At 36.0% G+C, this 71346-nt stretch overlaps 5 protein-coding genes, 1 long non-coding RNA gene and 1 other non-coding gene across 10 annotated transcripts in view; 3 read left to right on the forward strand and 4 right to left on the reverse strand.

Annotated features, from left to right (window-relative positions):
• Nucleotides 1-13200: 13200 nt before the first annotated feature.
• Nucleotides 13201-13273, reverse strand: TRNAK-CUU (transfer RNA lysine (anticodon CUU)). The gene has a single exon. It is a non-coding gene; the product is annotated as a tRNA-Lys (tRNA).
• Nucleotides 13274-24575: 11302 nt separating this feature from the next.
• Nucleotides 24576-30261, forward strand: LOC130992495 (casein kinase 1-like protein HD16). 2 transcript variants are annotated; one of them, XM_057917146.1, is made up of 17 exons: nucleotides 24576-24898; nucleotides 25034-25466; nucleotides 26226-26357; nucleotides 26445-26518; nucleotides 26599-26668; nucleotides 26755-26810; nucleotides 26895-26966; nucleotides 27701-27795; nucleotides 27881-27947; nucleotides 28057-28186; nucleotides 28298-28516; nucleotides 28628-28770; nucleotides 28975-29149; nucleotides 29252-29342; nucleotides 29429-29586; nucleotides 29666-29854; nucleotides 29940-30261. In XM_057917146.1, exons 2-17 carry the CDS (start codon nucleotides 25065-25067, stop codon nucleotides 29997-29999), a joined length of 2133 nt encoding a protein of 710 aa, XP_057773129.1. In that variant the 5' UTR covers nucleotides 24576-24898; nucleotides 25034-25064; the 3' UTR covers nucleotides 30000-30261. The 2 variants fall into 2 exon arrangements, with proteins under 2 accessions (XP_057773129.1, XP_057773130.1); XM_057917147.1 differs by having other exon boundaries at nucleotides 28640-28770.
• A 450-nt stretch (nucleotides 30262-30711) lies between these two features.
• LOC130992496 (protein SAWADEE HOMEODOMAIN HOMOLOG 1-like) lies at nucleotides 30712-34636 on the reverse strand. Its single transcript, XM_057917148.1, has 9 exons — nucleotides 34210-34636; nucleotides 33393-33478; nucleotides 33214-33259; nucleotides 33030-33144; nucleotides 32540-32621; nucleotides 32390-32441; nucleotides 31420-31563; nucleotides 31175-31294; nucleotides 30712-31049 (listed from the first exon to the last, which is right to left on the reverse strand). The coding sequence occupies exons 1-9, from the start codon at nucleotides 34249-34251 to the stop codon at nucleotides 30927-30929; spliced, it is 810 nt and encodes a 269-aa protein (XP_057773131.1). The 5' UTR covers nucleotides 34252-34636; the 3' UTR covers nucleotides 30712-30926.
• Nucleotides 34637-38047: 3411 nt separating this feature from the next.
• On the reverse strand, nucleotides 38048-41562 carry LOC130992497 (gibberellin 3-beta-dioxygenase 4). Its single transcript, XM_057917149.1, is given in 4 exon segments — nucleotides 38048-38584; nucleotides 40078-40353; nucleotides 40355-40430; nucleotides 40849-41562. Coding segments are annotated over 4 exon segments (1131 nt in total). The 5' UTR covers nucleotides 41385-41562; the 3' UTR covers nucleotides 38048-38341.
• A 2213-nt stretch (nucleotides 41563-43775) lies between these two features.
• LOC130992498 (uncharacterized) lies at nucleotides 43776-44699 on the forward strand. Its single transcript, XM_057917150.1, has 2 exons — nucleotides 43776-44005; nucleotides 44096-44699. The coding sequence occupies exons 1-2, from the start codon at nucleotides 43808-43810 to the stop codon at nucleotides 44648-44650; spliced, it is 753 nt and encodes a 250-aa protein (XP_057773133.1). The 5' UTR covers nucleotides 43776-43807; the 3' UTR covers nucleotides 44651-44699.
• A 13096-nt stretch (nucleotides 44700-57795) lies between these two features.
• Nucleotides 57796-63941, forward strand: LOC130992499 (ABC transporter G family member 35-like). 2 transcript variants are annotated; one of them, XM_057917153.1, is made up of 23 exons: nucleotides 57796-58047; nucleotides 58131-58340; nucleotides 58434-58524; nucleotides 58596-58755; nucleotides 58831-58877; nucleotides 58948-58992; nucleotides 59074-59164; nucleotides 59258-59559; nucleotides 59640-60238; nucleotides 60336-60496; nucleotides 60652-60761; nucleotides 60848-61001; nucleotides 61080-61220; nucleotides 61298-61398; nucleotides 61474-61806; nucleotides 61902-62192; nucleotides 62265-62348; nucleotides 62425-62558; nucleotides 62635-62862; nucleotides 62947-63118; nucleotides 63245-63310; nucleotides 63438-63499; nucleotides 63585-63791. In XM_057917153.1, exons 1-23 carry the CDS (start codon nucleotides 57983-57985, stop codon nucleotides 63649-63651), a joined length of 3714 nt encoding a protein of 1237 aa, XP_057773136.1. In that variant the 5' UTR covers nucleotides 57796-57982; the 3' UTR covers nucleotides 63652-63791. The 2 variants fall into 2 exon arrangements, with proteins under 2 accessions (XP_057773136.1, XP_057773134.1); XM_057917151.1 differs by having other exon boundaries at nucleotides 57798-58047; nucleotides 63245-63499; nucleotides 63585-63941.
• Nucleotides 63942-70686: 6745 nt separating this feature from the next.
• Nucleotides 70687-71346, reverse strand: part of LOC130992501 (uncharacterized) — a 1583-nt gene continuing 923 nt past the window's right edge. For both annotated transcript variants that reach the window (XR_009091300.1, XR_009091299.1), the window contains 2 exons: nucleotides 71105-71163; nucleotides 70687-71009 (listed from right to left, as the gene is read on the reverse strand). This is a non-coding gene — a long non-coding RNA (uncharacterized LOC130992501). The remainder of the gene's footprint in view (nucleotides 71010-71104; nucleotides 71164-71346) is intronic.

Below are 71346 nucleotides of genomic sequence, written 5' to 3' on the forward strand. Positions count from 1 at the left end.
TGAATTAATATCCCTTCCCTACTCCAGTCTCCTCCAATATGCACCATATTACAATTTAGTTCTCTCATCTTTAAGAAAGAAAAAAAAAAAAAACGAAAAGAAAGCCAAAACAAATACTATAAAAATAAGAGGGATTTAGGCGCAGTGATCCCAAATCAACTTATATATATTTATATATATTTACGCAAAAACTCTGGTGCAATAAATAATTAGTATTAACTAATTAGGGATTTATTAAAGTTTTAAGTAAATATTAATAATCTTCAATTATAATTTAATTAAATTCTTAACTAAGATTCTTATTATCATCCATGAATTTTTTTTTATTAATTAGAATATTATAAATAAATTAATTAAATATCAAATAAATTACTAATAATTAAAAAATGAAAGAGCCATCTGCATAGGAGACCTGCTCATTAATTATATATCCATGACAATGTTAGCAAAATATCAACATTAGTAGATATTCTTTCATATAAAACTAACCATTTATAATTTAAAAAAAAAAATATTGATAATTATCTGATAAAATTTAATTTACTTATTACTTTTTGACAATAATGCAAATCACATGCAGTTTTTTCTTTCCTCTTAAAACTTTAGAATATCATGCTATCTTTATACAAATTAATGATTAAAAAAACATGAATCTTATATCTAATTTCATCATGATTAATACTATGTAATGATTGAAACGACAAACTTCGGACAAAATATTATTTTATTAATAATATCTTGTTAAACTGTGCAATTATGATAGCTAATTAAGCTCATGATGCATGGAAATATTTCGACACGTAAACACTCCATTAATTGCGTGTTTAGTGTGGGGGTAATTAAGTATCAAATTATAAATGTCAAAATCAATTGTAATATTGAAACGGTATATGTAAATGTGGATTGATGTGACCTCAACAGATTAATATATACTTTTTTTTTCAAATAATTACAGGTGTATGCATAGTGGCGTGCAAATTTTAGTAATTAGGTTTTGATCGATTTAATTAGATTAAAGAGACTTTAAACAAAATACCAAAGCCAAAGTCTATGAAAAGTGACCCAAAGAAAAGTAACAAAAAGGTGGAGTGCTGGTGGGGGTTAGTGCTCAATTATTGAACTCTTAGAATGCACAAATCAAAAGTCTTACTTTCATTATTTCCAATTATTTCTTTATTTTATTTTGTTTTATAAAATATATGATACACTACACACACTCTCAACAGTACCTTAGGGTTCCTAAATAGGAGCTTTTGAATATTCATTAATTATGTTTAATGTTTATAATCATTCCAACTCCATGTACATAGCTAGGCGCATTTGTTTTAATTAATTAAGGCTATTAAGAGTCTAAGGATTTTAATCTTCATATTAGAGTATATTAACCTACAAACTTAATAGTTAAGAGTTTCCTAAGGTGGTTCTTGGAGTGGATGGAGAACTAATTACTAACATCTAACATGACTTTGACCGATCAAAAAAAAAAAATTTGTGGGTTGTACACTTGTACTTGGATTCACAAATGGGATAATTATACATATGCAAAGCAGCCAAACAAAACTTCAAAATTAAAGTTGTACATCAATATTTTGAATATCCTCTTTTTTTTTTTTTTTTTGATAAGAAAAACTTTATTGAAGCAAAATGGTACCAGAGGTACCAGAGAACATAGGCCAAAACAAAGACTTTACATACACAGAGGAGGTGGGTTGCCAGAAATCCAGTTCTTAAAGCTGGAACCGGGATTAAAAGAAACAAAAGTTTTACCCCAACTCCACAATCTTGTTTTGACTTCCAAGATGAAGGATTGAATCTCCCAAACTCTTCCTTCAAAGCGACTCTCGTTCCGACACTTCCAGAGTACCCAGTTAACACAACACCAGAGCGCCGAAAGGAATTTTCTGTTCCGCTTAGAACTCCCCAAACCAGTAAAAGCAGCGAAATGCGAAACCACATCTTGAGGGCGAACGAAGGAAACACCGAGCCACCTGTGAATTTCATCCCAAACTTGCACTGACTTTGGGCAATGGAGGAGCAAATGATTTGTCGATTCCACCTGAAAAAAGCATGCGTTGCAGTGTATTTCTTCAATGGAAAGCAGAATATTTCTTTTTCTGAGATTGTCACAAGAAGGGATTCTATCTTGTAAAATTCTCCAAGCCGTGACTTTCGCCTTATGAGGAGCTGGGATTTTCCACACCTTTGTCAAAAATTTCTTCGAGGCATTCTCCCTTTGTGTCTCGTGATCTGCTTCTTTGATAGTCTTGTATGCTGAGCGAGTTGAAAAAAGACCATCGCTAGAAGCACTCCAATACCACCGATCCCGCGTTCCTGCAGATGGGGAAACCAAAGAAATAACATTAAAGAGATCATTAACCCCATCCACCTCTCTTTCAAGCAGCTCACGTCGCCAAGCCACCTTCCAATTCCATTTCCCGTTCACCCAAGTCCCCGATTCACTGATGAGGGCATCTTTATTGGCACAAAGATTGTAAAGTCTAGGGAAAACCGACTTAAGAGGTTTAAGGCCCACCCATCTATCGCTCCAAAATTTAATACTTTCTCCCTCCCCGATGATAAGTTTAATCTTATCAAGGAACCAAGAACCAGTCAGGCCCCCTGCTGTCGAGATAATATTAGTCCACCATCCATCTCTAATTCTTCCCCTACCCGAGCAGCCCACTCCCGTCTCACCCCACTCGAGATCACCGTATAAGGACTTAACTACTCTCATCCACAACAGCGTCCCCCCCTTGTCAAGGAATCTCCAAAGCCATTTCACAACCAAGGCATTGTTGAACCACACAAAATTCTTAAAGCCCAACCCCCCTTCTTTTTTTGAGCTGCAGAGATCTTTCCACTTCACCCAGGCGATTCCCGCGGAATTTCCCCCGCCACTCCACAGAAACTTGCCAAGGGAAGAGTTCAAAGATCGAACAATTGTTTTCGGGATGGGGGAGAAAGAGAGATGATAGATAGGGATAGATTGAAGAACCGCTTTAACCAAGGTGATGCGGCCGGCGAGAGAGAGCTTCCTGTTCTTCCAAGAGTCAATTTTCTTTCTAACTTTGTCGACGAGAAAGTTCCAATCCACCACATTCTTACTGTTGCCACCAACCTTGATGCCAAGGTATTTAAAAGGGGTGGTACCAATTTTACACCCAAGAACCGAAGCCATTCGCTCAATAGTGCAATAGTCGACCCCGATACCCATGAGGTTGCTTTTGTTGAAATTCACTCTGAGACCCGACAGAAAATGGAACAATCTCAAAAGGTGTTTTACTGTTTTGGCATTTCTTTCATCATTCGCCAGCAAAAAGACCATGTCGTCCGCATATTGCAGGTGGGAGATCGAGATATTGTTGTCCTTTCCGATCAAAGCCGGCTGGACCAATCCTCTCTCCACAGCTCTCTCGATCAAGGAATGGAGGCCTTCGGCCACTATAATGAACAGAAAAGGCGACAAGGGATCCCCTTGTCTGAGGCCTTTTTCCAAACCGAATTCGCCAGAAGGAGACCCGTTGACCAGAACATTAGTCGAAGCAGAGATGAGGCAGCCTCTAATCCATTTCCTCCACCGAGGATGAAAGTTAAGATTGACGAGCATGGCATCCAAGAAGTCCCACTCGACAGAGTCGAAGGCCTTTGCGAAATCCACCTTGAAGATAAGTCTCCCTTTTTTTCTCTTTTTCGCCTCAGCTATGGCCTCATTCAGAATCACCACTCCGTCAAGGATAAACCGGCTACTGATGAAAGCGCTTTGATTATCAGAGATGATGGAGTCCATCACTGTCTTCAGCCTGTTCGCCAGAATTTTAGCAATAACTTTATAGAGGCTGCCGATGAGGGAGATTGGTCTGAAATCCTCCAACTTGGAAGTGCCTTCGATTTTTGGGATGAGCACGATAAAGGATGAGTTGCATCATCGCGGGATCTTTCCATTGCTGTAGAATTCCTCCATAACCTGCAAAAAGTCAGCTTTAATAACATCCCAAGATTTCTTCCAAAAGTGAAGATTAAAACCGTCTGGGCCCGGGCTCTTATCGCCCTCGCAACTCCAGATTGCATCCTTGATTTCAGCCTCTGTGAAGGGATCGACTAGTTTCAATATGTTCTCTGTCGACAGAGTCTTAGTGGCGAAATCCGGGGGAAGAAGAGGTAGAGATCTTGTAGTCTTCTTGAAGAGTTGTTCGAAGTAGTTCCTCACATGATCTTTAATGGCAGTCGGATCGTCGATCCAAAGATTATCAATGAGCAAACCAGCGATCTCATTCTTCTTTCTCCGACCAATAATTGCCTTGTGGTAAAAACTGGAATTCAAGTCACCCTCTTTGAGCCATTTAAACTTTGCTTTTTGCTTCAAAAGGATGAGTTTGTTTTTTGATTGAAGAAAAAGATTAGCCCTGATTTCGTTTCTCCTGATAATCTCTTCCTCCTCGAGGCCAAGAGTGTCATCAATGGCATCGAGCTCCTGGAGTTCAGCCTTAAGAGTCTTGATCCCGGTGTCAATATTCCCAAAGACGTTCAAATTCCACTCCTTCAGGGCTAGCTTCACCTTTTTAAGCTTCTCTTTAAACACGAAACAGCCCCAGCCATCAATCTTAGTCTCGAGCCAGGTTTTTCTCACCACCGCATCAAACTCTGGGTGAGTAGTCCACGCGTTGAGGAACCGAAAGGGTTTGGGTCCCCAATCAACAGATTTTGTAGAAAGAATGATAGGGCAGTGGTCCGACACGGTTCTTTGGAGGCCTCGGCCAAAAGTGTCTGGCCAAGTGATTAACCATTTTTCGTTCACCAAGAATCTGTCAAGCTTGCTCTTACATCCACCGTTCGGTTGATACCAAGTAAATTTTCTCCCCTGAATTTTAATCTCAATCAAATTACTCTGCCTGATAAAAGAGTCGAAGTTCCTTGCATCTGCACTATCGAAGGATGAGTCTCTTCCCACTCGGTCTCCCTGTTCTCTAATTGCGTTGAAGTCTCCAAGAACACACAGACAGCGGTCAGAATTTTGCTCGGCAATGGCTTGGATTACCTCCCAGAGGTTGGCTTTTTCTGTACTGTCACACGGCGCATAAATGTTGACAAAGCAACAGGGGATACAACCATGGAGCCAAATCCCGTTCACAATGACAGCGCCAGAGATGTCCCAATAGCTAGAAGCCACAAAATTGGTTTTATTCCACGCACTCAGAATCCCTCCTGACCTACCAACTGAATTCCGAACAGCCAAATCGGAATTAGAAGGACCCCACCAGTTCCTGCAAACATTCTCAGAAAAGCATTCCATTTTTGTTTCCTGAATAAAACAAAGGTCTAACTTCTGGTTCTTGATGAGATCGCAGATATCGCTTTGCTTTACCCGACTCCCCAAGCCTCTAATATTGTAAGAGATCAGATTCATGGAATACCTGTCACGGCGGCTCCCAGGTCACTGAATCCAGCTGCTTTTGGTTTTTGAGCGAACATTTGGGCTGCTATGTCATGATCTTGCTGTTCACTAGAAAGTCCCAGGTTTTTTCCAAGGTTCCAGATTTCCAATTCCTCCGCCAGTTCGTCCAGTTCGTCCAGATGTGGCCCATCCTGTCTCTGTTGAGATGAATCTCCGTTCTTGACCAACTCTCCATCTGAACCGATTTGGGCGATGAAATTGCCCCAATTTTTTCTTTCGGCTTCCTTTGCTTGTGCTTTCTGAGATTTTTTGGCTTTCGTTCCACCAAGATGCTCAAATTGAAATCGACTTCCCTTCGTATTTTTTGGATTCCTTCTGTGGCCTCTGACTTTGGAAACTAACGCAGGAGTCTCAGTTCTTTCCTCCCCACTATCTTTTCCAGAATCGGTAGTTCCCGGAAAGACCCCATCTTCAGATTCGGAATCACCTTGAATCTCTGGATCTTTCGAGGCAGAGATCGGAGCGGCGAGAATGACCTCTTGTGATCCATTGGAAAGGTTTGAGAGGGGGTTGGGATCGGGTATCAGCGGGGCTTCGGAAGGAAGGAAAGGCAGGGTTCCCACCAAAGAATCTCCGTCAAAGTCTTGATCTGTGGGTTCTCCGCCTAAGTCTTGATGGGTGGGCTGTAAAGGGGCTGAAGAAGGGCCAACAGCTGGGCCCAACAGCTGGGCAGAAGAGGGCCCAACAGCTGGGAAATCGTTGGCTTTCGAAGCGTGAGAAAAGTTGTCGTGTAAAGTCTTCCTAGAGCCAATCAAATGGGCCATCCCATCATTACCGTTATCATGATGTGTGCTTCTAACTGTTCTGCTTGCGGTGACCGAGGCATCGCCGACCTGGGAAACCGTGAAGCCCTCCTCCTTGTCATCGGAATCTGAGGAGCAGCCGATGAAGGCTTCTGCCGGCGAATGAGGGTAATCTTCTGACGACCAGTCCGAATCGGAGTCAGAAACTCCCGTGGGTCTATTGTCGTTCCGAGAGGCACAAAGACGTGTTCCAGCTTCTTCCACGCGGATTTGGAAAAACGCTCCATCTATTTTGCACTGAAGAGTTCTGTCGATGGTACTGAGTCCGGTGGAGATTTGTATAAAAGCTTCATCAAGCCTCTGTTTGAGCCTTGTGCCGTCGTCAATCTTAAGCAACAGGCCGAGCTTGGCGCATGCATTGTTGAAAAACCTTGTGTTCCATGCATGGAGTGGAACGCCGGTCCATTTCGTCCACACGAGGCGTTGGTAGTTGACGTCAACAAATTTCCACGGACGGCACCATTGGAACCAAAACTTGCTCCATTCGTTGAGATCTTTAAGTATTGCATCAACCGGCATCTCGCAAGAGCTTTGAAGAAGTACCAGATTTCCGCCTAAGGACGTCACCGTAAGCTTCCCTGAACATTCGCAGTTGATCTCTTCTTTAATCTCCTCCCAGAGGAACTCGGATTTGACGTAGCCCGTGAAGGCTCCTCTAAGCCAGCCCGTTTCAGAATCGATCGTCTGGAACTGGAGAATTTCATCAGCCAACGGTTCTTCATCTTTCTTTCCTGTCAAAGCTTCCCTAAAAGAAACTCCTTCTTTTCTTTTGCTTGTATCAGACACCCTTTGAAGAGGTATCACCGTTGGCTTCACACCACCACAAGCATTGCTCTTGCGTTCAGCAGTCACCGTCACTCTGTTGTATTTTGGTTTGTAGACTCTCAACTTATAGCTGCCGATCCACAGCTCGTTGAGCTCAGCCAGGAGATCGTCTTCATGAGTAACATCCGAGAATCTAACAAAACCGAACGGCCTTCCTTTGAGATCCCGTTTCTTTGGGCAAAAAATGTCAGCGATCTTGGCGACAGTTTCAAACTTCCTCTTAAGAAAGCTGATGCTGCAATCTTCCGGAATGTTGTTAAAGAAAAAGGTTTTCAGGCTGCCATCCTTAGAAGTCGATCTATCTCTAGTGCCCCGGCTCCCACCACAGTTCCCATTCCATGCAGAGATGTTTCCAGAGCCTGCTCTATAGCTGAAGGTCTTTTGGAATCTAGGGAAAAGGTTGTTTTGCAGTCTCGCCGGAAAACTCTCGGGACGGGGCGGTCTCCTCCTCACCTCTCTCCACTCTCTCTCCATTGAACATACGGAAAGTACTTTAAATATCTACTATTGTTTATATCCACATAGGATATATTTGATCCACATTGAATCTTTAATTTTAATTTATCCACAAATCTTAAACATTAATTAACATAAAAGTCTGGCACCTTTATTACAACTCGTAGGAATTTGTCAACATTTAATTGATTTATTCTTATCAGAAATAGTATATTAAAGTACATCTCATCATATGCTAAAATCTGCAAATTAAAGGTTGCATTCTGGATTGAAGAATTTGAACAACCATTTAAATTGTGAATTTAAGAACTATATATTTTCTGTCATTCGATTGCAAAGATCTACGGTGAATGCAAAACCTGAGTTTGAATCTCATAAAGACTGATTTTTTTTAATAAAGATAATTTTATGATAAATGCAGTAATTCTATATATTAAACGGAATATTCTCACGGTCTCACAAAAAAAAATACTAATATAGTTCTTATGATAATCAACCATTTTCTCCCTGTATATATAGATAAATGACCATCAGAAAAATCAAAATTTAAGGATGTACCGTGCACTGGCGGGGGGGGGGGGGGGGGGGGCTTTTTTTTAGGGTTTTTTTTAATAATGTAGATATATATTTTATATTTTATATATCTTTATATATATGTATATAAATAAGAAATACAAGAAAAAAATATAATACATTTTTTGTAATATCCAACTATCCATATTACTTGTTTAATATTGTACATTGATTTGTTACATTTATGTTATTTTTATCTTATTTTTCTTTCTTATTTAATTTTTAATGTTGAATTTGAGTCAATTCTCAAGTTAAAAGTAAAATTACAAATTATTAATAATGAAAATTAGTTTATTTGTTTAGAAGATGAAACATTTTTTTTAAAAAATGCATACACGTATGTCTTTATATATATGCTTTCAATATACTTGATGTTGAATTAATTGAATTGGAAACAATTATCTATTATATTAAGTGATTGTTAAAAAAATGCATGAAAATGAAGTGTACGGAATGCTCAAAAAAATTTATTTTGGGGGCCCCGTGTAAATGTTTTTAGACAGCGTACTTCAACAAATTCAGCCCCCCCTAATGTTAAATTAATCCTGGATCCGCCCCTGGTACCATGTATGTATATAAGAAAGATCACAATAAGCTAGTGAGATTTTAGATTGTTAAAAAAATTAAAAAAATAATAACAATCGAATTTTCGATTGTTAAAAAAATAAAATAAATTAATACTAGTTTATTAATTATTCTAGTACAGTGAGATTACTATTTTCCATGAGAATAATGAATAAGCTGGTATATAATATTGAATATCGATATTAAAAAAAAATAGTAAAATTTTCACATCTTCCAAGATTCGAATCCAAATAAAAAAAATTCACCTCGAAGTAAATATTAGTCATTGGATACATTAATAATGAATAAGCTAGTATATAATGTTGAATAAAACAGTATATAATGTTGAATAACGATATTAAAAAATTAGTAGAATTTTCACTCCTTCCAAAATTTGAACCCAGATAAAAAAATTTCATCCCCAAGTAAATATCAGTCATTGAATACATTAAATCAATATCTACAAATCAATCTAAGATCTCACCATATACGAGGGACCTCATTGAAATGATTTCATATATATGTATATAATATTAATTATTAAAATTCGACTGTTTAAAAGAATTTTAAAAAATAATATTGACGACTAAATCGATAGGGTCGCTAGTTTAACGACCTAGTTATAAGAATTTTTTCTAACAGTGAAATGATCATTTGAAATTATGTTTAAAGCTTGGTAGGCTTAAAATTCACTTGAAAATACTCTCCTATAGTCCTATATATTTTCTTGTCGTACTCAATCATATATGGAATATCATACTGAGCGATCCTAAATTTTAATTAAAAAACACTTGGCTAGTTTTGCATTGTATTTCTCCTTCTGCTTTACTAAAGCCGATAAAGGGCAATTTATTTTATTAGTGATGTTTAGACACAAGTCCCACCCTCACTTCCACTTCTACCTTATAAAATAGGGGCACTTCCTTTTTGGATTTATGTTTCATGGAGCAGAGATTATTAGTGATGCACTAATTTTTATTTCTTTGTTTTTCTCATAAATGAAAGACACTGATTTAAAGAGAATGAAAGACACTGATTTAAAGAGAAATGTTTTATTTACGAAGTTGGATATACTTCTTTTTTAGGAGGAGGATAATTGAAGTGTGTATATATATATATATATATATATATATATATATTTGGATGGGGAGGGCTAAAATAAAAACACTTTTTAAAATAGAAAATTTAAATAATTTTCAGACTTTAGATCATCAAGATCTACGATTGATTCGTAACCCTGTTGAATGAATTCGTGGTCCTGAGTTCGAATCCCAAAGGTAACAAAAAATTATTTTTCACAATCCGTAACCCTGTTGGATGAATTCATACGTGTTCTACATAAAATTCGTACATTAAAAAATATTTTTATTTTTATTTTAAGAAGTGTTTTCACGGTAGTCCTTCCCTATTTGGATGTATCTCAAAAAACAATGTTTATTTATTTGGATGGGACAGTTCTTAGTGCACTTTTGCAATCTATAACTCATAGCACTAAATCTAATAGAATTTTGATGTTAAATTTGTTGGTTTTAGGTGAATAACTTATGTCTCCACTACAGCAGATGACTTTTAATATTTTCTTCTTTTTTTTCAAAATGGATTTTTTTTGTTCATAAAGTTCTGTAGTTACAAGTTATGATTAGTATTTATTACTTTATTCAATCAGGCCCATACATGTAACAACGCAAACAAAGAAGACACAAACCAACAAGAGCAACAGAAACAATTTTGTTTTGCTTTGTTTTTTGAAAAACAACGTAAACACAGTAGGACTAAAATTTGATACCTGCTTGGCCTTCTCATTTTCCACTTCAATGGACATTGATGTACAAAATAAATTTTACAATTAGCGTTGCACTTAAGAATATACATAATGGGCTCTTTTGGCGATAAAAGACAACACATGCTTAAAAAGTTACTTATCGTATAAAAGTAGTAAGTAATTTGAAGAAAAATAAATAGAACTTGGTGAGAAACAAAGCCATGAGCTACTGAAATGAGAGAATCTTTGTATTTAATTTGTTTCTAAGACTGAAAAATTATAAAAAAAATAGAAAGTAACTACAATGTGAAATGAGAGAATATTTGTATTTAATTTGTTTCTAAGAATTAAAAATTATAAAAATAAAATAAAAAGTAACTGCAATGTGGACAATACAATAAAATAATTAAATTAATTTTTTAAATGAATATATATATTTTTCCCCAATGTGACTAGTTTAAGACTAGTCATAATGTAGGTGCATAGCATCACTCATCTAGCAAATAGCCAAATACCATGCCTATAAATCACAAACAACTTTACCTACATGCACATAATGACATAAGTCATGAGGGCCAATCATATACTTCTTCTATCTCATTACTTTTGGACATGGAGATTAAGAAATATTCCCTCTGTTTCATTATATGCGACTTAAAAAATTTCGACACAAAAATTAAGGAGAAAGTGTAAATGGATTGAAAGTGATAGGGCTTACCCCTTTTTAAGGGTTAAAATTTTCTATTTAAGGAAACGTGCCACTTATAGTGGGACGGCCCGAGATAGAATACATATCACTTTTAGTGGGACAGATGGAGTATGTAATTAGTAGATAAAGTGAGTTGGTGAAAATAGAGAAATAAATTGGGATTTCTAAAAGTAGGTATTGAGAGAGAGTAAGTGGTGGAACCATTAATTAATTAGTCTCTTAATTATTTGTCAAAAAAAGAATTAGACATTTGTGATTAGACATTTCATTATGAAAATTGTGACTTTTGTAATGGGACGGAGAGAGTAGCATCTTTACCATAGGTAGTACTTCCACCATCCCAATAAAAATGGTCACCTTTCTATTTTGGTTTGTCTCACTAAAAGTTGTCATTTCCAAAATTGTAAAGATTTGGGCTTAGTTAAGCCCATTAGATTGAGTTTAATTAATCTCATAATTTAAATCTACCTTCTCTATGTCACCTAACCATAGCCAAAACCTCAAGGGTTTTATTTAATCTCTCTCTTGTCTTTCTCTATCCGCTGCACCACACCATGGGAAATCGAGAATCTTCCAGCTCTTCGCCATCGATTCTTGGATCTGTGGCCTTTGATTTCTCTCCCACAGGCCTTGTTGTCGACGCGGACCCTTTGTGTTGCAACCCCATTTCCGTGCAAATCGTTGTTGCCTCCACTGATCTTGTCGTCTGCGATGATGAAGCAGGACCTCACCTACGACACTCTGGCGTATCCGGAGTCTGTCGCATCTCTAAGCGAAATTTGAGGGCTGGAATCGGCAACGGTGACCTTCCCCATGTGGTCGCCAGAAATCGATGTCCGGGGCCGCAATTTGGGTGTCTGATTTTGAGGGCCCAAGGCTTCAGTTGGCGACGGCCCTATCACTGACTAATTGGGGCAAGAAAGATGGGAGAAATATAGAGGGGCAGGGAACGAGGGGCGCCCGGCGGCGTTGCCGACACTGGAGAAGAAGGTGATTTTCGATTTGAGCGACCTCTCAATCATTGGCCTCAATTTGCAGGTGAAATTATTTACGAGCACCGTCGCCAATTCTTCCCTTGATTCTTAATTTTCAGGAAGGATAAGGAAATTAAAGGTGAGGTAGCTGCGTCGGACCGTTGGAATTACAATAGGTTGAAAAAAGTTAATTAACTCATTAATTTTGGTGGGTCACACTCAATTAAAACATAACAATCAATTTCTTAATCTCCATACCCAAAAGAAAGTGACCACTTTTATTGGGACGAAGGGAATATTAATATCAAGTTACAACACCTTTTGTTTACTATTTTGAAACAATAATCAACTTCTAAAAGGGTAAGCATGATATAAACATATTTTCACTTCTTCTTCTTCTTTTCATGAACCGATAATTCGTATTTTAACGGAATTTAATCACGTTTGAGGACAAGATTATAAAAGTACATAATGTAGAAGAAAAAAAATACACAATATTTCATCTGTTCCATTATTAATGGCACGTATTCTATTTTGGAGTGTTCCAAGGTAAATGGCTCATTTATATTTTTAGTAATAATTTTACACTACAAATCACATGGGCCCACATACATTTACACACTTTTACACTACAAATCAATTGCTCCACATACCTTTTTACACTTTTACACTACAAATCACATAGATACACATACATTTATACATTTGTACACTATAATCTTACTTTTTTTAATCTATGTGTCAAAAAGATATGTGCCATAAATAATATCACATAGATACATATACATTCATATATTTTTATACTGCAATTTTATCCTTCTTAATCTATGTGTCGAAAAGATATGTGCCATAAATAATGGGACGGAGAGAGTATTAAACATAAGTGAATAAGTAAATTCAGAAAATGGTCGATTAATATAAAGTGAAAACTACACCCAAAAAATGCCCCGTTTAGACAGCCCATAAATAAAGCCCAATAATCAATATATAGTTTTAAAAACAGTACTACAAAACAGAGAATCCGTTTAGAGAGCCCATAAATAAAAGGTACAAAATCAAAATTTGTACTATATTAATTTGAGCGCCCACCGTGGGGCTCGAACCCACGACCACAAGGTTAAGAGCCTTGCGCTCTACCAACTGAGCTAGACGGGCTTTTGATATGGGTTTTGGATATATATGATTATATATATCATCTGTTTTTTATTTTAAGTGATTAATCTCGTAAATATTTTTTTCCATTTTAATGGTTCAAAGTACTGATGAAATGTATTTATTAATGTAATTAATCATACTCAATATTCTGTCATCTAATACTCAATATTCCAAGTAAGTTATCGACATGGGCTTGATCATAATAAACCCAACTACGACGGCGGTATTAAGTCCATTTATAAAAAAATACTATAATTAGGCCCAACTTCAAAAATAAATTAAATTATATCTAGGGGTGCGCATTCTATTTTCGGTTCGATTTCTTGCTAAAATCAAACCAAACCAAGCAAATTTTTTTCTTTAAGTCGAACTCAACCGATTATCCGAAAAAATTATTAGAATAAAATACGAACCAAATCGATAGTCAAGGAAAAATCGAAATATTGAAGAAGAAAAAAAAAGAAAAAAGTAAAATAAATTGTATTTAATATCAAAATTATATACATATGTACATATTTTAATATCAAAATTATATATTAACATGTATATATATTTTTTATATATGTATATATATTATTAATAAATATAATTCGGTTTTCGATTTTGTTTGATTTTTACAGAACCAAACCGAACCAAACCAAACCGAAAAATTGAATTCTTTTGCAAAATAAAACCGAACCAAATCGAAAAAATCGAACCATATTTTAATATTTCGGTTTGGATTGATTCAATTATTCGGTTTTGACTATTTTTCGCTTACCCCTAACTATACCCCACTCTGAAGTATAGCGTATTGCGATTTAGTTGAAAAAAAGAGCTCGAGCTGGCAACGAAGCGATGCTCGATTATTAGGTGGAGAAATAAAGTCATCGCATAGGAAAAAATGAGAATCATTCTTGATCATCTTTTAGAAAAAAAGAAAAAAAAAAAGAGGAGAACTTAGGTTACAAGAGAAACTATTTACGGAGTCTTTATCTAAGCTTATGAACTTCTTAAAATTGGCTATGAGTTGTGTATGAGTTTATAACCTCTTAAAATATTTTTGACAAATTTATCTTCTAAACAAATTTATAATAAGTTGCAAAGATTAGCTCCAACAACTTATAATCTCTCAACAAATAAGTTCCTCAATCATAAATTTCATTTTTATAGTCTTGAAAATAATATTCAATCTACAAAAATAATAAACATATACTCTTCTAATTTCATTTATTTTCGATTTTTTACGTAATTATGATTCTTTTTCTCTAACTTATAGTCATTATCTAAGCACTTTTAACAACTTAAAAACTCTTGAAAATTGTTTATAAGTTGTTAGAACTTATAAGCTTAGTCATACATCCTCTTACATTAGAGTCAACCATATCAAAACTAACACACTTGAGAAAGTGGTTGGAGTTTAGGAGATGTGTTCCTCTCTCAGATATTCCTTTTGGTTATTAGGCTATAAATTCACAAACTTTTTTACTAATTCATGAAGTCCTCATGAATTTAATATTGGTATGATAATACTTAGACTTTTAATTTATTATGATTTTACTAAAATCCCAAAAAATTTCAAAGAGAATGGTGCATAAATTTTCATTTTTTATATTTATTTTTTTAGTTTAAATTTGTGCAGTGTTTCCGCTTAGCTTTATTTTGTTAGTTTGATTGACTTTAAAAAATTAAAAGTTTATTTGTTATCATACGAAAATTTAAATTTATGTATACTTCATAAATTAATTAAAAATGTGTATATTTACATATCAATATCCATTACTTTTATGTTCTTATTTTTTATAATCGATGTCAATACCCATCAGTTATCTTTAAGGCTCCATCAAATAGAATGACAACTCCAATCTTAAATAAATACTCCCTCTCTTCCAAAAAATTGTATTTGAGTGGAGATTGGGTCTCACATCTTTTTATAAATAGTGAAAGGAAAAATTTATGAGGTTATTTCCATATAAATAAATGTCACAATTTTTAGAGACGTACCGATATAATAATAAGATCACAATTTTCAGGGACGGATGAAGTATATAACAGTGTGTGTTAATTTAGTGATAGTATGATTAATATATAATGTTAAACAGTCTCAAATTTCAGTCCATCATTATGTAGATTTTTACAAGATTTGTTTATATTATAAAAAAAATAAAAGAAAACTTATTAATAAACTATTGATATTTTCTATAAGATATTTTTTGCACATATCAAACACTTTTTTTAGAATCATATCAAGCACTGTTATTTAGGTTTTCGTTAAAACAAATACGTTATTAAAGGGTAATTTTAAATACAGCCTCCAATTTTTTCATTATAGCCCCTTATTAAAAATAATAATAAAAATAATTATAATTTTACTATTATACCCTTATAGCCTATTTAAAATTTGTAATTGTGAGTAAAGTATCTACATACAATTAGTCTACACAGGTTCTCTGATCTCGCCAGAGAAATGGGTCACCAGCGGAATGGAGATTTCGCTGCTCTGAACTTGAGTTCTCTGGTGATGCTTTGCTCTGCTCTGGACTTGAGTCCTCTGAACTTGAGTTCTCTGGTGATGTGACTTCGCTGCTCTGGCATTCGGGCATTCGATCCCTCTGGCATGAGTTCTCTGACTTTGACTCCGCTGACATATTGATTCCTCTGGTATCTTGATTTCTCTGGTCTGGAGTTCGATTCCTCTGACGGGTAAAATATGCACGGGTGTTTAGTCTATTGCTGAGGGATCTGTTAGCAAATATGCAAGAGTTAAGGGAGTTCAGTTTTAGGTTAGTTACAACAGATCCAACGGATTTGTTTCCTCATTCCAGAAGTTGGCGCGTAGCTCAAATCTTCTCAACTGCTATTTCTTTTGTTTAAATACTTAGGTTAGTTGTTGAGTTGAAGCTGAAGAATTTCTATTACTGAAAACTAGTTGAGAGTGAGGAATTATAGCAATCTTGATAGATTTGTAGGCTATACACTTCTTCTAGTGTTGAGTGTTCTCAATTGTAATTGTAAAGTTCTTGAGTGTTCATAGTGGAATAGAATTTATTGTTCTGCACCGTGGATGTAGGATTGAAAAATCCGAACCACGTAAATCGCCTCCGTGTTCTTTTCTTTTACGTTCTTGCTGCGTTGATTGTCTTCCCGAACAATTCCACAACAAGTGGCGCCGTCTGTGGGAAGCGGAAGATCGACGCACACCAACTGTTCGAGTTCTGAATTGGAGGAAGTCTGAATCGGAGGAGTTCTTGATCGGCGGAGGAATCGCCATTCTTTTCACTACCAAATGTCGATTGCTAAATTCGACACCGAGAAATTCACAGGGAAGAATGATTTCTCCCTGTGGAGAATGAAGATGAGGGCCGTTCTCATTCAACAGGGCCTTGATGATGTTCTGACTCAAGAAAAGGCACCTAAAGAAGGAGATGGGAAGGCGAAGTTCGCTGAAATGCAAAAGAAGGCTCATAGCACTATCATCCTACATCTGGGAGATAAAGTGCTGAGAGAAGTGTCAAAAGAAGACACTGCAGCTGCAGTATGGGCTAAACTGGAGAGTCTTTACATGACTAAGTCTCTAGCTAATCGACTCTTCTTGAAGAAGAGGCTGTATTCCTTCAGAGTTTCAGAGGAGAAGAATCTATCTGATCAACTGGATGAATTCAATAAAGTCGTTGATGATTTGGCTGATATTGATGTAAAGCTAGAAGATGAAGACAAGGCAATCCAGCTCCTGAGTGCCCTGCCCAAATCCTATGACAACATGAGGGATGCCATGCTGTATGGGAGGGAGACTGCTATCTCCCTGGATGAAGTCATGAATGCCTTGAAATCCAGGGAGTTGCAAAAGGCATCTGATGGTAGACAAGAAACCGCAAGTGAAAGCCTCAATGTCAAAGCAAAGTTCAACAAAGCAAAATCCAAGAAGCCCTTCAAAGAAAAGAAGGGAGGATCAGGGAAGAAGGAGGATGATGAGAAGGAAACCAAGAAGTGCCACTTCTGCAAGAAACCAGGGCATATCAAGAAAGACTGCTACAGCTGGAAAAGAAAACAAGCTCAAAAAGGCTCATCAGACACTGCCGACCTTGCTGAAAATATCCAAGAAGCTGAAGCTTTAAACATCACATCTTCTAAAACTGAGAATTAGGGGTGAGCATTCGGGCGGGTTGGGTTGAAACCGAACCGAAACACCCAACCCGAAACCCAAACCGCCTAAAAAATTTCGAACCAAACCAAATCGTTTGACTGGTCAAAACCGAACCAAATCGAACCGTAAATTTTCAGTTCGGTTCGGTTCGGTTTGGCCAAAACTATTTTTTTTTATTTTTAAAAAAAACTATAAGCAAAAATTAAAGTACTATGAATAAGCAAAAATTGCCACATCTAGATAAATCCATTTACTTCTGCAATCAAGAGTTTGTAAAAATTAAAGAACAAACACAGAATAAAAATCTTATGTACTTTTGAATTTAATGTAAAGTGTAAAATTCTAAATTTAATTTTTAAATATTTATTAATTAATTATTTAAAAATAAATATTTATTAATTATATTTAAATCGGGCGGGTTCGGTTTATAAACCAAACCGTTTTTCTCAAACCGAACCCGAACCGTTTTCTGGCGGTTTGAAATTTTTCAAACCAAACCGAACCGTTTTCTCTACATAAACCGAACCAAACCGCCCGGTTTGGTTCGGTTCGGTTCGATTTGGTGGTTCCGGTTTGATTTTGCTCAGCCCTACTGAGAATAGTTGGATATTAGATTCAGGGTGTTCTTTCCATATGTGTCCTAACTTGAATTGGTTTGTTGATTTGCAGATGAAGGACCTGGGATCTGTAGTTTTGGGGAACAACCAAGTCTGCCCTGTCAGAGGCATTGGTTCAATCAAGTTAAAGCTACATGATAATTCTGTAAGGCTCCTAACTGAAGTTAGATATATTCCTAGTCTAAAAAGGAATTTGATATCCCTTGGATCACTACAAATGAAAGGCTATGAGTTTAAATCATGTGTTAATGATATATATGTTTTAAAGGAAGATAAAATTGTGTTGAAAGGAACCAGAAAACAGACTTTGTATCATTTAGTTGCTGAAACTATTGTTGGTGAGTCTGAAATTGCCTCTACGTGTGATATTGAATTGTGGCATGAGAGACTTGGGCATGTTAGTGAAAAAGGGTTAATTGAACTAAGGAAACAGGGTATATTGAGTTTATCTGCTGATGAAAAACTGAACACTTGTGATGCATGTGAATTAAGTAAAAGCAAGAAACTCCCATATCCTGTTGGCAAACATGTTTCATCTGCACCTATTCAATATGTTCATTGTGATCTGTGGGGCCCATCCAAAACCACCACTATAGGTGGAGGTGCATATTTCATGTCTCTAATAGATGATTTCTCTAGGAAAGTCTGGGTTTACATTTTAAAACACAAGTCTGATGCCTTTGATAAATTTGTTGAGTGGTGTAGTGCTGTTGAGAATGAAAAGGGATGTAAGTTGAAATGTTTAAGGACTGATAATGGCTTAGAATTCACCTCTGGAAAATTTGAAGAATTCTGTAAAGATAGGGGAATTAAAAGACATAAATCAGTACCTGGAAATCCTCAACAGAATGGGGTTGTAGAGAGAATGAATAGAACTCTCCTTGAGATAGTTAGGTGTATGCTCTCTAGCTCAGGTTTGCCACCTAAATTTTGGGGAGAAGCAGTTACCACTGCTGCTTATCTTATAAATAGATGTCCTTCTAGTGCTTTTGATTTTAAAACCCCTGAAGAACTGTGGACTGGTAGGGCTGCAGATTACTCAAATTTGAGGAAATTTGGATGCTTAGCATATATGCATGTTAGGCAGGATAAGTTGGAACCTCGAGCATTGAAATGTGTTATGGTGGGATATCCAACAGGGGTTAAAGGGTATAGACTCTGGTGCATAGAATCTGGAAAGGGAAAACTCCTAATCAGTAGAGATGTAGTGTTTAAAGAAAATATAATGCCTCTTAATGAGCAATCTACTACTGAGTTTACTGGTAGAGGAGTTGAAGTAAACACTGATAAAACTAGTGATAACACTCCTATTAATGATGTAGTGTCTAGAATATCAGAAGTGACAGGTATAAAACTGGAAGAAGATGATCAACAACAGGCTAATACTGAGGACCTCAGTGAGTATCATCTAGCCAGAGACAGAGCTAGAAGAGTCATCAAACCTCCAGCCAGATACTCTGAAGCAGATCAAGTTAGCTTTGCTTTCTCAGCAGCTGAAGAGGTAAATTACAGAGAGCCTAGGTCTTATAAAGAAGCAATTCAGTGCTCTGAAAGAAAGCAATGGATCAAAGCTATGGAGGAGGAAATAGAGTCTTTATTGAAAAATAAGACTTGGATCTTGGTGGACAGACCTAAGAACCAGAAATGTGTAACATGTAGATGGTTATACAAGAAAAAGGTGGAGGTTCACAAAGGTATTGAGGTAATCGGGTATAAAGCAAGGTTAGTTGCTAGAGGTTTCTCTCAGCAATAAGGTATAGATTTTAATGAAATCTTTTCTCCTGTTGTTAAACACTGTTCTATTAGACTTATACTTGCTCTAACTGCACACCTAGATTTAGAATTGCAACAGATGGATGTTAAAACAGCTTTTCTAAATGGTGAGTTAGAGGAAACTATATACATGAATCAACCAGAAGGATTTGAAGTAGCTGGCTGTGAAGGTCAGGTATGTCTCTTGAAAAAGTCTTTGTATGGACTGAAGCAAAGTCCAAGACAGTGGAATAAAAGGTTTGATGAATTCATGATAAGTATAGGTTTCAAGAGAACATTGCATGATAGATGTGTATACTTGAAAGAAGTTGCTGAGTCTGTGGTTGTTTACTTACTCTTGTATGTTGATGATATGCTTATTGCTAGTAGTTCTAGTAATGAGATTGATAAAGTAAAGCAATCACTGAGTGCTGAATTTGATATGAAAGATCTAGGGACTGCTAGAAGAATTCTTGGTATGGATATCAAGCGAGATAGGAAAAATATGAAACTTATGCTTGTTCAATCTGATTACTTGAAGAAAGTTTTGTTAAAATTCAATATGAATGAAGCAAAAGTTGCTCAGGTTCCTATAGCTCAACATATTCAATTGTCTAATAAGCAATGTCCTGTTACTATTGAAGAAATTAAAGACATGAGTGTTATTCCTTATGCAAATTTGGTAGGAAGCATCATGTATTCTATGCTTTGTACTCGGCCTGATTTGGCTTATGTTGTAAGTCTTGTAAGCAGGTACATGTCAAATCCTGGTAAGGCACACTGGGATGCTTTAAAAGGAGTATTAAGATACTTGAAAGCAACTGTTAATAAAGGAATTATGTTTCAAGGTGGAGCCACTAATTCAGAACAAGTTTTAGTTGGCTTTACTGACTCGGGTTATGCAGGAAGTACAAATACAAGGAAGTCCCAATCTGGATATGTATTTACACTTTATGGAACAGTAGTGAGCTGGAAATCTACACTACAATCTGTGGTAGCTCTTTCCACTACAGAAGCTGAATTTATTGCTGTTACAGAAGCAGTGAAAGAAGGTATATGGCTGAGAGGTATGCTATCTGAGTTAGGCATTAATCAACAGGTTGTCTCTATTCTTTGTGATAGTCAAAGTGCCATTCATCTTGTTAAACATCAATCTTTTCATGAGAGGTCTAAACATATAGATGTTAAATTCCATTTTGTGAGAGATTTAGTTGAAAAAGGTGATGTGGTGGTGAAGAAAGTCTCAACTGATGATAATGCTGCAGATGTGCTTACTAAAGCATTACCAACTGTTAAGTTCCAAAAGTGTTGTTCTTTGATTGGTATGAGCTCTCTCGAGGAGAGCAAGTTGTTTGTCTAATTCTTGCAGGTAGTCGGTGTATTCTAATTGTATTAGATAAGGTGGAGAATTGTGAGTAAAGTATCTACATACAATTAGTCTACACAGGTTCTCTGATCTCGCCAGAGAAATGGGTCACCAGCGGAATGGAGATTTCGCTGCTCTGAACTTGAGTTCTCTGGTGATGCTTTGCTCTGCTCTGGACTTGAGTCCTCTGAACTTGAGTTCTCTGGTGATGTGACTTCGCTGCTCTGGCATTCGGGCATTCGATCCCTCTGGCATGAGTTCTCTGACTTTGACTCCGCTGACATATTGATTCCTCTGGTATCTTGATTTCTCTGGTCTGGAGTTCGATTCCTCTGACGGGTAAAATATGCACGGGTGTTTAGTCTATTGCTGGGGGATCTGTTAGCAAATATGCAAGAGTTAAGGGAGTTCAGTTTTAGGTTAGTTACAACAGATCCAACGGATTTGTTTCCTCATTCCAGAAGTCGGCGCGTAGCTCAAATCTTCTCAACTGCTATTTCTTTTGTTTAAATACTTAGGTTAGTTGTTGAGTTGAAGCTGAAGAATTTCTATTACTGAAAACTAGTTGAGAGTGAGGAATTATAGCAATCTTGATAGATTTGTAGGCTATACACTTCTTCTAGTGTTGAGTGTTCTCAATTGTAATTGTAAAGTTCTTGAGTGTTCATAGTGGAATAGAATTGATTGTTCTGCACCGTGGATGTAGGATTGAAAAATCCGAACCACATAAATCGCCTCCGTGTTCTTTTCTTTTACGTTCTTGCTGCGTTGATTGTCTTCCCGAACAATTCCACAACAGTAATAAATTAAAGTTTATAAAAATTAATATGAAAGAAGAATAATGCGTACAATCTCTTAATAGATAAATCACGTATAACCCCATCTTGATTCTAATATTGAAAATACTTATAAATAACCCTAATAACTTTATCAGTACAGCCCCAACTCAAACTTTTAATAAAACACGTCAGAGAATAGACGCAAGAACAGACGCAGACACAGAGAACAAACGCAGGAAGAAGAACATCAACATAAAGCAGAACCAAATTGTGAACTCCTTGCCGCATTTTCAACCAATAATTGCTAATGTATATCAAGCGAGAAACCTATTTGAACTTTAGGTAGTTGTGTTCTCACTCCAAGGTATTGTAAACTAGATTTTAGTTTTGCAATTAGTTATAACTACTGGTTAGGATGTACTCATGATTAAATACGTGTTTATAGTACCTCCTATATGCCTTGCAAAACTCAATAAATACGTGATTAAATACTTGTATTCTATGAAACTTTCTCCTAAAAGGATGTCAACTATGAGATAAAGCTTATCTCATAGCTTGAATGAGAAGAAGATTCAAAAGCCTAACTGATTAGTTAGATTTGAGGTTATTGACATGTATACTCAATTTAGTGGGAAAAATTGACATATATTACTCTGTCAAGTTCTTTCTGCCAAGGTGATGTACATCCATGGAACAATTAATAGGAGAAAAAACTTGTACGCAGAAGAATTAAAGATTGATAGATGTTCACGAGTTGTGTCCTCATAATCGAATTTTGGACATCGCTTAGGGCAACACATATCCAATTTAAGGAGCGCCGGTAATCGAGAATTCATGTGATGGTCAGGGCCGATTATCTCTTTCTGGGACCTCTCGCGCCGGATGAATTTCGGCGCGTTGGCATTGTTTCATCGGGAGAAGCGGATTTCGGTAGTTGGCCGGTGAGGCTGGGGGCAGACCTGCGGGGGAAGAAAAAGTATTTATGTTCTTCTCTATTATTCATGTTCTTAAATTTTTAGTTGGGGCTATAAAAATAAGTTATGTAGAAATACTTGAATTGGGGTTATAAAAAGTTTGAGATTGTACGCAATATTTTTTGAAAAATAATTTTTACGAACCTTTTAATTTATTACAAATTTTAAATGGGGTTACGAGGGTATATTAGTACAATCATAATTATCTTTATTATATTTTTAAATAAGAGGCTATAGTGAGAAAATTGGGGGCTATGTTTAAAATTATCCTTACTTTAAACTGAATACTCCCTCGTCCTTGTAAAAGTAGATATATGTAAATGGCACAAGTTTTCCATTCATAATAGATTGGATATATTTTATGAGGACGGACCAAAATGACAAATTGGATAGAGGACGGAGGGAGTATACTTTTTTTCGAATAAAGCGAGCAGAGAACGACTGTATGACAACCTGTCCTTCACCAGCCCAATTGTCCAACCCACTAAACTTCATATCCAGCCCACATATTTCTCGGGCCGGGTCGGATTCAATTTATCCGTCGAAAAGGAAATTAATATTAAAAAAAAAGGGTAATTCTATTCATAGCCCCTATTTTACTCATTATAGCCCCTCATCTAAAATAATAATAATAAATAATTATGAATTTACTAATTTATCCTATAATTTATAGCCCCCAAATTAAATATTTTAAAATTCTTAGTCTCAAATTAACCTACAATACACACTATCAACATACAAAATATTCTGCAAATCTTCGTTTGTGCTTTACCTTCTCTCTCTTCATCATAAATGGAAGTAACTCATCCACCTCTACATCTGAGTAAGTGCTTTTTATCAGATTCATCTTCTCTGCAATCCATTGTGAAAATAAAAATCAATTAAAAAACATAATCTTATTCACATAGATCATGTGGAAAAGACTTGCGCATTCCAATTACTGTAAACCAAGTCAACCATGGAAAGAATCGAAAAAAGATAAAGAGAAGAACAAACTAAAGACAGACCATTTTTCACATTTATAGAACATTAGCGAAGCAGAACCCTTTCAAACTAACAAGATAATTAATCTGATGATTTGTGAAATTAATTCTCAAGATCAATGTACTGTTTCTTGATTATTTGTGAAATTAATTCCCTTACAGAGGCAAATTGAGGGATTCCTCTCACGTTAACATATAGTGAATTGGAGCACGAGGATAGCATCAAAAGCTATGAAAATTGATTTAAGCCTCCAGTGCCTTCACCAAGAAAACCCAGTCAAGTAAATTTCCCAAATTTAGATTTGTTTCGTACTTTGATAGTGTGGATTGTAGGTATTTAATTTTGGGGCTATGAGTTATAGGATATTTGATTTGGGGCTATGGATTATAGGGTAAATTAGTAAATTTATAATTATTTATTATTATTATTTTAAATTGGGGCTATGTGGAGTAAAATGGGGGCTATGAATAGAATCACCCAAAAAAAAAAGCGTTACAAAATATCTGCGTGGGCAGCAAGATACACGTGGACCCCCTATGCACCATCATCTGGCAGACCAACGGCCCAGATTGAACAATCTGTTGGTTTCCCCTATTGGCCCCCTGCTTCGTGGCAAATGGTAACATGCAGCACAGAGGGCATTTTCGTCATTTCATCTTCGTCTCCTCTCCATTATTTCCAAAATTTCCCGGACTATATCCCGACCGATGATTCGTTGAATCGACGGTGGAGATCTATTAAGAGCAGCAAAAATGTTTTTTTTATTTTATTTCATTAAATCTATACATTTCAGAAATGTACGTACATACACAATCGCCTCGCATCCCCTCTCTCGCGAAACCAAAATCGACTACTGTTGTTTCCGATTCTATCTCTCTCTAAAATCCAATCACTTTCTTTCTCTATTAGATCCCTAAATTTTTGCACTCCGTTTCAAAACCCTAGCGATCGAGCAGCTGATCAATTCTCGTTTTTCTCAGTGCATTGCGACGACCACCGCTTTGTTTCTTGAATTCAATTTCTATTCCTGGTACGTATTGTTTCTGTTTCTGTATTGTTCAAGTATCTAATTCAGTCCTAATTTCGGTGAACTGGATAGTGAAACAATACGCGCCGGAATCAGGACATGGGTGCTTTCTTGGGGCTGATTTTTTTGTGAATTCAGGGAAGGGGTGATGAAAATTGGAGGATGAACGATGCCGGTGCTGCGTGGCGGAGTGCGCAGAGGCCGGAGAGGGAACCAGAAGCAGGACCAGCCACTGCCGGATAAGGACGGCGACAACGTCGGTAAGAATCAGAATCAGGACAATAAGAGAAGTAGGCAGCCGGCAGAGGAAAACGCTGCGATAGCTACGCGTACGAGGAGGAGGAGAGCGGCGGCGGCTGCAGTTGCGGCACCTGTTGATGACAAAATAGTTACTGTAGTGGAAGCGGCAGCAGCACCTGAAGTCAAGGAGGTTGAAGAAGATAAGCGGGTTTCGGAGGAGGAGAGAGAGGAGGTCGGCGAGAAATCAATGGATGAGTATGATAGCGGCGGCAAAAGCCCAGACAAGGCGAATGGTGCTGACGATGATTTACCTTCGCCTCTCCCTGAGAAGGTGAGAATTTTTAAGTATGTTGTTTTGAAATTTGAATCCTATGGGAAGAAGATGGTGATGGTTTCTGCATGCATGTATTCGGTATGATAGATTGTTATATTTAACAAAATGTTTGAAGCTTTTTAATGGCCTAGGAAGTTGAAGAATTGATTTTTTTTAATCACAGATTACATTTGGCATCTGAAAATGATCAATGCGTTTTAGATAAAACATGAATCTTGAAAGACATATATTAGAGGCATTGATAATAAGTACAATATTCAGATTATACAAAGCCATCTAGCGCAACCAATCTGGAAAGCATTGATATGACTGTTAAGTGTTAACTGGAAGGTTCAAAAAGCACTGGCGTAGTAATATGTTAGCTGTTTGCTTGTGACTACTGTCTTCCTCTAGAAATGGTTTTATGGCAGCGGTATAGGATCGGTTAATAATGTTATAACTTATAAATGGTGTTTCAGTATAATTGTGTTTCTGGGATTGTAGTTGTTACTAAATCATTTATCTTTGGTTAATGCTTGCAGAATCGTGCCTAGTTACTGTTTTTTGTATTTATGACATCAAACATGAATTTTGAACAACAGTCATGCTGGAATTAGGAAAAAAAGAAGAAGCATATAGTTAATGTTTTTAATTTGACTATAAAACAACTGTCTCTGTCATATACTAAATTAACTTTTGCTGGCTGATTGTGAGTGAAATAATCTTCTTATGTCATCATATAATGATAAATTCCATTCCCTATTTTGAATTATATAGGTTCAGGTTGGTGGTTCACCAACATACAAACTTGAAAAAAAGCTGGGCAAGGGAGGTTTTGGACAAGTGTATGTTGGTCGCCGTATCACTGGTGGTAACGTTAATGAAAGGACGGGGCCTGGAGCCATAGAGGTACATATGTGCACATTATATTTGTGTTATATCATAATTGACCAAATATTTTCTTGCACCAAATTGACATATGCTTGATCACCATAGGTGGCCTTAAAATTTGAACATCGCAATAGTAAAGGATGTAACTATGGTCCACCTTATGAGTGGCAAGTTTACAAGTAAGCATTTCTGTTTCTTCTGCATCGATTAGACAATTGCTTTATCAATTTTCTTATCTTTTGTACTGCATCATTAACAGTACTTTAGGAGGAAGCCATGGTGTTCCACGAGTTCACTACAAAGGACGACAGGGTGACTATTATGTTATGGTAAGCATATTGCATGTATGGTCTTTTTTTCTTCATTACTATTCCTTAAAGTTCTATATTTGTAAGCGGGCACTTGGGTTGGACAGGTCATGGATATGCTTGGACCAAGCCTGTGGGATATTTGGAATAATAATTCTCACAGGTAAGTATGTTCTTTGGTTCTTCTGTTTTTTGATTATCCTAAATTTGTTCATCTTATCAAAACTTGTAACTTGTCAAATTGCAGTATGTCGGTTGAAATGGTGGCTTGCATTGCCATCGAATCAATTTCTATATTAGAGAAAATGCACTCAAAAGGGTGAGGGTTCTTCTCCATGTGCAAGTGTGGTTTCTCTGATGTTAATTTGCTTTCTTTGTCTGCATAAAAAAATAGTGATTTTGCATGTATGGTTTAAGAGCATTACCAATTGAATAGTTCTGTGTCTGTCATTGGCTTGTTTCATCTGTGGAAGTTGATAAGAAGTTTTTGTTTCTATCTTGTTAGTTGTATTACTGTTGCTGCAAATATCTTTTGGTATGCGAAGGTGTTAGAATAGTTTCTCTTTTGTCCGGTTTGAAGCTGGTATACAAATAGGACATTATAATACTTAGGCATCCTTTCATGATAATTTATTAATCCTTGACCGATTTATTTGGTTATTTATTATTATATAACATTATCATGTATTTGTGTTTCCATGATGCTCACTGGTCATGTTTGTTTTGAGATTCTTATAACCAGATTTATGCAGTTATGAATTTCTGATAGATAGATAGATAGATAATGACTAAGTTTCCGGAGCTATCATAGGATGTAGATACATAGTTTGAGTTATTTGGCAAGGAAAGCTAGTAGTGGCGAATGGCAGGGTACTTACTTTAGTTAGCGAATATATAAGCATTTTATAGTAGATCTTTTCTCTGTGAATCTCTTCAATGTCATGAAATAATAAATATCATGCTAGTAGTATGTAAATATAGCTTCACTTGTGAGCTTTCCTGTAGATGTCAGACTTACTAATGATTATTTCACTTGTATTGCAAAAATGGCAGATATGTTCATGGGGATGTGAAGCCTGAGAACTTCTTGCTTGGTTCTGTAGGAAGTTCTGATGAAAAAAAGTTATTCCTGGTTGATCTTGGTTTAGGTAAATGTCTTGCATATCCTTGATGAAATACCTATTTTTATTTTTGTTTTGGGTATATTTCATTGCTAAGAGTGACTTGCATCAGCTACTAGATGGAGAGATGGCAATACGGGTCTGCATGTTGAATATGATCAACGGCCGGATGTCTTCAGGTACATGCATGCATGACATTGAGGTTTTAAGGACATTTGTATATTTCTCCGCTTGCAACATTTTCCCCCTTGGTTTTCCTGATCTTTAGAATTTGAATATGGGTTTCAGGGGTACTGTTCGATATGCCAGTGTTCATGCTCATTTAGGTAGAACGGGTAGTCGGAGAGATGATTTAGAATCTCTTGCTTATACACTTGTCTTCCTTTTGAAAGGACGTCTGCCTTGGCAAGGATACCAGGTCTTCTTTTGTTTACCTTGTGGTGTTCAAAGTTTTGATTTTGGACTTTCCAGACATTTACTTATGTCAGCATGTTTTTTGCCCCCCTGACATGATTCTGCTTTACAATAGGGTGAAAACAAAGGATTTCTTGTTTGCAAGAAGAAAATGGCGACACCGCCAGAGGCACTTTGCTGCTTCTGTCCACAACCTTTCAAATCGTTTGTGGAATATGTGGTAAATTTGAAGTTTGATGAGGAACCTAATTACGCAAAATGTATATCTCTCTTTGATGGGATAGTTGGACCAAATCCAGATATCAGACCTATCAAAACTGAGGGTGCACAGAAGGTGCCTATTATCACTTATTTTATACTTCACTGAATATATCTCATGACTCTCTCTTATATAGTTTCATTTGTCTGCATGTCTAATTCCTCTTTGTCTATGTTGAAAATGAAGCTTATTTATCAGGTTGGTCACAAGAGAGGCAGGCTCACTTTTGAAGATGAGGAAGATGAACAGCCTAAAAAGAAAGTCCGAATGGGGTTGCCTGCAACACAGTGGGTTAGCATTTATAATGCTCGTAGACCTATGAAACAAAGGTATTCGTTCCCTAGTACTCCACTTGGATACTATCAATATTTGCAACAAAGTCTTCTCTTGTATTATATTTTTTCCTTTTTAATGTAATTCACCATTTATTTTGCATGTTTATGATTTACTGTTAACTAGTATTGGAGAAATGTATTATTTTGCTTGCTCTTTTGTCAAATCTAAAATTTGCGTTTCTTGGGTTTGTATTGAAGATATCACTATAATGTGATGGATGTGAGGCTTTCCCAGCACATTGAGAAGGGGACGGAAGATGGCTTATACATTAGTTGCGTAGCATCTTGCCAAAATTTGTGGGCATTGATAATGGATGCTGGTACCGGCTTCTCTGCTCAAGTATATGAACTGTCACCTTTCTTTCTTCACAAGGTACATTAGTTAATGCTTGTTGTGAATATATGTTTTCAGTACTTTCTGTTCGATTCTATTTGAAGCTGTTGGCACAATAACTTCTATTTGTTGTGCTTACAGGAATGGATAATGGAACAATGGGAAAAGAATTTCTATATCAGTGCAGTCGCAGGAGCCAGCAACGGTAGTTCCTTAATTGTTATGTCGAGAGGTGAACTTTTTTAGTCTAAGGTTAAATGTACAGTTTCTGCTATATATTTTTATATATGTTCATTCAGATATACAAATCCAATTCAGGGACACAGTATGTGCAACAATCCTACAAAGTTAGTGATTCTTTTCCATTTAAGTGGATAAACAAAAAGTGGAGGGAAGGTTTCTACATAACCTCCATGGCTACATCAGGGACTAGATGGGCTGTGGTTATGTCTCGTGGTGCTGGATTTTCGGACCAGGTTTCCTCCCCAGCCTGAAACACTTGGCGTTGTATTTTATGTTTCTTGTGTTTCCTAATTACATCACTGAATCCGATAGGTTGTGGAACTTGATTTTCTATATCCAAGCGAGGGCATCCACCGACGTTGGGACAATGGATACCGTATAACTGCGACAGCTGCAACTTCTGACCAGGCTGCTTTTGCCCTAAGCGTGCCGAGAAGAAAGCCGATGGATGAAACGCAGGAAACGTTGCGTACATCCACGTTTCCGAGCACCCATGTCAAGGTTTGGTCCACTGTCATTTTGGGTTGGTCCGTGGAATAACACCCCAAATCCGTTATACGTGTTAACGGGTTCTGGTATTTTACAGGAGAAATGGGCGAAAAATCTATACATTGCATCGGTTTGCTATGGGCGTACAGTTTCTTAGAGGGGGCGGCGACGCCTGAGGTTGAACGACTTGAACATCGGAACCGTGTACAGGAGGGTAATGGTGGTGTGCAAGAAGTTTTCCAGCGAAAACAAGCGTAGTAGTTGTAGGCACAGTACAAAAGGTAGTGTTAGGATCTTGTGTTGCGTAAAAGGAGCCTAACGTCTTTGTTTTTCTTTTGTCTTTCGTCGAATTCAAATGTTAACAAGTGCTCATTTAGATTATATGCTATTGCTGACTAACCAGTGTTTATATTGCTCTCTGTGGACATCTCTTCTGGATGGAAATCCATTATTCTCTTCATGTTCATAACTGTGTGTGTGTGTGTGTGAGGGCCAAAAAATAGCCTACGTTAGAACTATGAAAGATTTGCCTGAAACCAAGTTTAGCTAACAGTTGTAAGACAAAAAATTGTACATTTGTGCATTCAAATCAATTTGGATTCATCAATTTCTATTTGGGGGGTGTTTGTTTTCATGATTGATAAGATGTGTAATTGAATATTTTTAGTCTTATTATAAAAATATTTTCAATTCACTCTATCAATGGAATATAATTCATATGAATCAAGTAAAATTAGTTCCAATGATAAAACCTACCAAGTGCCTTGAGATGATCTATTTTTATCAAGATTACTCTTGAGTTTATTAATTCATAATTAAGATTTAGTAATCATAAGTAGAATTTAATTTGGGTGCACACGCAGGAGAGAGAGAGAGAGAGAGAGAGTTTTATTAAGAGTGTTGATCAAAGTTTCAAGATTACATGCTCCCTCTAACATCAACAGTTGCAAACAGTTACAAGCTTTCAAATAACTTCTTCCTTTCCTCTAAAAGAGCATTTTTACTTTAGGTGATAGATTGGAGTGAGTATTTGAAGGATTGTATGGTCACACCTAAAATGATGCACTCCGTCGATTCCTCAGCCTCATAACAGCTGCAGCAAGTTCTGCACCCCGCTGGGCTGCAACGGCACAAGCTTACACTCCTCGCTGTCTTTAGCCGCCGGTTTTGTTGGCCTGTAACACAGTTTCTCCGCTGTAACCTTGCCCTGCAATCAAGATAAACGAAAACATTAGGAATCGGAACACAAAAAACCACCAAGATATTTCTAGGATTTTCACTAGCCAGGAACCAGACAACATGAAATCATCCCCTTCTAGGAAATATTTACACCTCAACATTGTCGTGGTCCCAACGGACTGCAAAAACGCACGTGCATATGCTACTGTCGTGCACCTTCCTCTCGATTTCCACAACATGCGCGTCACAGTAGAGTGCATGGTCCTCGGCTTCCTGGAGAAGAATACTTACCATTATACATCAACTAAGTTTTCTATAGTCAACTTTAGATGCCATTTTAAGATTTGTTGAAGTAACAGAGGAGAAACGCAACGAGAAGAGAGAAAACTAGGTGGTACCCTGAAGCAGAGAACGAGATCTCCGACACTGACTTTATCACATTCCGAATGTTCCAAAGGGATTGAGCGCTCCCTTACTGCCTTGCTAACGCTCACCCATTCGTCTTCATCTTTGCCAAAGCCGGAAAATCTCACACGAACATGCTGTCATATTTACGAAAAAGATTTATGTCATTGTCTCTGAAGAACTGATGATGGATAGCTATCACATGAATAAACCCTATTGACCTATGCATGTTACAGAAGGATTGACTATTGTGTTTAAAAGTCCGTATTTAAGCTTCCTCGTCTTCTCCTTTTCCTTGTATGCTTTCACCTAATATAATGAATTGTTAGCTGAGGTTAAGTTTTTAGATCAGAAGCCAACTGCTGGTGTCAGTTACCCGAATATGACAATAGAGTCACTTGAATTCTCGATTTTAAGGATTTTGACAAAACATAGTCAGTATGCTAAGAGGGGTTTATTATAGTTTCGGGTTTCATATAAAGAGCATCCCAAAGTGTCTTTCCTTCTCCACGTCTCTTGATTAGCTTTACGTCTGAATTACATATTTGGAATTTGATAAGCACCAAGATGTTTTCATGAGAAGATTATACACAAAGAAAAGGTTTATAATAGGTATCGGCTTCACAAGCGCGAGGGCCAAAGAGCCTGCAAGAAGACATGCACTCTGTTTTTCTAGGAAGCTAAAATTACTCGTCAGGTGAACATTCTCCTCGACTAAAAACACCAAATATTCACTGTAATCGATATATGTTTATTCCCTACAACATTCTAGAAAAATGCAACATGATCTTACATCCAGAACCTATATGTTGCGGAAGTTTTATTCTCGAGAACCATTGCCTTTAAGACTCAAAATTGATTTAGGGATATTAGCTATAGAATAAATTTAATTTCAAGAAAGATTTCTCAAGGTAAGAAGTCAGCTACTAATACAAACAGGAAAACAAAGGTGAAAGATCTTACCAGATCCCCCGAGTGAAAGATTCTGTAGCTCAGGAAGGAAGCAACATCGAACCTAAGAATAGAAAGTTGAGCTTATATGGATCCTCGTCAATGTATCGGGGAAAGATGGTGGAAAAATAGAATTTCTATGAACATAAATTGAATGCTCACCAAGCAGAATCCTTTGCTGATCTAGCTTCGAAAATCAAGGTTTGGAGCTCAACAGCTGCTTCACTTGCAGGAATTGTAGGCACTGCATAAATTTGCAGAATTTATCATCTCCGAAAAGTCAAAAAACGAAACTACTCTGCTTCTCAGAACATCCAAAACATGCTATATCGAGAAGCTTATAACATGCTAAGCTAACAGTATAAGTACTTAGTATCTTCATCGAGTCCATTTACCAAACTAGGAAGTCTTAGATAGGTTCTCTAGGAAATGTGTTATTTCTAGTTTTCAGTTTTACGAATCCAAGATCGACGAAGATGGCTGTATATGTTAACGAGATTGTAGTTCTCGGGCAGGAACAAAGTTAAAACTTCATTGTTTTAACATCAGTAAATGAGCTACAAACTAAAAACAGCAAAGCAAAATAGTTATAAAAGTTTTGCAATTTGTATGAATGAACATAATATCTTGTGAAGGAGCATAAAGTTGCAACCTTTACTCCTCTTTTTAATTATAGCAGTCTTTGAACCAGCAGTTCCTTTCTTGGGTTTAAATGGGACAACAACAGCTGCTGAATTCGTCTGTTTATCGCAGAACCAACTTTGAACCTGAAATTAACCGCAAAACAAATTCAAATTTCAAAGATATAAACTATGAACTATACAAACGAAAGCTACCTGTTCCCATTTTATAGGAGGTTTTTCGGAACGGTGAATGGAACCACTGCATAAGAAACACATGAAAACCAATCAACCCAAAACTTAAATAAGTTCCTCACTGATGTCACAAAACAAAAGCAGAAAAATGTATTGCATAAATCCATTAGTACAACAAAATACCACAAAGAAGAGCTCACTTAAATTTAGTCGAAAGCTCCTGACAGAACTCTTCTCCGGTCGCTTTCTCTCTCATTTCCTTGAATAAGTTCTCCATTTGGAGTATCTGCTCACACAGTCAAATCAATTTCAGCAGCAACAGATCATCAAATTTCAGGCAATTTGCCAAAGTTCATCAATTTTTTCATATTTTCCAGTCACAAAAAATAAATTATAAATCCATATCCAGTAGCAAGCCTATGCCGTTCCTCATCTCAACGGCTTCAAACTAAGGCCTATGATAGCAAGAAATAATCCCAAATATTGTGTTGCTTTTTTGATGGAATTGTAATTGATATTATGTATATATTCCTAGTTTAGGAGTTGTATATCTATATATATCTCATTGTTCTCTTTATAAATCAAGGTGAATTAAATATTTCTCCTTACCTCAACCAAAAAAGGATTCCAAATTTATATATAAAAACATATTCTTGAAAGGTAGAGAACAATTATCTGGGCCAGATGCCAAACATCCAACTACAATACCCAAATAGCTACGGAACTACATTGCAAGAACTCATCTTTTCAAAACCCCACAAAACTAAAATGCAGAAAAAAAATAAAACTAACTCCAAATTCGTAAAAAAAAAATGATCTTGATTGTTGATATTTCAGCATGCATAGGATTATATTCAGGAAAAACAACCGAAATGAGAAGGGGCCATCAAAAAATGGTTTGTTGACATCTTAACCAAGTAAAGGTGAAATCTTTACAAATTTAACTTCAAGAAAAAAAAACAGAAATCGAGGAAAACAAACATATCACATTTAGCAACAAGGAACAGCAGGAATCACCTCTGCTAACGTGAACTCAGGTGAATTATCTTCATCTTCCATCTGTGTGCTGTGTGTGTGCGTGTGTTCACTGAGTCGGTCTCCCACTCAGTCACTCACACACACAGATTCTTGAATTTAATTCTTTGTGTGAGCCAAAAAAAAAAACAAAAAGGTTTTGAGGGAGAGATGTTCTCTACAGTGAGGTTTGGTGCAATTATGTTAGCTGTTGCCCAGTAATGAATAATGAGACCTGCTATTTGATTTTCCTCATCTTCTAGATTAATGTACAATTAATGAAATCTTACTTTATTTTCTCAATCAACGGATTTTATGCATCATTTGTTTGCTTGTTTAGCAAATCAAGATACTATCTAGTTTTACATTTTTCATTTTGTTTCATGAAAAAGTAAAGGAAAAAGCAGAATAAAATGATTCGAATAAGCCTTCTTCAGCATTATAACGGGATCTTTTATTTCATTATATTACTTTCTCCTTTCTCCATTTCAATTCAATAGATATCTTTTATTTAAACGTTCTATTTTAATAACACTTTTTGAATTATTTTTTATTTAAACATCTTATTTCAATAGGTCATTTCTTAAAATGAAAAATTCATAAGAACAAGTTTATATTATTCTTAACATATGTATCCAAACACTCTGACCTATTGAATTTGGATGGAGGGAATAGCATTTGTACTTATAAATACACGATAAATATTTTTATATTTCTTTTATATAGTATAATTTTAGAGGGAGTAGCATTTAACTTAATTATCATATAAACAGTTATAAATATAATAAAAGTATAATTTTTAATTGAATATATTTGAGCTGAAAAAATTAAAATAAAATCACAATAATAACAATTGGCATTATCGAGAAAGACAAATATTTAAAAACAATCTCATCCATTGATCATGATCCATCATACGGTCCAGAACTAAGAATAAATCTCGTGATCCGAATTTTGATAAACATATCAATAATTGTGATGAACATCTCCAGGATTCGATCCCCAAACGTCCACAAACGTTCAATAAAATTATTGCTATGTTCATAAAAAACTATTGACATGTTCAACATTCCTAATTTTCAGAAGAAAAAAAAAATAATTTCTCCATAGAACCTAACCCTACATATATAGAATAGAGAAACAATCTCAGTCATTGATCATTATCCATTGAACGATCAATAATTAAGATTAAATTTCACATCCAGATTTTTTATGAACATATCGGTAATTTTGTTGAAGGTATCCCAGGTTTCGAACCCCAAAAATCCCAAACGTTCAATAAAATTATTGATATATTCAACCTCATTACTGACATGTTCAATGTTTCTTCCTTTCTTGTATAAGTTCTCTTTCTTGTAGAAACGACCTCTATATATATATATATATATATATTATTCAGAATTATATTTATCAGTATTTGATGTGTTATATTGCCTAATATATGCAATAATAATCCATTATATGAATATGTAGTGTCCTTACCTGATGCATTAATAATGCATTAATATGTTGAGACATGAATATAATATAGTGTGAATGTATAAATAAATGCCAAATGAGATGAGATACTATATTGCTTTGACTTCACTTACGTTGTACAGTTGTACTACACGTTTTGCGAATGTTCTATACTATTGGGTAATAAATAAATTACAACCAAAATTAAACCTATTGTTTTTAGAGTTAGGGTTATTACGCAATGAGAAAAGGAAAACATAAATAGTGAATTTAACACCTACCCCCTTTAACAAATTTTGCGACTAATTTGTGATTTCAAATTATATTAGATAGATTTATAATGCAGTTTAGTTTGTTCAAGGTCAGTATATAATTCAAAAAAAAAAATTAAAAAAATGTCAATATATAATTAAATATTTTGATTCAAGGTAATCATTATAAATTAAAAACTATCACTTATGACTAGTTGTTTTTGATAAAATATTACACAAGTAAATAAAGAAATTTAAAGATCTTACCACGATGGACTCGAACTCAAAACTTCAAGTCTTGAGCATTAGAGCATCTGCAGTGGGGGTGACCTGATAGAGGGGGGGCCACATTGGGTCAAGGAGGTTGCAGTGGGATGACATGAGTCACATGATAGCTGCAGTGGGATGACATGATAGCTGACCTGATTTTTTTAGTTTTGATTTTTGCAATTTTCATTTAATTTTAATTGCGCACATTTAAATAACACAATTTACCTAAAATTAAACTTCATTAATGTTAAAAATCATAAAAATTACATTAAAAAAAAAACTAAAGACATAATTTAAAATTACTTAATTAAAACCTAAAAACATAATTAAAAATTATCTAGTTTCCACCGGCCCTTATGAGAATTTGATAGATTAGATAGAAGAAAATTGGAGAATATAGGAGAAGATGTGTGAAGAAGAAGAAGATAAGAGTACTTAAAGAAGAGAGAAAGAAAGAAAGAAATAAATAAAAAGGAAAAGGAAGGAACGGTCAAATGACCGATTTTTTAAAAAAAATTAAAATAAAAATCGGCAACGGCCGTTTTTCAAAATTTCAATTTTTTTAAATAGGCGCGTGCTTAGCACGCGCGCTCACCAACGGACATCAGGCCAAGCCTGATAGATCAGGGCAGACTTGAGGTAGACGAGGCTGCAGTGGGTGACCCAATCTCGGGGGTAACTCGAGTCCCCCTATCGAGTCCCCACTGTGAGTGCTCTTAATCGTCTACCAGTACCACTTGAATATACACACTGCAACACACGCACACTTAAATAACAAGTTTTGATATTCACACTCCATTGTACCACTCATTGTTTTAACGTGTCAATAAAGATTGGATAGGTGGAATTAATACCTTTAACACGAACAACTAGTCTAAAAAACACTTGCATATACAAGTGTGTTTCATTATCTCAAATGACTAGTCTAATATTTTTCCTCCAAAACTATAAATATTCTTTTCACAATTCGTGGGATCTAATTATATTCTTAATGATTTGGTGAATATGGCTAAATAATGTAAAAAACAAGCATAAAAAAGCTGCAAATCTCAAATAATTTTTTAAGGTGATCTCATTATAACAGTTTGGTGTGAACAGTTTTGTGCATCCTTTGTTGAACTCGATTCCACGAGGATTAATTACAAAATAGAAGCTTGAAAACCCAAAATATGATCCACGATTCAAATTAACAATTAAAATAACTGTGAGTTATCTCGAGTTTGGTTACATGTTAAAATAGAAGGTCAATGTGTAATGAGACAACAAATAACGAAGTCAGTTTTGAACGAAGTCAATTATGAACAAAGTTAGCAAAATTTGTATTGAAGGAGGCAAAGAAATCAACCCTAAAAAAAATAAAAGTCAAACTCGAAAAAGACAGTTAGCAGGCTTGAAGATCGTATGTCGAACCCGACAATCTTAAAAGATAAAAAACATATGTAATTCGGGTTATATTTAGACCAAATACTATTTTTTTCTTTATTGAAGTGTTTTTCATTGAATTTTCACTGAAAAGGTTTTAATGAAGCTTGGGTCATGGGACCTTCGCTAATGGGTCATTGGTAGTAAGTTTAATTTAAAGTTTTTTTTAAAAAAAATTTATGTATAATTGATATGCTTTAAAAAGGGAACCTTAAGCTAATAAATTCATAAGCTATCAAATTTCTACTTTCTTTTTCTATAAGCTCTTGAAAAATTCATATCACGTTCTTAGTTTAATTCTCTCGTTTTTTTATAATAGATGCTGAAACAGAAATTCGATTCCATCAGAGCAAACAAGCTCATTATGAATTTTGGATTTTAGCAATTTTTAGGCTGAAAATTTGATGATAATTCGGCTATGTGTAGCAATCGTATATATATAAAAACAAAAAAGATAAACTCGATTTGTGTTATGAATTGTTCTGCAAAATACACGAGTGGTGTTTTTTTAAACTCTAATTCTCTAGCTAGATTTTTACACAAAATACATGATCACTCGGGAAAAATCACTCGAGAAAAAAAAATTAAAAAGAGAAAAAACTGAAAGATTAAAAAAAAGTGAAAAAATGTTGATCTGGGCCTAACAAAGATGATGAAGCTATAAAGCCCAATCAACTAAAAAATGGTTACATCTGGCTCACTCTTTATGGGCTCTGCCGCTCTGGGCCCAAATATTACTTAAAAACTTTTATACAAAAAAAATGGTAAATAGAAATTAAAAATCGGTAAACAAAAGTAATTAATACACACAAAATGAATTGTTGGGTGATAGAAATGGTAAAATCGTCATCCTGTTTGGTTGAGTTTGTGAATTTTGGAGGTGAATATAGAAATGCCATTGAAATATTAGACTTTTCATTTTCACCTTTGAAGACTGGCCTTCCTATAACATGTTTATATTGCCCACCACTCCACCCCTGCCAAAAATCATTAAATAAAAAGAAAATTAGGGTTCTCCAATAAAATAAAATAAAAACGTTGCATCATATAATATTTGCATTCTACTATATAATCCATCATCTGAACTCAACCAATCTAAGATTAGGTATTTTGTGTAAAATTTGAGAATCTATACTTTCATTTATGTAAAAAGTGGATCTCATTTACCTTTATATATGTCCAAATAGCGTTGTTGTGCATAAAATTAAAGTAGAGGAAAATGTGGATTCGTTTATAAACTAAGAAAAAAGATGATTATATGAGTTGCACGGGTGGAAAAGTCATGTAATCATAGTATATAGTAGTAGTATCTAACTATCATTGCTTTTTCTTTATGTTAATATTTTTTTCTTTTTCTTTATTGACTGTATTTTTGAAAGGTGTTTGATGGCATTTTATTTTATTTTATTTATACGTTCGTTTATTTTTATCCTCCACCCCGCCCTCCAAAGAAAAGGATTATCATGACATTGGCATTTACATAATTCTTTATTGCATGTCTTTGTTTGTCGATAATGAAATGACCCAACTTTTTTGGGTAATTATGGTTATAATCTACCCCAAAAATATACTCCTGCCTAACTTTCTTTTCGTGAATTTTTCTTTAAATAACCTTTTTTCTTTTACATTTTAGAACACTATTCAATCATTATTAATACCTCATTTACTTGTACTTTTCACATTTTTATTACTTTAATAAAATTATTACTCCCTCCGTCCCACCTGTCCACCTTCATAGTCATTTATTCCTTTATTAGATGTCTCACAATATAGTCCACTTTCTAAATTAAATTAGCATTAAATTTCTTTTTTTATCAAAGTAACCTTATTTAAATATAATCAAACATAGAATAAATAAGGGCAAAATTAAATAATTAGATATATTTTGTACTTTTCAAGTACTATTTGAATTTTCCAAGCACTATTTATTGCATTTTTTTAATATGTGTGAAAAAGTGAAGTGGACTATGAAGGTATATTTTTTTACCACTTTCAATACATTTAATAATTTCGTCTTAAAATTCGTAATCCTCCCTTCTAAGAAATTATTTGGTTATGTAATCATATACTCTCTCCGCTCCATTAATAATGGTCCCTAACAAAAAAGAAAATTATTATCTCTCACAAAAAATTGTGGACTTCATTACTATCATTTTTATTTTTTAATCACTCTTCTTTTTAATTTTATGGTGCGCAAAAATAGAGAGTCGTTCTTAATTGGATGGAGAGAGTATTATATAAAATTAAATGTATGTAGGTTAAATTACTTCGTTAACCTCTATAGTTATGACTTATGAAGCATGTAAATAAATCATAGGTTTTTATTCATATCTAAATTCACAGATTTTAGTTAAGTTTGCAAAACAAAATTAAAGATGATGAAATAATTTTTTCTAGTCCAAATTCTCTCGTTCCATGTTCAACAAAATTGGATTCTGTATTTTAAAGATGGAAAAGATAAACTACTTACCTGTAACTTATCTCCAATGGTGACGACGATGGAATTTCTGGCGGGAAAAAACGAGACCCAACCTTTCTTGGAGTAAACATGGAAATCAGTTGTTCCACTCCACAAATGTAAACTCAATGCATGAGAAAATTCAGATCCCTTTATCAGCATTCTTATCACATCATATCTGAGTGAATGATCGCCGCCCATTTTCCGCCCATGTTTCTCTATACACCATACTTTTCCGGCGCTTTCTTGCTCCTCCGGTAACCCATTTTCCGCCGAAAACTTCTTCAAAACTATGTTGCTCCAGAAATAGCATAATTCTCCTACCTACTTCTTCCATTTGCCTCGACAGCTTCTTCATTTCTTGGCTGCAAAATACACACATTTTTGTAATTCACAAAAACTTCGTCAATAGAGTATAAAATAATGGGCTAATTAATTGCTAAAAATAATTAACACGCATTTTTTTTGAGGGACGCATTTTATTAATTGTTAATAACACTATATTTGTTTTAGAAAAAATCTGATATATGCTTGTTACATATCACTCACAAAACAATGAGGTATGAATATTGAGGTCGAAATGATATTATCGAAATATATTGAACGTGTTAGTTTTACTACCAATTAAAAAATAATTTTACATTACGGTAATTTATAAAACTGCCAATAATTAATATCCGGCCGTCAAAGTTACTCCCAGAATAATCCATCGATATATTGTGAAAAAAAGAATAAAAATGTATGAAGATTGAAGAGAGTTATTTCCTATGTATGTATATATACCTGAAATTTGAAAATCCAAAGGGCCAAATTCCCTCCATTTCCGATTTCATGGTTGTTTCATCACACCACAAAAACTCCTCGCTCTGATCCCTGATCTCCTCCTCGCCATGGATCTCCTCGAACCCGTATCGCCTCTCCGGCGATCTCGCCGCCGTCTTCTTCTTCTCCGGCGGGATCTGAAAGATGCCTCCGGCAAGAAACAAGACCAGCCCCATCAAATCCGGCGAAATCCCATGGTTGATCAACTCCAAACACCCAACCTGCGCAATCAGATCACATATTTTGAAACCCATTTCGCTTTCAAACGAACCCAGTTTCCCAAAATCGATTCTTGGCGGGTTTTGGACCGATTTCTGGCAGGGAAAAACCCGGTCCGGAAGAACCAGGTCGGGGACTTTGAGGGACTGCTGGAGGTATTCACTCAAAACGTCGTCGTTCGCGAAGGGCGACTGCCTTCCCGGCGCCACCGGAGACGGTGGAGGAGCTCTGAAATCCACGGCGTTGGTCCGTGGCAACGGCTCCGGCGTCACGGCCATTGTGTGAAAAATGTGATCTTGATTGTTTTTCTTGGTGTGAATTTTTGGTTGGTATCAAAGATTTGGTGTTTAATAAAGACGGTAAAAGAGAAGGAAGCATCAATGATGGAAATGTTTGGATTGTGAGCTACATTTTCACTTTTTTCTCTTTCATTTTCTTTCGTATGGTTTCTTTTTATTTCTTTATCTAAATTTGCTTTCTTTTATTTGTGTGAGTTTTATTTTTTGCTTTACAGATTCAAAGTTGTGCTGCTAATAATTTCTTGAGATTGAGATAGTACAGCTGCCAGCTTACCACCATAGCTTTTGATTTGATTGTGTTCAAAGTTAGATTCAATGGTGAAATCATGAAATTAACCTTTCCCCTTTTATAAGAATTTCACAAAACATTACTCCTCCATTAAAAAGAGTTCTATTTGGGGTTCGGTACGAATTTTAAGAAAATTGTTAAAGTAGATGTAAGTGAAGAGAGAAGTAAATTTATAGGGGTAGTACTAATATGACTTTTAAAGCTCCTTAATCCTCGATTAACTTTTGATGGCAATAATTTAAGGGCTAATAGCCGCTAAATCCTATAACTATTTTCGTTTTCGCGTTTTCTATCGTTCTCAGAAATTCTGCCTCAGTATATCACAACTAATTAAGAAGTCGCGATTTGCATCATGCGAAGTTTTCCGGTAAAATTGTAGATGACTTGGCAACCGGACTAATTTACGTGGCATAGAATTCCGATAGGCAAAATGACGTCGTTTTGCCTTACGTTTCTTTGAAATTATTAGTCACAAAACGACGTCGTTCTGTTGAATTAGGGTTCTGGGGTTGGAATGAGGAACAGAGAGATAGATGAGATGGAGGAAGCGGCGTCTCCGCCGTGGCCAGGGAAGGAGACGGTGCTGCGTGGGGCGGCGTCAACCCAAATCGGAGGGAGGAGAACAGAGAGATAAATGAGATCTGCTGAATTAGGGTTCCGACCGGCGAGCAACGACTTTGCTAGCGGAGCTTGAGAGAGAGGTGCGGCGGCGCACGGTGAAGTGGGGTTGGATTGGGGAATGGTGAGACAGATATGTCCACGGATAAGGGTCTGTGAGAGGGGAACGAGGGCGGTGGCCTTCCGGCCGACGGGTAGCAACTTCCCTACACATCATTTTAAAAAAAATAAAAATTAACAGGTAATTGCCATGTAGATGATAATCACCCTTGAAAACGATGTTGTTTCACTACACGTCAAATAAAATGCCACGTAGATTAAGTTATGTTGCCGGAAAATTTCGTCGGATGCAAATCGCGACTGGAGGATTAGTTGTGATATACTGAGGCAGAATTTCTGAAATCGATGCAAAACGTGAAAACGAAAATAGTTATAGGATTTAGCGGCTATTGGCCCATAATTTAACTTTACTAAAAACTTGAATTAATTATTCAACACTTTAATTAAGAATTCATTTTAATTCAGATTTTATTTAAGAATCAAACACTAATTTCAAGTATTAAGAATTCACTGATTTCTTTTTAATTAAGAATTCATTGATTTCGAAATTTAAGTGTATGGCATTAGAATTCACTGATTTCCAAAATTAAAATGAAATAAGGCTGCACTGATTTCGAAATGTACAAAAACAAACCAAGTGAAATAAATGAGCTAAATTTCATTTCCCACCTAAAATTTCAAACTTCATTTCATAGGAATTGGAGCCAAATTCAAATTGTTTTTTGCTCTACTTACACAAATAAATACAGGAGCATTTCAAGCCTAAATGCTTCATTTACATCAAAATCTGAAAAGGTAAGAGAAGAGAAAGAGAAGATGGCAGACAAAATGAAAAGAGCCAACATATCTGAAATTGAAATGAACAACGTTGTACAGTGGCTGCTCTAGAACAACAAGGACTTCAAGCTTCAACACGACGCGAAGAAAGAGGCGGCGGCTCGTTTCCAGATCGATGTGACAACGGTCTGGCGACTATGGACAACAGTATGGGCACAAAAGATGATGGGAAGGCCCGTACAACTCGTTTCAATGAAGAAGGGATCAACACACATCGATAAAAAAGAAACTCGACTAAGAAAAAGTAAAGCAACTATCCGTTCTAGAGAGGTCAACTATAATGAAAATGGCAAGCAAACTTGAAGTTAGTAAAAGCTTGCTTGGAGTGTGGATAAAGGAAAAAAAGATTATAGCACATACCAATGCAATTAAACCTCTTCTAACACTTCAAAATCAGTTAAGTATGCTCACTTGGAGCCTTAGCCAATTAAGTGCAATTAGTGCAAATGAGAGAATCAAATTTCAGCCTATGTATAACACAATACACATAGATGAAAAATGATTTTATTTAACCAAAACATCATATAGATACTACCTGCTGCTAGATGAGATAGAGCCTTATAGAGCATGCAAATCTAAAAGATTTATTGATAAAATCATGTTCATTTGTGCGGTTTCAAGGCCACAATATGACAATAAAGGTAAAAAAAAAATTGATGGTAAGTTTGGGATATTCCCATTTACTACGGTTGAGCCGGCTGTTAGGAACATCAAAAATAGATTGAAAGGCACGTTGGAAACAAAGCCAATCCAAACAATCACAAAGGAAGTCAGCAAAGATGTTTTCATCAACCAAGTGAGTTTTTAAACTATGCTTTTAACTATCAGAATGCATTATATGCTTTATCATTTAGATTATTTTCCTACTTACCACTTAATGTTTCAGATTATTCCAACAATTAAGGCCAAGTGGCCTCGTGGTGCAAGCAGGCATATAATTATACAACAAGACAATGCGAAACCCCACATTAAGGGTTCAGACCATGACTTTGTAATTGCTGCCACATCAGATGGATTTAATATCCAACTGATATGCCAACCGCCGAACTCGCCGTATACAAATGTGAATGATCTAGGGTTTTTCAGAACAATTCAATCCCTACAAGATGACAAGTTGGCTAATGGTGTAGAAGATTTGCTCAAGAACATGAAAGATGCATTTGAAGAGCTTGAGCCACATATGTTAAACAACGTTTTCCTCACACTACAGGGTTGCTACCATGAAATCATAAAATGCAGGGGCAACAACAACTACAAGATTCCACATATCAATAAGGAAAGACTCTCAAGACTTGGAGTTCTCCCAGAATGTTTGGAGGTGGCAAAACAGCTTGTAAGAGACTATTTGGAAGAGTTAAGGCGGCAGCAAATTGAACAAGGCACAATCTACAACCTTGATCAACTAGTCGACGGACTACAGCAGGTTGTTTTGATGGATTAGCAAGTAATGTTGACATTTTTTTGTGCTAAAATGTTTACAAACTCAAACACTGCATTATATATTTGTAAACACTTTTTTAATGTCTCAGCTTTGAAAACACTTTTTTTTGCATCATTGACATTACTTCAGACCCTGAATTCAACCTCTTAAACTAGGAAATACCTAGTGGTGGCTAGAATTACAGGAGCTGCACCCTCAGATATTATGAAGTTGTTGTCATCACAAGCTAATTTATTTTAGCCAACATATACCAACATAACAAACAGAGGGGAACCTCCTAAACTAGGGAAAACCTAGTGGTGGCTACAACCTCATAAATGCTTCATCATTTAGATTATTTTCAGCCAATAAATTTAGTCACATAAGGCAGGCAAGGCATCAGAAGCCAACCAAAAACAAGAAATAATGAATGCAAGGCATCACCAACCATCAAACACCACCACATAGGGAATGCAAAGCATCACCACCCATCAAACACCAACAGATAAGGCATGCAAGGCATCACCAGTCACCACCAACCCATAAGCAAATTAGGAACAAAATCACCTGATTAGATTAGGTCAAAGGTCATCGGGTACCACTGAAAAAGCAATCGAAGGTACCAAATCCTTCTCTCATCGCTCCATCCCCTCCAGTTATCAAAAGGTCGGCCTTCTTCATCCTGAATGAAGCCATCTACGGCCAGATCTTGGGGTGTTTTTGGCACCACCGTATCACAGAACGTCAGAGATGATTCACCGAAAGACTCCCCGATCGAATGAGAAATCGGGGAGTCCAGCGACGCCTCCATCAATTCCGTTTTTGGCACCACAGTGTCTGGCTCCAAAGCCCACGACGAAAAGGAAAAATCTTCAATGTGGGTCGCCGTCAAAACGTCTGAAAACGTCAGTTCAAACTCTGTCAAAGGCGCCATATCACCAAAAAATTGAGGCACCATCATCGATTCCAGTGAATAATCGCTATAATCACTGGATTTATAGAGATTCATCGGAGATGACAACGGATCCAGTGATTCTTCGGTAGAATCACCAAATTTACTGAGAGAAGTGAGAGATGGTTGTTGATCCATCGCGCAAGGGTGAGCGACGATGAGGAAACAGATGGGAAGTGAACCGAAATCAGAGTGAGGAAGGAGGCACAAGGCGGCGCAAACGAGACTTAGGGTTTTCAGAGAGAAAGACTTAGGGTAAAATGAAATTAAATGGGGAGTGAGGGGGTGTTACGAAATTAAATTGGGGGAGGTCGGGGTTGTTTACCTCATTTTTGGTCGATAATTGCGGGTGTTGGGACGCACTGTTGAGCATGCTCTGTGCATATTTGTATATTTTATACTTGCTCAATGGCTTTGTGTGCGTTCTTATTGTTTTGTAGAGCGCCGTGGTGTTATTGGCATTTCGCGAAGTTTTTGTTGATGTATTTTTGAATGCATTTTAGAGGAAAGAAGCAGCCACTTCCGCCTTCGTGCCGTCCACGACGCTCCCTGCCCCGCGTCGCCCGCCGTGCCCATTCTGCGAAGAGCATAGGCGGCGCCGTCGCCCGCGTCTTTCGGCAGTTACGAAAATTTGGGTATAAAACCCATTTTTAGGGTTTTCTTCACCACTCTCGACCCAGCCATCCTCCACCTGCACTTTTACTGTATTTTCTTAGAGTTTTGATAGGGAGAAACACATTAGGAACTATGGGATCACGCTAGATCGTCGTTTACTTGAATCGGTTGTAAGTACTCTTTATTGATTAACTAGTTTTACAAGCTTTCTTGGTTGTTTATTTGCATAGATGAATGAGCATATTTAGATAATGGTTATTGATGTTGCTTTATGCCTTTGATTATTTATCGCCTAGTTATAGTAGTTAGCTCGTTGTTTGATTTGTTAGTGTAATTCTCCGTTGAAATTGTGTTGATATTCTTTTACATGTTCTTTAGGATAAATCATGATTAGTGCTTTCCATAGATTTGAATGCTTGTTTATTTCCCTTGCCCAGATAATTGTTGCTTTATGATTTTGGATTTAATTATTGCTTTCTGTAGATTGTTAGATTAGGACCCTAGTTCTATATGTTTTCTTACTGCTTTCCTTGCCTGCTTACTATTTATCGCCTAGATAACTTCATATGTTTTATTTCAATTACGCATTAGTTAATCGGAGAGAGAGTGTCAGACCCAAACTTCTTATTGGAATGTTAGGTTTATTTCATGTTCTCTGTGCGTAGCATGATCAAAGCCCTGTTTAGCCTTCCTTGTGAGACGACTTGGATTAACTTATTACACTAGGACGACCTCATACGATTGCGAATCAATCCCTTAGGTGTTTTGGGATGAGTCAAGAGGGGTTAATTAATTCGTGTATTTCAACCTCACTAATTTAATTAAGGAATACTAATTGGGATGTTTAAATTTGATTTGTGGTGGGTCCATCAATGGCAACTAAAGTAAAAAAAGTGAAGTAAAATAAGGGTAAATTTGTCAAAAAAGTGAAACGGGACTCTTTTTCGTGGACAAAAAAAGAGGGGAAACATGACTCTTTTTTGTGAACGGATGGAGTAATATATATATAGTTTAATTTTCTAAAAATTAATAACTTTCATCGAATTCTAAATTTACATATACATTCTAAAGTTTGGCGCGATCATTCTCGAATTCTTGATTTAATTTGATTTTGCATACCAATTTTGAAGTTTAACGTGACAATTACTAAAATATTGATTTAATCTAATTTTGGTATAATTAAAATTTCGGGAAAATTTATTGTTAATATGTCAATCGAATAATTAATGTCATCTCTGCTAATCGATAACGATTACATCACACTAATTACTCTACTAATCGTTTGAGGGAGTAATTTTTAGACAATTAACCATTCATATATTTTGATCAGATTGTAATTCAACTTTTTGACGACTGTTACAAAAGCAAACATTCTATCAAAATTCAACATCTGGAAGCTGTAATGCAAACTGCGCTCAAGTATATTCTACTAATACTTTACTCCATCAATTAAGTTGTCTTCGAGGCGACTCTGTTCTTCCGAATTAATTAGGTCGCATTTTATTGCAGTTTTTAATTATTATTATATACTCCACTTTAGTGTTATCACAGATAATTTAACAATAAGGAGTATTAGACAATAGATGAAATACATGAACTGTTGGAAATATGGTTTTATGCCAAATCTGAAAATTATTATTTAATTAAATATTTATTATTTAATTAAAATAATAATTGGATGTTAATCTACATCTCGAGTAGATCAACGTGATATACTTGAAGTCTCAAAACCGATTTCCGGTGAGTGAGATATTGTATGTCAAAGTTTGGATGTTGAAGAGGGAAAATCAGTTTCAACTTCTGCGTTCAACGATTGCGGCCACCTACCGCAGCCGCCGGAATTGACTGTTTCAACTTCTGCGTTCAACGATTGCGGCCACCTACCGCAGCCGCCGGAGTTGACTGCCGATCCGTTCACACTCGGTTTAACACCTATAAATATGGGTGTGTGGTGAGCTTTAGAATTCACTCTGAAAACTCACAACTCACAACTCACAAAATAGTCTGCATTCTGCATTCCACCTCTAGCTCAGTTTTCGATCCTTATTCAGTTCGCCGGAGCTCGCCGGATTGTGGTGCTACATCCGACGAGACGAAGTCGTTTTACCTTTGGGGAAGATACGCCTAAACCGAAGAGCACTACCGGGGCGATAATCTTCTTGCGGGAAGAGATTTATCTCGACTCGACTTAGTCTATACGTATAATTTATTTATACAGTATATTTCACTTGTACAAAATTATTTGAGTTGTAATTTCTCAAATTATTTTCTTTGTAATATTTTCAATTATTTTGAGTTGTAATATCTCAAAATATTTATTTTGTAATATCTCGATCGTGTACCCGGTTCTAACAATCGCAAGAAGATTATTTCTCTGCCGTTGATACACGTTCGAGAAATGGCTCACACCGACGTCAATATGGACGGCTCCACCACCTCTGCAACCATCGGTTCAACCACGTCGTCAATGTTTTCCTCGTTTGCATCAATGGGGGCTTCATCGTCAACCATGGCCCCATTGCAAACATCAAGGACTATTGGTCTTGCCGAGAAACCATCAACGTTCTCAGGCAAGAATTTCAAATATTGGCAAGAAAAGATGCTATTCTACCTCACAACCGTGGGGTTTGCCGGATTCTTAATGGAGGATAAACCTCCAACCCCGAGTGAAGGGGAGACGAGCCAAGAAATTCGTGCCGGATATTTGAACTGGTGCCGCGGCGACTACTTGTGCCGTAACACCGTTCTCATGTCTCTGGACGAACGGCTCTACCGTGTTTTCAAGGTTCATGAAACCGCGAAACAATTGTGGGAGGCCCTTGATTTGAAATATCAAGTGGACAAGGCAAATACTACCAAGTATATTGTCGCCAAATGGTTGGAATATAAAATGGTCGACTCCCGGCCATTGATGGACCAAGTGGAAGAGTTCCAAAATCTTTCACATGAGGTTCAAGCCGAAGGGATGCCCTTGGCGGATGCATTGCTCGTTGCAATCATCATAGAGAAATTACCTCCTAGTTGGAGGAAATTTCAAAACCTTTTGAAGCATGAGCGCTCGGAGATGTCCGTGCCGATATTAATATCCAAGCTTCAAATGGAGGATCACGTGAGAAGTCGTGATCAAAAGGGAAAAGCTCCAATGGAGGCAAAGGCCAATCTCACCGAGAAAGGCGGTCCCTCCAATAAACGTGGTCGCCCTAACCCTAATAATAAGGGTAAAGGGAAACAAGGCGGTAGTCAACCATCAAAGTTTGATGGTGTATGTTTTAATTGTGACAAATAAGGTCACATGGCTAAAGATTGCCGCAAGCCGAAGCGGAAGAAGGCAAAGAGCAACGTGAACAACGTCGAGAAGGACTTCGACGATTGGAACCACGATGACTTTGCTGCCATGATCTCCGAGGTGAATCATGTGGACAACCCGAACGCTTGGTTCGTGGATACCGGCGCTACCGTCCATATATGCATAAATCGTGAGTTGTTCCACAACTACAAGGAAGTGGAAAACAAAACGATAATGGAGGCTAGCGAGCGGACATCCCAAGTCCTTGGCATGGGAGATGTGATTCTTCAACTCACGTCGGGCGTGGAGATCACATTAAAAGACGTATTACACGTTCCAACTGTCCGAAAGAATTTAATTTCGGGCTTTAGGCTTACGAATAAGGATTTTGAATTGTTTTTCAAATCTGATTATGTTGTAATACGCAAGTGGGGAAAGTTCCTAGGGAAAGGCTATGCCTCCGAAGGACTTTTCAAACTTGGAGTAAGAGCTTGTAAGCCTGCCAAGGCTAAGATCAATAAAGATGCATCAACTTCTTCTGCTTACTTGATTGAGTGTTCTGATTTATGGCATTGTAGACTTGGACATGTTAATCTAAATGCTATAAAGAGATTAGTAAAAATGAATTTACTAAAAGTTGATGAATACAACTCACAAGAAAAATGTGAAGTTTGTGTTGAAGCCAAGATGGCTAAGTTACCGTTTAAATCGGTAAAAAGGAGCACTCAACCTTTGGAACTTATTCACACCGATGTTTGTGATTTAAAGTTCGTGCAAACTAGAGGTGGCAAGAAGTACTTTATCACCTTTATAGACGATTGCACAAAGTATTGTTACCTTTACTTATTGAAAAGTAAAGATGAGGCTATTGAAGCTTTTAGAAACTTCAAAAATGAAGCCGAGAATCAACTTGGATGTCGAATTAAGATGGTTCGAAGTGATAGAGGTGGAGAATACGTAGCTCCGTTTGCTGAATTATGCAACGAAAGTGGTATAATACATCAAACGACGGCTCCTTATTCACCACAATCTAACGGCGTTGCTGAACGCAAGAATCGAACTCTTAAGGAGATGATGAATGCCTTGTTGATTAGTTCAGGATTACCCCAGAACATGTGGGGGGAAGCTGTCTTAACGGCCAACTATATCTTGAACAAGATTCCACTCAAAGGGAAAGAAGTAACTCCCTATGAGCTATGGAAAGGAAGGAAACCTTCGTATAAATACCTCAAAGTGTGGGGGTGTTTAGCCAAGGTAGAAGTGCCTTTACCAAAGCAAGTTACAATAGGACCTAAAACGGTGGATTGTATCTTCATTGGTCATGCACTTAATAGCAGTGCCTATCGTTTTATAGTGCACAGATCGGAGATACCTGATATACATGTTGGGACAACGATAGAATCAAGGAATGCTATATTCTTTGAAAATATCTATCCTAACAAGGATAAAGGTACATCGAACTCTAATGATGGAGTTGATGGTGATGCTACAGGTTCTAAACCTATGGAAGTAGCTAGTAATTCTACTCAAGTAGATGATGCCACGGGTTCTAATCATGTACCACCTAATAGGAAAAGACCAAGGTCTAAACCTATGGATGTAGAACCGAGACGTGGGGAACGAGTTAGAAAAGCTAATGTCTATGGACCGGATTATGTTGTCTTGATGCTAGATGGCGAACCGGTGACGATTAAAGAAGCTATGTCTGGCTCAGATGCAGCTCTCTGGAAAGAAGCCATCGATATTGAGATTGATTCCATTATGCAGAATCATACTTGGGTGTTAGTGGATCTACCACCTGGAAGTAAAGCTTTAGGATGCAAATGGATCCTAAAGAAGAAGTACAAATCTGATGGTACTATAGATAAGTACAAAGCCCGACTTGTCGTTCAAGGTTTCAGGCAGAAAGAAGGATACGATTTCTTCGATACCTATTCACCTGTGACCAGACTAACATCTATTCGGATGCTTCTCGCTATTGCTGCCTTGCACAATCTCGAGATTCACCAAATGGATGTGAAAACTGCATTCTTGTATGGCGAGTTGGAAGATGAAATATATATGAAGCAACCTGAAGGGTTTGTAGTACCTGGGCAAGAGCACAAAGTATGCAAACTTCAAAGGTCTTTATATGGGTTGAAGCAAGCACCGCTTCAATGGCATTTAAAATTTGACAGTGTAATGTTGTCAAATGGATTCAGAATCAATGAGTGCGATAAATGTATCTACATTAAGAATTCTAATAACGGATATGTTATTGTTTGTCTTTATGTAGATGACATGCTCATCATGGGAAGTAATTCCCGAGTGATTCAAGAAACCAAAGGCATGCTAAGTAAAAATTTTAGTATGAAAGATATGGGCTTAGCTGATGTTATCCTTGGAATTAAAATTCTAAGAAGACCTGATGGTATTGCTATAACACAATCTCACTACGTTGAGAAAGTGTTAAAGAAATTCAACGCTTTTGACAAGCCAATAGCTAAGACACCATGGGAACCTAGTGTGCATTTGAGTGTACACAAGGGAGAACCTGTTGACGCGATAGAATATGCGAAGATTATTGGGAGCTTGTTGTATCTAACAAATTGCACTCGTCCCGATATAGCATGCTCGGTCAACAAGTTGGGCAGCTTTACAGCTAACCCTAGTAATGAACATTGGAAAGCTCTTGAAAGGGTTTTGAGATATTTGAAATATACTCAAAACTATGCGATTCATTATACTAGGGAACCCTCTGTACTTGAAGGGTACTGTGATGCAAATTGGATATCTGATGCCAAAGACTCGTTTTCAACGAGCGGTTATGTATTCACTGTGGGGGGGTGGTGCTGTGTCTTGGAAATCCAAGAAGCAAACATGTATTGCAAGATCGACCATGGAATCAGAATTCATAGCTTTGGATAAAGCTGGTGAAGAGGCCGAGTGGCTTAAAAATTTCCTCGAGGATATTCCATGTTGGTCGAAACCTGTGTCGTCCGTAATAATTCATTGTGATAGTCAAGCTGCTATCGGACGAGCACAAAACCATTTGTATAACGGTAAGTCGAGACATATTCGTCGACGTCATAATACCGTGAGACATTTGATCACTAGTGGAGTTATCTCAATTGATTATATAAGATCAATTGATAACATAGCGGATCCTTTGACAAAAAGTATCCATCGAGATCAGATGTATAAACTGTTAGGGGGAATGGGTTTGAAGTCCACAAATTAAGGATAATCATAGTGGCAACCCAACCATGATGACTGGAGGATCCCAAGAACTTGGTTCAATGGGACAACTAAGCTATGAAAATCCGTGTGTTGAACACTCGAATTGCCTATTCCTTGTAGAACAGTGAGTGTTCGGAAACCTGCACGTGGTGAGGTTAAGTCTTTGACTTTTAATGACTCTAGAACTCCTCGAAGAAGACAAGTATAGCAGGATACTTGAGTTAAGAGTCACCTATGTAAGTGTGAAGTGGGGCCGCTTCAATTGAAACACTTATGAATCCAAAGAGGTGTTCCAAGGCCTGTAATGGACACAAACGTGAGAACGAATAAGGATTGAAGCAATATTGTATCAATATTGTTGACTTAGTATACACCGAGGAGGACTAGTTCAAGGAACACAATCCACTAGGCCGCCGGTATACTCGATAACATTGACTATGGCAGGTTCAAAGCCACAAGCTACCTTTCCAAAAGCAATGTTGTTTCTTAAGAAGACTGAGCTAAATGTCTGCATACATACGCATACTGATTTCTCACTCATGTGGGGGATTGTTGGAAATATGGTTTTATGCCAAATCTGAAAATTATTATTTAATTAAATATTTATTATTTAATTAAAATAATAATTGGATGTTAATCTACATCTCGAGTAGATCAACGTGATATACTTGAAGTCTCAAAACCGATTTCCGGTGAGTGAGATATTGTATGTCAAAGTTTGGATGTTGAAGAGGGAAAATCAGTTTCAACTTCTGCGTTCAACGATTGCGGCCACCTACCGCAGCCGCCGGAATTGACTGTTTCAACTTCTGCGTTCAACGATTGCGACCACCTACCGCAGCCGCCGGAGTTGACTGCCGATCCGTTCACACTCGGTTTAACACCTATAAATATGGGTGTGTGGTGAGCTTTAGAATTCACTCTGAAAACTCACAACTCACAACTCACAAAATAGTCTGCATTCTGCATTCCACCTCTAGCTCAGTTTTCGATCCTTATTCAGTTCGCCGGAGCTCGCCGGATTGTGGTGCTACATCCGACGAGACGAAGTCGTTTTACCTTTGGGGAAGATACGCCTAAACCGAAGAGCACTACCGGGGCGATAATCTTCTTGCGGGAAGAGATTTATCTCGACTCGACTTAGTCTATACGTATAATTTATTTATACAGTATATTTCACTTGTACAAAATTATTTGAGTTGTAATTTCTCAAATTATTTTCTTTGTAATATTTTCAATTATTTTGAGTTGTAATATCTCAAAATATTTATTTTGTAATATCTCGATCGTGTACCCGGTTCTAACATGAACAATGCCAAGTATTGATATTCGAAAACACCTAAATAGTGGCCCTCAATAATATCATGTAGATGTGTACCCCAATATTTAGAAAATAGTTATCCAGGTAAGTTTGATTACAACTCGGCCTGACCCAACGTGCCGGCCCACCTCACATTAGAATTTAAGGCTGAATTAAGGTCGATAAAATAAAGGCCTAGAAAAATTCGATCATAAAAAACTTAGAGTAAAATTTTGAAGTAGCCAAAATGAAGCATAAAACACAATTTATGGTCACACATTGAAAAAACACAAATTTTGGCCATTTTTATAGCTTTGGGACGTTTTTGCCCTTAATTGGGCGGACTGGGTAGGGTCAGGAGCGCGGGTCGCGTGCCGGGTAGGATCAGGCACGCGGGTCGGGTTAGGCACTTATGGCACTATTAGTGCCATAAGTGCCAAGCTTGGCACTTATGGCACTAATAGTGCCATAAGTGCCAACGAAATTTTTTTTTTACTCCCCCTGCCCTGTCTACCCCCCCAGACCCCCGACCCCACCCACCCCACCCACCCCCAAGCCAAAAACTTTTACTTTATTATTTTATTTTATGGCACTAATAGTGCCATAAGTGCCAACGAAATTTTTTTTTACTCCCCCTGCCCTGTCTACCCCCCAGACCCCCGACCCCACCCACCCCCAAGCCAAAAAATTTTACTTTATTATTTTATTTTATGGCACTTATGGCACTATTAGTGCCATAAGTGCCAACGAAAATCCAAAATAAAATAAAGTAAAATGGTCTTTTTAGCACTTATGGCACTAATAGTGCCATAAGTGCCAAACATGCAGAACAAATATAGAAACAACAGCATCATCTAAACCCTAAATGGAACATTTAAACCCTAAATGGATAATCTAAACCCTAAATGGAACATCTAAACCCTAAATGGATAATCTAAACCCTAAATGGAATATCTAAACCCTAGGGGAAGTGTTTAAAAAAGTTCCTTTTGGCTTGGGGGTGGGTGAGGGGGTAGGGTCGGGGGTCAGGGGGTAGGCAGGGCAGTGGGAGTAAAAAAAAAATTATTGGCATGGGGTGGGTGGTGGGGGGATGGGGGGGTGGGTGGGGTTGGGGGTCTGGGGGTAGACAAGGCAGGGGAAGTAAAAAAAAAAAATTTGGCTTGGGGGTGGGGGGGGGTGGGTGGGGTCGGGGGTCTGGGGTCTGGGGGTAGACAAGGCAGGGGAAGTAAAAAAAAAAAATTTTTTTTGGCTTGGGGGTGGGTGGTGGGGGGGTGGGTGGGTGGGTGGGGTCGGGGGTCAGGGGGGGTAGACAAGGCAGGGGAAGTAAAAAAAAAAAAAAAAAATTGGCTTGGGGGTGGGTGGTGGGGGGGGTGGGTGGGGTCGGTGGTCTGGGGGGTAGACAAGGCAGGGGAAGTAAAAAAAAAAAAAAAATTTGGCTTGGGGGTGGGTGGTGGGGGGGTGGGTGGGTGGGGGGTGGGTGGGGTCGGGGGTCTGGGGGGTAGACAAGCAGGGGAAGTAAAAAAAAAAAAAAAATTGGCTTGAGGTGGGTGGTAGGGGGTGGGGTGGGTGGGGGGTGGGTGGGGTCGGGGGTCTGAGGGGTAGACAAGGCATGGGTTAATCCCTAAATCTGGATTCGGGTCAAAGAAAGTTGTTGGATCTATTGGGTTAAAGGGTAAATTAGGTAGAGCACATAAAAGATGGCCAAATATTGATGTTTTAAATTTTGTGGACAAAATTTAAGTTTCAATCACCAATAGGGCCATCCGGCCCTATTGTTTCAAAAACTTATCCAATCGCTCCGTCGGATTGATTGGGCATCGAAGCTAAAAAGCCCATCCAACAATTTTTTTTAATTATTATTATTGAATAATTATATTTATAGCCTCCGTTTTATTATGTATAGTTCTTAATAATAATAATAATAATAATAATAATAATAATAATAATAATAATAATAATAAATAAATAATTATGAAATAACTTTTATGCTATAGTCCCAAATAATATATTTTTTATTTCTTCGGTATTTTTATATTCAAGTTTCTGGATACGACTTCTTAGTATACCAGATTCTCAAACGGTTGGAGCGCCTCTTATGATGTGATGTGAAATATGATTAAATAATACATGTAGACAGATAATGAGAGGGAGTATTTGTTAATTGTATTCTTCATTGATTTAGTTATATCATGGGCGAGAGGCCTATCAATTCATCGGATTCGTCGATTTGATTAACTATATCAATAAAGAGTGTTGTTATTTTTGGGTCAGAGTATCCACATTCTGATTTCATAAACTCAATAACCATGAAAATTCAAGTAGTTGTAAATTAAGTTTATTGTTTGATAGGTGATTCTTTACTTTATTCATGTCAAGATGCTCTAGAGATTGAGAATGAAATACAGTTCTAAAAATTAGCTTTTGATAAAAATTGAGATGATAATAAGGCGGTTTTAAAAATGAAGTGCAAAAGAATAAAAATTATTTGGGATTACGATTATAAGGTAAAATACTAAACACTTAATTATTTATTATTATTTTAATGGGGCTATTCATTACTTGCCTTATGCTTCGTCTCGAGTTCGTATTCTATATATATTTTTGAAGGATGTTCGTATTCTATATTAAACCATGGTCATGTGGGATAATAATTTAAATTAAAAGATGATGTATGAAAAACGAGACATTTTTCGTAAGGCCATGTTTGTTTCTGACATAATAAGGAATATATTTTGGCTGAGTTTATGTCTTTATGGATGTCTTCGCCATAGCACAACCTTTAGAAAAGTTAGTATATGCTAGTATTAATCAATTTAATAGTATATGCAAATATATTAAAATACCTTTAGTTGGGACAGAAAAATATTTTTAGTTCTGGAATAATTTGCTGAGTAATAGGTCAACATCTTTCGTTCTGTTTACATATTTTCTTTTAATTTTTTTCTGAGGATAGTTAATTTTAAGGCGAATACAGTAATTTTACGTATCATTATACTGTTCTCAATTTTGACGATAAAATATATTTTTAGAGAATACAGGGTTGGAATTATTAATTGCAATTTATTTTGTTACCATTTTGGATGATATTTGCAACAACTACACCACCCCGAACGAGAAATATCATAATTACATTAAAGTCAATTATACGCAGATTATCATATTTTTGGTTAGAATTTCAAATTTCTTTCTGTCGTCAAAGGCCTAATTGTGAAAATATTAATTTCCATCTCATATTCCAGCACTGCAAACACCGATTAGCTATTCGTATTAAATGACACTAAAAATATTTCTTTCCTCCCCCAAATAACTGTATATATTTTCTTTCTGAGACTTCCCCTAAATAACTTCTAATCCATTTTGGAACATTACCCCACCATTCTCAATACTTAATATAACACATTTTCACCACTTTTAATACTAATTATAATATTTTTTCTCCGTTACCAATACACTTAACAAATTTTCCTTAAAACCTGTGTCGTCCCTACTAGGAAGTTACTTTGGGATGGAGGGAGTATTTTTTTAGACTAAATGACACTAATAATAATATTGGAATATTTTCAAATATATAAAATGATAAAACATTACACAACAGAAAAAGATTCATTTCTGACAAGCAAATCAAAGCATATGCATAATATATAGGATATGGTATTTCTCTCTATGTCATTTCTACCTTAAAATAAAGAGCAAGCAAGTCATGACAGAAAATAAAACAAAAATCTTGTGTTTAAAAAACAACTATATACTAGTAGAACTCAAATGCTCAATCACGGATGGAATGAAGATGCATTTTTCTTTTCTTGTCTTTGTATAATAAAATCAATGCTAAAAAAGAAAGTGACCTTCCACCAGCAGCACGCAACTTCATCTCAATCATGCACACTTATGGTTTAATTCTCCTTTATTTGCAGCTTCAATGTAGTTAGCATGCCACGCTCTTGAAAATCTTGAAGAAGAACGAGTACGAGTTCTAGAGCAATGTCGAGGCAGAGCAGTCAAGATGATGAGGACTTTTTTAGGACAATTACTAGTAGAATTGATGAGTAAGTTAGTGGTTTTAACATAACTTTTTCTTACAAAAATGAATGCATTTTCTATCCTTATTCTTCACTTATATGTTTTACAGAGAAGGGGCTGGAGTTGCTGGTATAGAAGTGAGGTTTGAGAACTTGAGCGTTGAGGTGGATTGCTTTGTGGGAGAAAGAGCTCTCCCTACGCTGCCAAATGTTGCGCGTAACATTGCAGAGACGGCCTTGAGTTGCTTCGGGGTGAAGCTGGCTGACAGAGCAAAGCTTCACATATTGAAACACAATTCTGGGATCATCAAGCCCTCCAGGTGTGTGTGTTGTGTGTGTTTATACATATCAAATTTGAACGGAAAATGCAGCTATAACATTTTTGCTGATTTTCATTTGATGTGGATGGAAAGGATGACCCTTCTATTAGGACCGCCTTCGTGTGGGAAAACAACCCTTTTGTTGGCTCTTGCAGGCAGGCTCGGGCTCAGCCCCAGCTTGAAGGTGTGTTAAAATTCCATAATTGCTTGAATTTTATTCTTGCTTGACTGAACTCTTCAAAACTTGTCAAACAGGCAAGTGGTGAAATCACCTATAATGGGCACAAGCTGAACGAATTCGTCCCACAGAAGACAGCAGCGTACGTCAGCCAGAACGATGTTCATGTAGCCGAGATGACTGTGGGAGAAACACTAGACTTCTCAGCCAGGTGCCAAGGGGTTGGATCAAGATATGGTATGTCCTAAAACAATCCAAACTTTCTTTCTTTTTTTGTCGTTGTAATTTGACTAGTTTGCATTTTCTGACTAGATTTCTTCAAGGATATCACAAATGCAGATGCTGATCTTTCTATGAAGGTAGCATGAGAATTTCTGTGACACAATTAATCACCATTTTCTTGATAATGTATTGCTTTGCTTTGATAAGGCAACTGCGGTGGAGGGATTTGGAAGCACAGACTATGTTCTGAAGGTATAAATCTGATAAATATAGGTAGATTATTCAAGAACTTGTTGTCATTTGCATATCACCTATGATCACATAATAATGCAGATACTAGGACTTGATGAGTGCCGGGACACCATCGTGGGGGATCAAATGCTAAGGGGGATCTCAGGCGGCCAGAAGAAGTGCCTCACAATAGGTAGTCGCACACATCTTCCTGTTTTAAGATAATGAACAAAGGAAATGAGGAAACTAAGCTACTTCATTTATGTTCTTACCTTGGTTGTTATAGGGGAGATGATTGTTGGGCCATCCAAGGTGATGTTGCTGGATGAAATATCGACAGGCCTAGACAGCTCGACGACGTTTCAGGTGGTGAAGTGCATGCAGCAGATAGCACACCTCACACATGCCACCATACTGATATCCCTCCTGCAGCCAGCTCCAGAGACATTCAACCTCTTTGATGACATCATCCTCTTGTCCGAGGGCCACACCGTCTACCATGGCCCCACACAGCACGTTCTTGAGTTCTTCGGAGCAAATGGCTTCAATTGTCCCCAAAGAAAGGGAGTTGCTGATTTCCTCCAAGAGGTACATATTTAGTCCTCAACTGACTAAGTTGCAACTTTTTTTGTCCTAATATATGCATATTTTGTTGTGACTTGTGATAGGTGACATCAAAGAAGGATCAAGAACAGTATTGGGCAGATAAAACGAGACCATACAGATACATCTCAGCTTGTGAATTCGCAGAGAGATTCAAACATTTCCATGCTGGCATCCGCCTTCAACAAGAGCTATATGTCCCTTATGACAGAAGCCAAAGTCCTAAATCATCTCTAGTTTATGACAAGAACTCGGTGCCTCGAAAAGTGCTTCTTGAGGCCAACTTTGCCAAGGAATGGCTTCTGATAAAGAGAAACTCTTTCTTCTATGTTTTCAAGACTGTCCAAATTGTTGTCGTGGCAATGATTGCATCAACCGTGTTCTTGAGGACCAGATTGCATGATGTGAGTGAAGAGGATGCCGTTGTCTACATGGGGGCCCTCATCTTTGGCATGATCATCAACACGTTCAATGGATACGTGGAACTCTCACTCACTATACAGAGACTTCCTGCTTTTTACAAGCAAAGGGACCTACTGTTTCATCCAACTTGGGCCTTTGCCATACCACATCTTCTGTTAAGGATACCGATATCCTTGTTTGAATCTCTCGTATGGATGGCCACGACGTATTACACTATTGGATTCGCCCCTCAACCATCTAGGTATACATGCACACACTTTCTTGAAAAAAATATTGATGAGAGTTATGATTGTGTATAAAAATGGACACTAACCATGAAGCAAACTATTGTTTCTCAGATTCTTGAAGCAACTGTTGTGGGTATTTTGTATCCAACAAATGGCTGCAGGGATGTTTAGGCTCATCGCAGGGATATGCAGGACGATAGTCATCTCAAAAACTGGTGGCTCTCTCACTCTTCTGCTCGTGTTCCTCTTGGGTGGCTTCATCGTCCCTCTCGGTCAGTTCAACTGCTTAAATACGACGTAAACATCACAAAACGCACCATGCCATATCTAAAAGGGCTTAAACAAAAGACAACAAGATGAAAAAAAAAAATTAGATCTTTAGCCTATGTATAGATTTTCCTAACACAAATGCTGCTTCTTCATGCAGATCATATCCCAATCTGGTGGAGATGGGGTTACTGGATTTCGCCTATGAGTTACGGCTACAACTCCATTGTAGTGAACGAGATGTTTGCCACAAGATGGATGAACAAACTGGTGAGTGTAATAACATAAGTATGAATGATGCATGCGATCCAACAAATCAAAATCTTGATTAATTTAGGTTCTTGGTTCTGTGGCAGAGCTCAGACAATGTCACGAGATTAGGAGTGACGGTTTTGAAACAATTCGATATTTTCCCAGAAGAGAAATGGTACTGGATAGGCATAGTTGCTCTCTTGGGATTCACAATCATCTTCAACACATTCTTTGTGATGGCACTCATGTACCTCAACTGTAGGTCTTACTGTTGCTATTGAAGATTTTCTTACCTTTTTCGCCAGCTAACTTCACCCGTTTTTTCGATTATGGTAGCTTTTGAGAAGTCACAAGGTACAATATCTCAAGAGCAGGCAACAACAGAGGGGATATATCAAGAAAAAACTGATCAGAAAGCGAAAAAACATAGACCAAGTGATTCAATGGACTCATTGATCCAATCAAGATCAAACACAGGTAGCAACTTTACACCATCAACTTAAAATCATAGATTGCTCAGATTTTTCTCAAACTACAAATGTTTTATATGACAGAAAGATCAAACAGAGATGCAGATAAGAAGGGAATAGTTCTGCCCTTCACGCCTTTGGCCATGTCATTTGAAGATGTGAATTACTACGTGGATATGCCACATGTAAGAAGCCTCTTCCCTGACCTCCATATTCGTATTTCCATAGTTAATAACAGCATAAACTAACATAGATCACAGGTTATGCAAGAGAAAGGAGTAGTTGAGGGAAAAATCCAACTACTTCATGAACTGACTGGCTCATTTAGGCCCGGTGTTTTGACAGCGTTGATAGGAGTGAGTGGAGCAGGAAAAACCACGCTGATGGATGTTCTTGCTGGAAGAAAGACTCATGGCTATATTGAAGGTGACATTAGAATATCCGGATTCCCAAAGAAGCAAGAAATGTTTGCAAGAATTTCGGGATACTGTGAACAGAACGACATCCACTCACCTCAAGTAACCATCCACGAGTCATTGGTATATTCTGCTTTCCTTAGGCTCCCTCAAGACGTTAGCAACGATGAAAAAATGGCAAGAACACCGTCTCCCTCCATATTTCATTTCCTAGAAAATAGAAAAAATGTAAAAGAAAAAGATAATCATGATATCTGCTCTTGTAATGATAGATCTTTGTGGATGAAATCATGCATCTAGTCGAGTTGGACAATCTCAAGGACGCGTTGGTAGGGATCCCTGGTGTGACTGGACTGTCGACAGAGCAAAGGAAGAGGCTCACCATAGCAGTCGAGCTCGTGGCCAATCCCTCCATCATATTCATGGATGAACCAACTTCTGGTTTGGATGCAAGAGCAGCAGCAATTGTTATGAGAACTCTGAGGAACACCGTGGACACTGGGAGGACCGTTGTCTGCACGATACACCAGCCAGGGATCGACATATTTGAAGCCTTTGATGAGGTAAACATCAAACAAAATCATTTTTAAAAAAAAAAAACTTCTTTGCTCTGACACTTGTGCAAAATGCATCAGTTGCTTCTCATGAAAAGAGGCGGTCGCCTCATCTACGCAGGACCCCTCGGCCTACAATCCAGAGACGTCATAGATTACTTTGAGGTATATACATCAAACTGACATTACAGTTTTTCTTGACAAAATTCTATTTAACCACGAAGTACTCTACCTAATGCAGGCGGTGCCCGGAGTTCCCAAAATCGAGGAGCAGCGTAATCCAGCAGCATGGATGCTTGAAGTGAGCTCAGATGCAACAGAAACAAGTCTTGGTATTGATTTTGGAGAGTACTACAAATCAACATCTTTATATCAGTAAGTCCACACAAACACAAAATCTATTTCACATCATGCAAAAAAAAATATAGTAACTATTATCTGTTTTTCCCAGAAAAAACAAGGCCTTAGTCAAAGATTTAAAAACTCCACCTCAAAATGCAAAAGATTTACAGTTTCCTTCACAATATTCTCAATCCACATTGAGCCAGTTCAGACTAATTCTCTGGAAGCAAATATGGACTTACTGGAGAAATCCTGACTACAATCTTTCAAGATTTTTCTTCACACTCGTTGCTGCATTACTAATTGGATCAATATTTTGGGGAGTAGGAACAAAGAGGTTCATATCAAAATTCAACAATTTTCACAAAATTCAGTAAACGTAATTGGACTAAAGCACGACACACCGTCTCATTTTTTCCAGGGGAAACATCAATGATCTAACCACAGTTATAGGAGCCATGTATGCCTCTGTGTTGTTCCTTGGAATAAACAACTGTGCAACGGTGCAGCCAGCAGTGGCCATCGAGAGAAATGTTTTTTACAGAGAAAGAGCTGCAGGGATGTACTCTGTCTTACCTTATGCAATGGCACAGGTCAAGTTTAATTATAGATACTTCATTTCAGGCCTTAAAATAAGAGATTATATCACTACAAGAAATTGAGTTTTTACCCACACATAATTACCCATGTTAAACTAACACGCGATTAACAATGTGCAGGTGATCACTGAGATACCTTATGTGTTTGTGCAAACCACATACTACACATTGATAGTATACGCCATGGTGAGATTCGAGTGGAAACCTATCAAGTTCTTCTGGTTCTTCTTCGTCAACTTCTTCTCATTTCTCTACTTCACATACTATGGAATGATGACCGTCTCTGCCACTCCCAACCTGCAACTGGCTGCAGTCTTCTCCAATGCCTTCTACTATCTTTTCAATCTCTTCTCGGGCTTCTTCATACCCGGGCCAGTAAGTAGTGCATTAATGGACTAGAAGAAAACAAAGTTATAAATTTTTTAATTATTTTTGTTTGTTTGGCTCTTTGAAATGGCAGAAAATTCCTATATGGTGGATTTGGTATTATTGGATTTGTCCGATGGCATGGACAGTGTACGGGCTGATCGTGTCTCAATATGGAGACGTTGAGGAGGAGATGAGAGTGGAGGCGACGTCCCTCAAAACAAGCGTTAGGAGTTATGTTGAAGAGCATTTTGGATACAAGCTAAACTTCATGGGAGAAGTTGGTGTAATGTTGGTAGGTTTCACAGTCTTCTTTGCCTTCATGTATGCTTACTGTCTCAAAACACTCAATTTCCAGAAGCGCTGAAGCAAGAAAATAGAAAAAACTATCTCATTACTCACCATTTGCACCTATGTTTCCAAGAAATGGTATTTTTTTTTATTATTTGCATGCCATATTGTCTTTTAACATTCTGTCTACTACTAGTTTTGATGCAACCAGAAAAAGGCCTTGAACATTATATATGTACATTATATGAACCTGTATATTCATTGCATTACTAAATTTCTCCATCTTGAACATGTGAGGGTCATTTGATCAAATAATCCCAACTTTCCAGCTTCCCACAAAATAAGCAAAATTCAATATTTTTACTCCATATTATTTTCTGAAATGGCAATAGTAAATTATTTGGTCCAATTTACATATTTTTGAATCCAAACTATTTTAAAAAAAGAATTAGGGGAATTCACGATAATTTTGGGCTTTGCTTAAATGGGCTCGATCATAATTCTACTCGACCCAATCTTTTCAGAATTCTCAAAATACACATTATCAATTAATTGTCCATTTTGAGCTTTTAAATTTCATAATTTTTTTTCTTTCTTTGTGTTTATTTATTGATACAAGTATTGAGTCATGACTCTATCCACGAGTGGCTAAGATCGCATCAAATACGTTGGTTGAGTATTTGAGAATAATGAATCAATAATAACTGGAAAGTGTGAGCAAAGAAATCTTGAAATCTATATAGAGATGCTACATCGAAGGTGCGAAGAAAATGCACAATAAATAGTTATTATGCATTGTCCCTATCGAAATGGGATATGAGACAACACTAATTTAGTATTTTTCATTTTGGTGTTATCTCGACCGGTCCATCTTATTAGTGTTTTCTCACCTATTATGTCTCTCACCAACAAAGACACAATCTTCGTCTCATAAAATTAATGTTTATAAAAATAAAATGTGAAACAATAAATACGATCAAGATAAAATAGTATAGTTTCTAAGTTACATTAATTTTTTTTAATACTCCATTTGTCCTAAAAAAGTATGCCCATTTTCTTTTGTGTGTCCCATGAGGGTATACACAATTTAGTTTTGAATATGACCCCACTACTAGCCGCTTATTTTTTATTCTCACTTTCAATACTCTTTTACAATTTTACCAATATGACCTTCACGAAAAATTATTGAAACTCGTGTTGAAAAAACTAAGTATACTCTTTTAAAACAAATAAAAATAAATAATGTAGTACACATTCCGGCCACAATAAACTAAGTATACTACTTTCTTCGTCTCAATTTTTAGTATCTCTATTTTTTTTTGATCGTCCCACATGTTGGTATCAATTTCTATTTTTAGTAAAAGTAAGTGAGGCATTTGCTCCAATTTAATTAATTTAACACTCACATAAAAGATGTGACCTTTATTACACTCACAACATACTCAACCACTTTATTAAAACTTGTGTCACTCTCAAATGTATACTAAAAACTGGGACAAGTGGAGTATTATTTTAATTTTTAATTGTATGAGAAAATTAAAAATACTCATTCCGTCCACAATAAATGTAGTACTCCCTCCGTCCCACGAATCTTGACACATTTGGTTTCGACACGGGAATTAAGGAGTTGTAGATTAATGTTTTAAGTGTGTTGATAACAAAGTATAAAAGTGATAAAATAGGAGAGAGAAAAGGTAATAAAAGTGATAAAGTAGGAGATAGAAGGTAATAAAGTGAAAACGTATGATAGATAATGTAATTAAGACCTCTTATTTTTGGACTAATTATTACCTTATTTGGAAATGTGTCAAGATTCATGGAACGACCCCAAAAAAAAAACGTGTCAAGATTCGTGGGACGGGAGGAGTATAATATAGAGGGCATGAATTTTAATAAATAGTTAGTACATTTGTTGTGAGTTAAGAAATAGTCTCGTCAATTGAATAGAAAAAAAAAAAGGAGAAGAACAACTAGCCAAAACTAATGTGTTAAATAATTTTTTATATAAGTAGTAGTATTAAATATGAATCAAATTTAAAATACAGTAAAAAATACTAAAAAAATATCATAAATTTTATGGAAAAAAAAGGCGGTAAAAAGACGCACATAGACAATGGTTTAGTTTTGTGGTTTTGTGAGTACTAAAAGCTGGTGCGGCGAACCGACAACGTGTTTTTCACTGTCAATTCCATTTAAATTACTTTAATAAGTCATACGTCTTAAATGATTTCCTTTCTCATCTATCACACTCACACTCACGCATCAACTTTTTAATTTTAATTACACTTTATAGGAGTATTTTTCACCCACTCTTGATTTTAATGGTATGGTACGATCAGGTCGAATTTAAAGTTTTAATAATCAACAGTCGAAATTATACTTTCCTAAAAAAAAAAAAAAAAAACAGTCGAAATTATATTTAAGGGAAAAAAATTATTTATCCACATGTTACTCGTACATTACGTTTGAACAACTATAAAATTTAATAGGTATATATAACAACAAAAACTAAACGTTAATAAGCGCCCCCCCCCCCCCCCCCCAAAAAAAAAAATAAGTACAATAAATAAACCTACCTAAAACTGCTTCAACCATAATTTAAATATTCATTACTTGTGGGGGCTCATCCGTTTACGGTTTATCATATGGACTTTAGTGGTTACATTATGATCTTCAAACTTTTCCATCCATATTACGTCACCACAAATATTATAAATTTATATTAAGAAGTATGGTTGAAAAATACATAAATTTTGATGAAAATTGTATAATCAAATAAGCAACATGCACACAGACGAAACATCTACACCATTCAAAGGTGGAAAAACTATTCACGCGTAGGTGGAACCACTACTCACATAAAGGTGAGAGAACTACCTGCACGCAGATGAGATTAAACCCAAGACCTCTCATAAATGAGAATTTTTTGGTGCCTTAATTTTACCACTTGAGTTAGGTCTCATTCGTAAAATTGTAATTTTTACTTGAACTTTCAATAAAACCAAAAAATACATGAATTTATATTTTTAGAGCTTAGTTGACTTTCGGCAAAGTTAGAGCTTAGTTGACAATCGAAATTAAGTAAAATATATTAATATTTGCCTTTTTAGACCTTCGAACTTCTAAATAATCCTCATTATCAGAAGCCAGGCCAACATGTGAACTTCTGACTGTCAATTAAGCTATAATTTCGTGGAAGTCAAACTCAAATGAAAATTATAATTAAATATAAATCCATATATTTTTTTAACTTAATTAAAAATTCGGGTGAAAATTATATAAATTTTATCAAGGTTCGTATATTTTTTTTGGCTATAATCCCTTTACATTGATAATATATAGAGGCAAAAATAATCAAAACTATAATAAATATGTAAAAAGCAGTCCTTGCACACGATTAATACAAACACTCAAAAAAATGTATTCGTATTACTTTTAGTTTTGTGTAAATTTGTATATTTACACAAAAATTACTGTATTTATATGCTTTTATAGATGTGGCATGATTTTTTTTAGCTCACCAGAACCCATACTCACTATCTTCCATGCGCGCAACGGAGTAAGAGGATGTATAGGAGTTCCTTAAATCTTCATTTCTATTTAATCTTATTTTTACATTTTTATTTTAAAACTCTATTTTTTAAAATTATATTAATTAAAATAAAATATAGAAACTCTTAAATTTAAAATATTAAAATAATTAAAAATTGGTAAGAAGTTAAAAAAAATAGAATTTTAAAATTTAAAAAAATCGAAAATTGAAATCAAAATAAAAAACCATTTTCTTCCCCTTTTCCTCTTTCTCTTTCTTTTCCTCTTTTCTTCTCCCACCCATTGCCTGCAACTCCTATTTTTTTAGGGAAGAAAAAGATTTTTCAATTCTTTTTTTAAATTTGTGCAGATGCGCTCTCCATTTTCGCCCAAACACCCGGTTCTCCCCACAACATTGAGTACACACTGCCGCGGCTCTCCAGCGCGTGGTGCGTCTCCAAAATTGGCCCGTGTCGGCTCTCCAGAGGACGCGCTAGAAATGCTCTAAATAAGGTCATTTTTTTATGACTTGTAAATCATACGAAATGGATAAATCATATTTAAAAAATCAAGTATGAAAGACTCCTATAAAATATTAATAAGATTCGAATTCTAGAATCCGATACATTTGACCTTATTTCTACTATAACAAATGATCAATATTTAATAATTACCTTTAATGAATATTATGAGTCACTATATCGATTTTAATAACGTGCAGCATACCTACCTGCCTAAAATCTTGTAGAAGTTGCAGTGTTGCACCTAACAATTATATATCGATTTTTAGAAAATGAGGTGTTCTATATTTTTCAGTAACTTGTTAATTAATGATTGAATCGAAAAATTTTCCAACCTTTTTTTTTCATGTTACCAACTTCGAATTCAAATCATAAGCTCAATTTTTTTTTACTTCATATTCAAATATTTATATCGATTTTGGGGCTTACTCTTTTTTGGCATATATGATCAGTGGTGGAGCTAGGAATTAATTTGGGAGGGGGCTGAACTTGTACGCCACCCCCGATATTTTTTTTTGGACATCTCGTGTATTTAAGGTATTTTTTTATTAAAAGACGAGCATAATAGTAATAATAAAGAACAACATTTTCATAGATTATATAGTTTCAATACATTACAAAAAAATTGGGCATTCTGTATTTATAAGTCATTTTTATTAAAAGACGAGCATAATAGTAATAATAAAAAACAACATTTTCATACATTATTTAGTTTCAATATATTAAAAATTAATTTCAATACATTACAAACTTTTTTTTGTCATTTTGTAAATTTTAAGCATTTTTTTATTAAAATACAAGCATAATTGCAATAATAACGAACAATATTTCATAGATTATATAATTTCAATAAATTACAAGCTAGAATCAATAATAATAATAAAAGACAAGTATAGTAATAATAGCAAGCAATTTTTTTTTTTGGCATTCCATACATTATATATATATATATATATATATATATATATATATATATAGGGAAAAGTTCCATTGAGAAGCATATATGTGTTAAGAATTAAGAAGTCATCTCATCCATTAATTTGTCTCAATCTAACGGCTCACACATGACACACAATTCATGCGTCCAATATCTCATTAAGGGTACTATTGACTTTCTAATATTTGATGAATCTTTAATATAACTGATTTGTAGCAATCATATTTGTTTAAATATGGTAGATATTATTTAGGTAACGGTTTCACATCTGTTTGACGCAAACATATCATTGCAAACAACATATGTTCAACAAAATTTTATTTCGACACAATGGATGATCAATTATTTATACTGGATGGGTATATGATACCTCATGTATTTTATTTCGACAAATTAAATAGGGACTATGTTCTTTTGAGAATTTGATTTTCATTTAATGAAAAATATCAATAAATACTTTGAACATATCAATATAACCGATGAACATACGATTTTTTTTGTTATAAATCATGCCACCGACTGGGATCGAACACCATACCAAAATGCGCGTTCATAAAAATTAATTGGGATGTTCATCTAAATATAATAATTTGTTCACTCTTATTTTGATTGCTCTTCATTTCTCAACACATTTATGCTTCTCAACGAACCTTTTTCATTGGATAGGTTCGTATGTCCATAAGCTATGTGTCTTATCTAATAGAGTACCATGAACATTAAATGAATTTTTATTTAACGTGTTATATTGATAGAAATAATTGAGTTTTTCTGAAATAAATATTTGTGAAATATAATACACTCGTTTAAAAATCACCTTTTGGTAATGAGCAGCTATTAAAAAAATACAACACGCTTGAGAGTTAGGTTTTTTGGAGATGTTGGTTTTTGCAAGAAATTATATTCATGAATGTACAAATAAATTCTTCGAACATAGCAGATTAACTAATAAACATACGAATCTATTTCATTTGTTAAAAAAGCACGCCCCCGCCTGGGATCGAACCCCATACCAAAACGCGCATTCATCAAAATTAATTGGGATGTTCATCTAAATATACTAATTTGTTCACCCCTATTTTGATTGATCCTCATTTTTCAACACATTTGTGCTTCCCAACAAACCTTTTTCATTAGATATGTCCGTATGTCCACAAGTTAAGTGTCTTATTTAATAAATAACCAATTTAAATATCTTCTCCCAATTTAAATAAAATTAACTCCCAAATCAATTCTCTGTTACACGAATTGAATAAATAATATTAATAGCGTCATTTTGGACTGAACTTAATGCACAATTTGGGTGAACATAATGCACAAGTCGTTGAACATGATTCACAATTTATTACATGTATAGTTTTATATATTATTTGAACATAATGCATACTTTGTTGAATTTATGTAATATACCGTTGAATTACAATAAATAACGTGTTATTGTTTTTATTTCAATTTTATATGGTTTGCCTTAATTCATGGTTCCACTTGCCATTACAACAATGTTCATTATTTTTATACAATATGGTTTAATGTGTTTTTGAGTAGTTCTTTTGTTCGATAATTGTTTCACTTTTACATTAGCTAGACATCCATTTTTTTGCTTGAAGACAAAGTACTTTGTTAAGAATTAAAACAAGTTCATTAAAAGATGGTGTAAAGTTCAAAACAAATTTAATTTAGTATCTAACTATAGTCTATGAAATATTACGTCTAATTATTTTGTAAGAATTTGTTTTCCATTGTTGCAATATAATTTGTTCAATTGGTAAGTTTCACAGTTCTAATTTTTGTTTTGTTATTATTAATTTTTTGTATATATCTAATTTATCACTTGATATTCGTTTAGACATTATCCCACGCACACTAAATTCCTCACAAATAATGCTATGTTCATTAAAAATATAGAAGAATTCATTAAATTATCCATATAAAACTCGAACACAATTTCATTAAAACAATGTGTTTGAAACTGCAACAAGCAGACCAAATAAACTTGCTAAAACAAAAGCATCTTGATAAACTATTACAAACCAAAAACTTGTAGTTGCATAAAACAAGATGGGAAAATCCCTTTTGGATGGCGTCGTTGTAATATCGAACCAATCAACATAAAACAACTACAAAGAATGAAAAAATCGACACAACAAAGTCTGTACCCAGTTCATTAGCCATGACTGTCAATTAAAGCTGCATTCCCAAACCAGGTCTGTACCCACTTCATTACCCAATACAATGATAACATCTGTATAAAAATTTAGAACGTATTAATAATTATATTGAACAATGTTCATAAATTAATGAATTTGATAAAGCAAATGTAACACTACATAATTATACCTAAATGAACAACCTAGTTCATTTTTTTGCTGGTTCGGATGATGAGCAACTGACAGTTTCTGAAAAATAAAAAAGCAAAATTTAATGAACCAAAGAAAAAGAAAAGTCATATTTGGTGAAATTTTGAACATATAAACAATTATATTGAATAGAGTTCATAATTTATTGAACAATATTAATAATTTAATGAACAATATTAATAATTTACTGAATCTAATGAAAATAATTGAAATTGAAATAAA

The sequence above is a fragment of the Salvia miltiorrhiza genome, chromosome 7 (genome assembly GCF_028751815.1).
Source record: "Salvia miltiorrhiza cultivar Shanhuang (shh) chromosome 7, IMPLAD_Smil_shh, whole genome shotgun sequence".
NCBI lineage: Eukaryota > Viridiplantae > Streptophyta > Magnoliopsida > Lamiales > Lamiaceae > Salvia > Salvia miltiorrhiza.

What these genes read in the sequence shown, in the direction of transcription:
- LOC130992499 (XM_057917151.1), top strand. Translation starts at nt 57,983, where the DNA reads ATGTCGAGGCAGAGCAGTCAAGATGATGAGGACTTTTTTAGGACAATT. An exon ending in CAAGATGGATGAACAAACTG is followed by an intron (nt 60,762 to 60,847) that starts GTGAGTGTAATA and finishes GTTCTGTGGCAG; the next exon opens with AGCTCAGACAATGTCACGAG. An exon ending in CCAATCAAGATCAAACACAG is followed by an intron (nt 61,221 to 61,297) that starts GTAGCAACTTTA and finishes TTTATATGACAG; the next exon opens with AAAGATCAAACAGAGATGCA.
- LOC130992496 (XM_057917148.1), bottom strand. Translation starts at nt 34,251, where the DNA reads ATGGAAGATGAAGATAATTCACCTGAGTTCACGTTAGCAGAG. An exon ending in AATTAAAAAGAGGAGTAAAG is followed by an intron (nt 32,622 to 33,029) that starts GTTGCAACTTTA and finishes AAATTTATGCAG; the next exon opens with TGCCTACAATTCCTGCAAGT. An exon ending in GGGACCACGACAATGTTGAG is followed by an intron (nt 31,050 to 31,174) that starts GTGTAAATATTT and finishes TCTTGATTGCAG; the next exon opens with GGCAAGGTTACAGCGGAGAA.
- LOC130992498 (XM_057917150.1), top strand. Translation starts at nt 43,808, where the DNA reads ATGTTCATTTGTGCGGTTTCAAGGCCACAATATGACAATAAAGGTAAA. An exon ending in AAGATGTTTTCATCAACCAA is followed by an intron (nt 44,006 to 44,095) that starts GTGAGTTTTTAA and finishes TTAATGTTTCAG; the next exon opens with ATTATTCCAACAATTAAGGC.
- LOC130992495 (XM_057917146.1), top strand. Translation starts at nt 25,065, where the DNA reads ATGCCGGTGCTGCGTGGCGGAGTGCGCAGAGGCCGGAGAGGGAACCAG. An exon ending in CCTGGTTGATCTTGGTTTAG is followed by an intron (nt 27,796 to 27,880) that starts GTAAATGTCTTG and finishes GACTTGCATCAG; the next exon opens with CTACTAGATGGAGAGATGGC. An exon ending in TGCCTTGGCAAGGATACCAG is followed by an intron (nt 28,187 to 28,297) that starts GTCTTCTTTTGT and finishes GCTTTACAATAG; the next exon opens with GGTGAAAACAAAGGATTTCT.